Source organism: Lepus europaeus, chromosome 3 (assembly GCF_033115175.1).
Source record: "Lepus europaeus isolate LE1 chromosome 3, mLepTim1.pri, whole genome shotgun sequence".
NCBI lineage: Eukaryota > Metazoa > Chordata > Mammalia > Lagomorpha > Leporidae > Lepus > Lepus europaeus.
In genome coordinates, this window is record NC_084829.1 from 144,162,558 (window position 1) to 144,234,646 (window position 72,089).

The 72,089-nt window shown below is 39.7% G+C and overlaps 3 protein-coding genes and 1 pseudogene across 3 annotated transcripts in view; 2 read left to right on the forward strand and 2 right to left on the reverse strand.

Annotated features, from left to right (window-relative positions):
* Window positions 1-1,084: 1,084 nt before the first annotated feature.
* On the reverse strand, window positions 1,085-19,232 carry ADAT2 (adenosine deaminase tRNA specific 2). Its single transcript, XM_062187746.1, has 6 exons — window positions 19,095-19,232; window positions 8,790-8,894; window positions 3,849-3,999; window positions 2,229-2,335; window positions 1,785-1,857; window positions 1,085-1,672 (listed from the first exon to the last, which is right to left on the reverse strand). The coding sequence occupies exons 1-6, from the start codon at window positions 19,191-19,193 to the stop codon at window positions 1,629-1,631; spliced, it is 579 nt and encodes a 192-aa protein (XP_062043730.1). The 5' UTR covers window positions 19,194-19,232; the 3' UTR covers window positions 1,085-1,628.
* Window positions 19,233-19,356: 124 nt separating this feature from the next.
* Window positions 19,357-59,598, forward strand: PEX3 (peroxisomal biogenesis factor 3). Its single transcript, XM_062186861.1, has 12 exons — window positions 19,357-19,643; window positions 30,502-30,633; window positions 35,596-35,677; window positions 41,219-41,262; window positions 43,734-43,858; window positions 44,151-44,217; window positions 44,321-44,375; window positions 44,905-45,073; window positions 46,970-47,040; window positions 52,690-52,812; window positions 55,268-55,364; window positions 59,397-59,598. The coding sequence occupies exons 1-12, from the start codon at window positions 19,571-19,573 to the stop codon at window positions 59,478-59,480; spliced, it is 1,122 nt and encodes a 373-aa protein (XP_062042845.1). The 5' UTR covers window positions 19,357-19,570; the 3' UTR covers window positions 59,481-59,598.
* Window positions 55,793-55,900, forward strand: LOC133757193 (U2 spliceosomal RNA; annotated as a pseudogene).
* Window positions 59,599-64,350: 4,752 nt separating the features above from the next.
* The window catches only part of FUCA2 (alpha-L-fucosidase 2), a 20,486-nt gene continuing 12,747 nt past the window's right edge, over window positions 64,351-72,089 (reverse strand). Inside the window, exons 6-7 of the mRNA XM_062186862.1 lie at window positions 68,083-68,191; window positions 64,351-65,451 (exon numbers count right to left, since the gene is read on the reverse strand). Coding sequence (XP_062042846.1) covers window positions 65,311-65,451; window positions 68,083-68,191 — 250 coding nt within the window. The 3' untranslated portion in view covers window positions 64,351-65,310. The remainder of the gene's footprint in view (window positions 65,452-68,082; window positions 68,192-72,089) is intronic.

Consider the following 72,089-nt stretch of genomic DNA (forward strand, 5'->3'; position numbering starts at 1 on the left):
ACGTGGACTGTGGAAACCTTTTCCTGTATTATATTTACAGTTTTAAATTTTAAATTTAAAAATTTATTATCTGTATTTTTAATGTTTATGTATTTGAAAGAGTTAGAGACAGAGAGAGAGAGAGAGAGGGAGAGAATGAGTGAGATATCTTCCATCCACTGGTTCACCCCCTAGATGGCTGCAATGGCCAGGGCTGGATCAGGCCAAAGCCAGGAGCCAGGGGCTTTTTTTAGGTCTCCAACATAGGTGGCTGGGGCCCAAGCACTTGGACCATCTTTCACTGCTTTCCCAGGCCGTTAGCAGGGAGCTGGATCAACTGGACAAAAACTAGCACCCATATGGGATGCCAGCATCACAGGCGATAGCTTTACCCATTATGCCACAACGACAGCCCCTGTTACCTGTATTTTTAAAAATAAATAACTGGAGGCCAGCGCCGTGGCTTACAGGCTAATTCTCCGCCTTGCAACGCCAGCACACCAGGTTCTAGTCCTGGGTGGGGCGCCGGATTCTGTCCCGGTTGCCCCTCTTCTAGGCCAGCTCTCTGCTATGGCCCGGGAAGGCAGTGGAGGATGGCCCAAGTCCTTGGGCCCTGCACCAGCATGGGAGACCAGGAGAAGCACCTGGCTCTTGGCTTTGGACCAGCGAGGTGCGCCGGCAGCAGCGGCCATTGCAGGGTGAACCAACAGCAAAAAGGAAGACCTTTCTCTCTGTCTCTCTCTCTCACTATCCACTCTGCCTGTCAAAAAATAAATAAATAAATAACTGGAATGAAATGGGAAATTCCATTTAATTTTACAATGAGCATTCCAACTGGCACACTCCTCTTCTTTGCCCTGCACATTTTTTGTAACTTATTACCCTCCAATAAACACAATACTCTATTACTTTTGCTATCTGTGTCCCTTGGCTACAATATAAGTTCTACATATTCAAATATATTCCATATATTCAATATAAACAAAGGACAGGATTCTTTGTTTTGTTCATTGATCCTGGAAACAAATGGGCCTTGGCTCAATAAGAAGGAATTTTCCCATTTCTGTGTTTATGTGTAAGAATAAACATATTCAAAGGAGGCATAAGTAGGTTTATTATAGCAATAAATTAAAATTTAAGAAGAATACAAAGTATGCATTTTATTCAAATGCTTTATTTTAAAAAATCAAGGACCATATAATCCTGATATGTACAGAAGTCACAGGCTCCCAGTTCCTTGGGAGAACATAGCAGCTGCAAATGGAGACCAGACAATGAAATGACAGTCATGGGAACATGTCCACGGCATAGCACACTCCAACATAGACGCATGCCACGTCACTGGGTCTGGATGCACACTCTCTGGAGAGTCAGCCCTCCTCTGGACTGTACATGCTATGGCTGTAAAGGCAGGCACTGTTTGCTGACTTCTAAAACCTCAATGTTGATTTTCCCACTTCTCAAAATGTCCTTTCAGATGTTTACAATTGTCAGCCTTTCGAAAAGTGCCAATTTGTTTCCTTAACAGAGTAAGTGATGAGATATACCATTTCCCAGAGATTAACAACAATATATAAACATTTGATTCAATGATGTCCAAGTGTTTTGTCCAGGTCACTCTGGGACATTAGTCCTTCATCAGAATAAGTTCAAGATTTCTGACATTCTTTTTTCCGAACTTTTGATTTGGGCGCTGTGAAAATAATGGAAGAGAGAAGGAAAAAAATGAGATGAAAAGTTTCGTGTCAGCCTCTTGAAGGTTTGTTTTGAGGAAGAAACTTTATATACAAAAGGGGCAAACTGACCATTTGGGTTTTCTTGTTTGTAGAAGGTCTTTAACATTTCCACTGCTTCCTCAGCCCGATATCCAGGAAGGCACTGATGAAATGAGGAAGTCATGCCAATGAAAATGCATGTTCTATCCCACAAACACAGCAGCATATACATAATTGTGTGAACCGATTTCAGATAACAATACACTCTGGAAATACCAGTGTCATGGGTGAGGAAGTACATTTCCAAAAGAAGACACATATAGCCTCAGGCAAACAACATTCCCCATCAACTGATCATTATTTATCAGCCAACTTTCACTGAAGTTACTGGCTAATACTTAGCATAAGGTAAGTGCTCATTAAGCATTAGCTGTTTTTATCTGCTGTTAGGCACTGGTGGCCTATTAAGTGTTCCATACTATAGAGGTAAGGTTCTCAAACTAAGAAAGAACAAGCATATGCAGTTCATATTACCTGAAATGGTCTCCCAGTATTTGGTAAGTCAGCAGAGGCAATGTTCAGAACAGAGCCACAACCACCAAACCGTTCATTTTGACAGCCATAGACAACCAGTGGGATTTATAGGGCCGAATTAAGGTCTTGCATAGAACACGCAGTTCAAGTCAGTATCATGACAAACTTAGGGTAATTTTGTTAGCTATTCTGGAGAGAAAAGATCATGCTACTCTTCAAAATAATCAGATTTAAGGCTAACGCTAAAAATCATATAATTCAATTACAGGATAGAAAAAGGTTAAAGTACTTAGAAATTAACATCTAACAACTGCAAATAGAATGAAAACTGAGTATAACATTGTTTGCCCTTCACGGTTCTGTACTCGTACTGTGGTCTTTTCTAAATCACTTTTTCAGAATCATTAGAGAACTGGAGCCAGAAAGGAGGTAGAAATTTAATCCAGGGATTTTCATTTTTTTTTTTTTTTGGACAGGTAGAGTTAGACAGTGAGAGAGAGAGACAGAGAGAAAGGTCTTCCTTTTTCCATTGGTTCACCCTCCAAATGGCTGCTACGGCCGGTGCGCTGAGCTGATCCGAAGTCAGGAGCCAGGTGCTTATCCTGGTCTCCCATGCAGGTGCAGGGCCCAAGGACTTGGGCCATCCTCCACTGCCTTCTCGGGCCACAGCAGAGAGCTGGCCTGAAAGAGGGGCAACCGGGACAGAATCCAGTACCCCAACCGGGACTAGAACCGGGGTGCCAGCGCCGCAGGCAGAGGATTAGCCAAGTGAGCCACGGCGCCAGCCTGGGATTTTCACCTTTTAAAAATAACAGGTTGTTCCCTATTATTTCCCCAAGTAAATATATACCCTATACCCCAATACAAAACAAACTGAAGCTAAGTCACTTCAAAGCACAGGATGAGGAAAGAATTCTAGAATGCCCCTATCTACCTTTTTTATAGAGATTAAACATTTTCTCATACTCAAAAACCGCTGTGCTATTTTTAAAGTGATAGTGATTCATACATATAAAGATATGCAAGTGTGAAAATGAGTTTTTAAAGTTTCAAGTGATTTTTGCAAAGGTCTTCAGAGACTGACTGCACTCAGTGTTTACCTTGCTTATTCTACACTAAACACATCCCAAACAGCTGTCACTTGACTAATTTTCCACTTGCTTACAATCACAGTATCATAATTTACATCATTTTACTCATTAACTTTTGACTAAAATTATCTAGACATTGTGAGAGGTGTTCATGGCCAAAAAAAAGAACAAAATAAAGAAAACAGATAAATAGAAAAAATTTAAATCACACATAATTTGTTATCCAAAGGCAAAACTTAGGTGCACATTCTTCAGAACTTCTCCTAAATGCACTCTTTCATAATCTACTTTAATCTAATTTATGATTGATCTTTATATAACAGTTTATGTTCTTTCTAACCTTTTATTTCTGTAGCTTACTTAACAGGTCTGTGTTTATTAATATAAAAAAGAAATACTATTTAGAAATCTTTCTCTCTCTTTGGTCTAGAGACATCATATTTTACAACATGTTTCATAAGTCTGTGTTTTCAAACACAAGAAAACAGGATGTCTGTACAAGACAGGAGCCCAGGGAGAGAAAGGATACTCAAGAGGCGGAGGGCTGCTGCACACATGATGCATGGCTCCACAGTGACATACAGCACAGTGTTCTCAAAAACTTCACCAGAACTCTTGCCACTTCGGTGACACCAGTCTAGGACCTGGTCGATGGCCACCATTTCTGCATGTCGAGTAGCCTGGAAGGCAGAAGTGTTCGCTATGATATTGTTTGCTTCCTCTAAATGCTTTTGTGTAAACATACCAAAAACAAATACAAAAGAAGGTACTTACCATTTTTGCTAACACTTGAATGAATAAGGTTTCAGAATACCCTTAGCAGTTGGCAACACATCCCCACAGTTCAATGCAGTTAACCTCACAGCTAAAGATGCAATATGTTTAGTTAAGTACTTAATGAAAGAGGGGAAACTCTCAATTAAAATGCTATAAAGACAACAAGTCTCAAAGTGATAAGATGGTTTCTGAAGATTCTTTTTTTTTAATTTTATTTTATTTTATTTTTTATTTTTGACAGGCAGAGTGGACAGTGAGAGAGAGAGACAGAAAGTTCTTCCTTTGCCGTTGGTTCACCCTTCAATGGCCGCTGCAGCTGGCGCGCTGCGGCTGGCGCACTGCGCTGATCCGAAGCCTGGTCTCCCATGCGGGTGCAGGGCCCAAGCACTTGGGCCATCCTCCACTGCACTCCCGGACCACAGCAGAGAGCTGGACTGGAAGAGGGGCAACTGGGACAGAATCCGGCACCCCGACCGGGACTATAACCCAGTGTGCCGGCACTGCAGGCGCCGGCAGTTTCTGAAGATTCTAAGGGAAGCTGAATTTTCACAAGCATGTACTCCCGTTTTATATATATTTTCAAAACTGCCGGTGACCTCATTGGCAGCAAATCTATATTTAGTGTACTAGGATGTCATCATTTACATTTTTGGGGGTTAAGAGTTTACACATTGGCAGACTCTGGAGAAGCAGAGACTTGATATTGGTTTCAGACACCTGTAGCGAGGAGTGCAGTATAGGAGAAACTGCACAGCATAAAGAATGGACCATATTATACCTGTATCCTGATGGTGACATGTGGCCTAAGGAAGTTACCTAAGTTCTCTAAGTCTTGGTTTTCCCACATGCAAATTGGGGTACACTTGTATCTACACCTCACAAGGCAATCTGAGTCGCAGGATGCAGAGTGCCACATACTACTATACAGTCATGTTGCTAATGATAGGATATATCCTGAGAAGTGCATCGTTAGCAGATTGTGTCATGTGATCAGAGTGTACTTGCACAAACCTAGTTGACACAGCCTTCTATATAGCTAGTGTGCACAATCCTATATGCTATACATTCACACAACTGACAGCACAATAGGTTTCATCACCACAAATGTATGAGTAGTGCATTACGCTACAATGTTAAAATGGCTCCAGCAGATAGAGATCTTTCAGCTTCAGGAGCCACCATCATATATGTGATTCACCACTGACCAAAATGACCACACACTGCACATCACTTTATTCCTATATATATTTTGGTAGCCCTCTTCCTCTTCACTTTCTGTTACTAAAATAACATGTGAATCATAGATCCCCTTGTAATAATTACTTACACTATTCAAGACAAAAGCATTTATCAATAATTTATACTGGTCGCCATGTACAAGCCACTGTACTAAATAAATTATGTGTAGGATGAAAAGTCTCTGCCCCCAACAAGCATAACCTCTGGTGAGGCCAACAGAAAGTTGCTAATTTACTTGTAATCTAGAGCAGGGTGTGAAAGTGCTGCCACAGGGGCCCACGATGCCATGCAAAGTGAGAACCAGCTGGAAGCCAAGATGCCAAGGGAGCCATGTAATGAGTCCCAGAATTAGGAACTCAGGGTGGAAGGTATTTTAGGGAAGCAGTCTCCAAACCTAGCTGTACAGCAAAACCAACTGGAGAGCTTTAAAAAATTTCCCCATTTTGGGTGCTTTTTAAAAATCAGATTCAGATTACTAAATCAAGTCTCCCCAAAGCTCTCAATACTGGTTGAACTGAGATATCTTCACTGGGACTGGTAGTGTGGAATAGAGGATAAAGCAACCGCTTGAAATGCTAGCATCCCATACGGGTGCCAATTTGTGTCCCAGATGCTCTAGTTCCAATCCAGCACCTTGCTAATGGCCTGGGAAAAGCAGTGGAAGATGGCCCAAATGCTTGTGCCCCTGCTCTCCACATGAGAGACCTGGAAGAAGCTCCTGGCTCATGCCTTTGGCCTGGCCTAGGGCTGGTTATTGTAGCCATCTGGGGACTGAACCAGCAGATAGAAGATCTCTCTCTCTCTCTCCTTTCCACCTCCCTCTCCTTCTTTCTCTCTCTCTCTGTAACTCTTTCAAATAAGTAAATAAATCGTTAAAAAAGAAAGAGGGCCGGCGCCGCGGCTCACTAGGCTAATCCTCCGCCTTGCGGCGCCAGCACACCGGGTTCTAGTCCCGGTCGGGGTACCGATCCAGTCCCGGTTGCCCCTCTTCCAGGCCAGCTCTCTGCTGTGGCCAGGGAGTGCAGTGGAGGATGGCCCAAGTCCTTGGGCCCTGCACCCCATAGGAGACCAGGATAAGCACCTGGCTCCTGCCATTGGATCAGCGCGGTGTGCCGGCCGCAGCACGCCTACCGCGGCGGCTATTGGAGGGTGAACCAACGGCAAAAGGAAGACCTTTCTCTCTCTCTCTCTCTCTCACTGTCCACTCTGCCTTTCAAAAATAAATAAATAAATAAATAAAATTTAAAAAAAAAGGAAGAAACATCTGCATCAATCTCTTCTTTTACTGGGGCAATAAGAAAAACAAAGTGAAGTTTACATATATTAAAGACCCACAGTGGGGACAAGGAGATGGTGGTGGTGTAGTGGGGATTTCAGAGCCCAAAGTGGAACTCAGGTCTCCTCACTTGTAGTCAAAAGCCTTTTTATGCTGTATGACACGAAATACACATTGAATACCACAATCGGAAATCCAAAATGCTCCAAAATATGAAACTTTTTAAGCACTAACATGATGTCACAAATGGAAAATTCCACATCCAACCACAGGTGATTAGTCGTGGTCAAAACACATTAGAAAAATAACATATAAATTTCCAAGCTATGTGTGTATAACTTGTATATGAGATATAAATGAATTTCATGTGTAGACTTGGGGTCCCATCCCCAGGATATTTTATTCTGTACATGAAACAGTCCAAAATTTAAAAAAAAATCAAAAATCAAAAACATTTCTGCTCCCAAGAATTTTAGATAGGGAAGATTCAAACTGTATCAAAATGAACCCAGGTTAATTTCAAGGTATATAAGAAACTACGTATTGGCAGGGGTTGGAGTGTCTTCTATAACTTAATATCAAACATAGGTATTATTAGGACATTCGAAGGTCTCCTGTAAAAATATTATACCAAACCACAAAATACAAATTGAAAGCATGGCAATTATTTAAAAAAGAGAAATCCACTCCCAAATAAGGACCTGAATATCTACTAATTTCTATATTATGTTTATTATTTATCTCACAGACATTTTAATATTCTCATAATAACTGCTTTATGAATCTGAGCTCCTACTTCTGTTTTGCTAAATTTGGTTGTTTTTTTTTTAAATATTTTATTTGTTTATTTATTTGAGAGGCAGAGTCATAGACAGTGAGAGGGAGAGACAGAGAGGAAGGTCTTCCCCTCAGTTGGCTCACTCCCCAAATGGCCACAAGGGCCAGAGCTGTGCCAATCCAAAGCCAGGAGCCAAGTGCTTCTTCCTGGTCTCCCATGTGGGTGCAGGGGCCCAAGTACTTGGGCCATCTTCTGCTGCTTTCCCAGGCCACAGCAGAGAGCTGGACTGGAAGAAGAGCAGCTGAGACTAGAACCAGCACCCATACGGGATGCCGGTGCCACAGGCAAAGGATTAACCTACTGAGCCACGGCATCGGCCCCTGGTTGGTTTGTTTTTTAATTGATAGATGTTAGAAAGGAACTTCAAAGTTACCCTGGCACTAGTACCAAGACAGGCTTGTGCGGCTGGTGCTGTGGCATAGTAGGCTAAGCCTCCACCTGCCGCACCAGCATCCTACATGGGTTTCTGGTTCATGTCCTGGTTGCTCCTCTTTAGTAGCTCTCTGCTATGGCCTGCACTCTCCCTGCACTCATGTGGGAGACCCACATGAGTCTGTAGACTCCTGGCTACAGATTGGCCCAGCTCTAGCCATGGGAACACATGGTAAGATCAAGGTCTATGTGAATGGTGTGACAGTTCTAAGTTACCATGAGTCCACTTATAATAATCCTCATAATCATAAAACATGGCATCAATGATACTTCCCAAGTACAGTTGTTGTAACACCCTGTTGTGAAGTGTTGCCTTAAACCATGCATTTTCTAATATGATGTCAACACAAGTCACACAAGCTATTAAAGTGTGTACATGAGTATGACATGTAGCTATGGAGACGGCTGGTGTTAGAGCCCTTATTCCATTGAATCATCTGATATATAAATAGCCTGCTTTATAAAATTCTCTAATATCTCACTCTAAAATAAAAGGAGGGTGTTTTTTTAACTCGATAGGAGGAAAATATTGTTTTAAGATACTAAAGAATAGATTGAGATAAACTGATCATGTAACACGGCATTTTCAAATCAGATTTGCATTTGTGATGACACTCTGATGTAATAAAACCCACTCCTGGGTTTCAGCTAAGTGTTAAAGTCTACGTAATAGAAAACTACCCAATAAAATTTCATTACTTCATTGAATTTTTCTGAATTTCCCACATTTGAAAAAAATTAACATTTCACTTTTGGAATCAGAAAAACACCAGCACTCATAAAAAGAGATATTGAAGAAAAGCACCCTACCACTATAGCTACAGGGTTATGTTCAGTCGCATTGTCTCATCACACCACTCCTACCAGCACCACGGTACCTTTGCAACTAAACCTTTCGGCTCACATACATTTTTAGTTTGATTAACTTCATTTCGTCCCTTCCCCACAACTTCATTGTTGTAGACCATAAGGCAACCAACTGGAACTTCAATATTTTCAAGGGCTTCTTTGGCCTGAAACACAACAGAAACAGTACAATATAATATTCAGTACTTTAGAAGACTGTAGGAAGGAAATGGATACAGGATACACATGCATGAACACTAGGACAGAGATGCAGCTGAGTTTCCCCTTTCCATAGCTGCAGGTTTTTTACATTACAGTATTCAGTGCCTGTGCTCTCTCTTGTGCATGTACGTTAAGAGAGACTGGGGAACAATTCTCTTCAAGGACCCTGGTTTCTTCTTCTCACTGGAAACAGAGACCATGATGAAAGGACTGTAACTGACCACTGTTCTTAAAATGCTCCTTTCAGAGATGGTACACATGTTCACAAAGAAGAAGGAGAATAAAGAATATTTATTAGAATCCTTTTGTTGTCAAAATTCTTGCCTTTTTCTTCTTTATTTTATTTTATTTTATTTTATTTTTTTTGGCTTCTCTAAAACTGACAGAAATTATCCACCAAGAGTTCCAGTTGCACAAAGGTGACTAAATTGGATGCTACTCTGTCTCAGAATTTCTAAATTTAGAAAATACAATAAAAATGAGAAAATAAAAGTTTAGGTACACTCTCTGTAAACATGGCATAACCACATTGAAAAATCATTTCAAAGTTTATTTAAAAAGTAAACAGAGGTGGGCACTTGATGCAGCAGTAAAATCACCATTTTGGATGCCCACATCCCGTATGAGAGTGCCTGGGTTCAGGTTCCGGCACGCTCTCCATTCCAGCTTCCTGCTAATGGGCACCCTGAGAGGCAAGTGGGTGGTGGCTCACATACATGGGTCCCTGCCACCCAAGTTGGAGGCCTGGGCTGAATTCCTGGATCTTGGCTTTGGCCTGATCTAATTCCAGCCATTGCCGACACTTGGAGAATGAATCAACAGATGGAAGATCTCTGCCTCTCTCTACCTTTAAAATAAATAAATAAAAATTTCAAAATTTTTAGAAGATTTATCTTATTTATTTGAAGGATAGAGTTATATATATATATATAGAGAGAGAGAGACATAGCGAGAGATCTTCCATTCACTGGTTCACTCCCCAAATGGCTGCAATGTCATGGCCTCAGCCATGTCTCAGGTCTCCCATGTGGATCCAGGAGCCCAAGCACTTAGGCCATCTTCTACTGCTTTCCCAGATGCATTAGCAGGGAACTGGATCAGAAGTGGAGCAGCCGTGACTTGAACCAGCACCTATTTAGGATGCTGGCATTGCAAGTTGGAGCTTAATCTGGTATGCTACAATGCTGGCCACTTAAATACTTTTTTTTTTAACTTTTTTTTATTTATATAAGTGAACAAACTTCAAATATTTCATATATAAAGATTTAGAACCATAATGATACTTTCTACCCTCCCTCTTTCCTTTCTTATTCTTTTCTAATTTCTACAATGACATACTTCCAGTTTATTTTATAATCATAAGATTAACCCTCCACTAAGTAAAGAATTTAACAAAAAGAAAAAACAAACAAACAACAACAAAAAAAACTGTTCCATAACAGTAGAGACAAGGGCTATAAACAATAATCAAATCTCAAAATGTCAACTTCATTCATATATCTTACTGTTTTGTATACTGTATTAGTTACCACAGATCAGGGAAAACACATGATATTTGTCTTTCTGAGACTGGCTTACTTGTTCTGAGACTGAACAAGTAGAGCGGTTTCCAGTTGCATGCATTTAGTTGCAAAAGACAAGATTTCATTCTTGTTATGGCTGAGTAGTATTCCATAGTGTATATATACATTTTCTTTATCCATTCATTGGTTGATGGACATCTGGGTTAATTCCATATCTTAACTATTATAAACTGAGCTGCTATAAACATGGAGATAGATAATTCTTTCATATGCTGATTTCATTTCATTTGCATAAATTCCCAGGGGTAGGATGGCTGGGTCATATGGTAGACCTATTTTCAGCTTTCTGAGGAATCTCCATACTGTCTTCCAGAATGGCTATACTAGTTTGTATTCCCACTAACAGTGGATTAGGGTACCTTTTTCCCCACAACCTCAACAGCATTTATTGTTTGATTTCTGTATGAGAGCCATTCTAACTGGGGTGAGGTAAAGCCTCATTGTGGCTTTTATTTGCATTTCCCTGATTGCTAGTGATCCTGAGCACTTTTTCTATGTTGGCCATTTGAATTTCATCTTTTGAAAAATGCCTGTCAAATCCTTTGCCTTAAATGCTTTTTTTAAAAAAAAGTAAACATACAAATAATTTATGAACAAATTCCACTCCTAAGTATTTAAGAGAAGGGAATGTATGTCTAAAAACCTTGGAAAAAGAATGTTCACAATAGCCAAAACATGGACATAGCACAGATGTCCACCAACAGGAGAATGCATTCTCCCAGAAAGTGTTATGATTCCCTCACAGGCTACTTCTGCCCCACATCTGTGATAGTGATAATGTCCAGTTTATGTAAAGTTTGAAAGCCTGATGAGCCCCAAGATTTGATGAGTATTTACAATGCACCAGAGGCAATAACAGAAAGGAGAGTCAAGAGGGTAACCAACAGATAGGGAAGAGGGAGATGCTAAGCCTCTGCGCAGCTACAGCAACCATCACAAGTAAGAGTGCGGTGTAAAATACGTTCATCATTGCACATAAACCAGGTACACATAACTGACAAGTCACTCAGGAATGCAACAAATACTTGTTGAGGATCTTGATAGGGAAATAGAAATTTTTTTCAATAATTACATATGTATTGAGCACGCATACGTTTTTTCCCCTTGTCATTATTATCACAGAATAACAATTATTTACATAGCATTTACATTATATTAGATATTATAAGTACTTTAATATGTTGGGTAACATTTTTTCATCACATGACTTGAAAGATTACACAGTATTCCTCTCTACAAACACATCAGACTTATCTATTAGTCCCCTATTGCTTGACATTTACATTGATTCAAAATTTTTCACCATTATACAATGTGAAGAACTACTCCATAAATTATTTCTACCACTTCCTTGTGAATTATTCCTAGAAATAGTTATACATCACAAAGAGCTCCTGCAGTGTGATTTTAGAAAGAAAACAGTAAAACTAGGCTAAGGATATACTGAAACAGTTCACAGAAGAGAAAAAAAATCTAAATGTCTGATAATAGGATGCTCCACACAGAGTAAGCAGTGACAGAACAGGGTATATGTTGGCAAGCATGAGCAACTCAGCACTGAGAGGCAGGCAGGTAGCAGAGGCTCAAGGTTAAGAGCAGATGGCTGGGCTCAAATGATAACAGCTCCGTCCTAGGTAGCTCTCTAACGTGGTGGAATTTACTAATTAGTAATCTCAGTGTCCTCATCTGAATATGGGGAAAAGTAATAATCACCTCATAAGGCTGTTATTTGTCTTAATGATGAAACCTCCATAAAACACTGTACAAAGCACTGTCTAGAACATAACCAGAATGCAAGTGAACTTAGCCATATTTTTTCATGCCTGTATTTTTAGAATGCTATGCTAAGCATGCTGTAGTGATTAATTATAACACTATGATGACTAAAACAATAAACTTTATTATATGCCTAGCTCTCTAAAATAAAACTGTCATGAAGATCTAATGATTTTATTAAAAATAAAGCTCATAACTTTATTTAAAGTTTAGTAACTTTATCAAAGAATAGCAACAACAAAATAACAAGGACATTACTTTTCACCCATCACATTACCCAATATTATAGAGTAGTTCCAGGGCTAGTGGGAAGAATGGGACAGAATACTTCTATATAGTGGGGACGGAACTGTGATCACTACAGAACTGTGCTGTCCAGCAGAACCTTTTGCAGTGATGGAAATGTCCTTGGGTCTGGCTGTCCAATTCAGTAGCCACTGGTGACATGTGGCTTCTGAGTGCGTGAAGTATGGCTGATACAACTGAAGAACAGAATTTAGTTTTATCTCACCTTAGTGCATTTACATTAAATAACCAGCATGTGGTTAGTGGCTATTGTATTGGGCAACACGAGCTTGTTCACCCTCCAGATGCTCACAATGAAATATACATGAAAAAGCCAAGCCAAAGCCAGGAGCCAGGATCTCCACCCAGGTCTTCTCCATGGGTGACAGGGACCCTGCCTCTCAGGGTGCACATTAGTAGGAAACTAGAATCGGGGTGGAGAACCAGGACACGACCTCGCAACTGTGATATAGAATGCGAGTATTTCAATGGGCAGTTCAACGGCTAAGCCAGATGTTTGTTTGGTATTTGTTTATGTTTGTGAAGAGAGAAAGAGACAGAGAGGGACAAAGAGAACCATCACTACCATGTCCCATGGTCTGTAGTAGCAGGAAGCTGGAGTTAGAAGCTGGAAACATTAGTTAGAAGTATGGAACTCTGGGACTCCTATATGGGATCCTGTCTTAACCAGACCCAAATGCCAGGCTAATTGGCCAACTCCCTTTAGGCATCTTTTGGTACTAATATCTACGAATATTTTGTGCAACACCTATAGACTCTGAACTATGTAAGGGCTTTTACTGCCTTGTGGTGTGACTGGGGGCAAATCACTTCATCCCTCTGAGAGCTTCCCTTTCTACCCTGTAAGGTGAGGTGATTGTGCACCAGAGAATTTCTACTCCTCTGGCCTTGACATTTGTGTCTCTTAATTGAATTATAAACAGCTAGAGGTGTGGTGACAGTTTACTTCCTCCTACACAGAGTTAAGGAAGCCTTTATTTACCACCTGCTTTTTTGGTTTTGGCCTGCACATGTTTCTTCTAGGTCTCAAACAAAGTGAAAAAAGTACTTATCATAAATCTGGTTCTTTGTTCAATGATCCCCCAACCCTCAAAGAAACTTCAAACCTTAAGTTACTCATACTTTGAAGAATCGTGTTTTCTGAGAACATTTAAAGATCAGAAGCATAACTAGTGTCAAATTCAGGCAGCAAGGTAATCTCTGATTAATTCGTCCTGAGAATTTGGAAGTGAAATGTCCAGTGTTATGTGTATTAGGGAGGATGCTGGCACAGGTGCATAGCAGACATATTTATTTGTCCAGTATAAATTACTAGAATGGCTGCTTCTGATGGGGCAGGCAGGTGAACACAGCCAAGTCACATAATTTCTGGATCCCACTTTGTGTGTTTAAAGTAAAAGGCTGCACCAGAAAATTTCTATTCTCTTTATTTTACTAAAAAAGGAAGAAATCATATGCTAGGTCATAAAAAGAAAGGAAAATGTACTTTAGAAAGTTCAAATTCTAGTTAAAAAAAATAGTGTCACCTAAAGGTAGTCATTGTGGCACTGTGGGTTGGCCTGCCACTTGGGAGGTCTGCATCCCATGTTGGAGTGCTAGTACAAGTCCCAGCACCTTCGCTTCTGATCCAGCTTTCTACTAACACATTTGGGAGGCAGCGGATGATGGCTATAGAGCTTGGGCTCCTTGCCACCATGTAGGAGACCCTGAGGGGTTCCAGGCACCTGGCTTTGGCTTAGCCCAGCCTTGGCATTTAGAATTTGGGGAGTGAATCAGTGGATGGAAGATCCTTTTTTCTCTTGCTCTTTCTCTTGCTCATGCTCTCATTCTTACTGTGCCTTTCAAGTACATAAAACTAAACATTTAAGGTTGCGGGTGGGAGGGAAGTTATGGGAGGGGGGAAGCCATTGTAACCCATAAGCTGTACTTTGGAAATTTATATTCATTAAATAAAAGTTTAATAAATGAAAAAAAAAACTAAACATTTAAGATATATATCATCCAAAGCAAATGAGAGCAGGCAAAGGTCAATACAGTTCTACTAGTCTAACCAGTACATATTTGGAAAGCAACTAGCATAATACAAATAACAGCCACCAAAAATGTTTGTAGTACTTGACCCAGTAAGATGGTTACTTATGGAAACAGATTAAGATACTGAAAGATAATGGAGGTACCTCTCTCTGAAGGGAGGAGAGAACTTCCACTTTGATTATGACCCTGTCAGAATAAGATCGAAGTCGGCGAACCCTAAAGGCTTCCATAGCCTTGGCAACTCATGACTAGAGCCTAGGGAGATTACTGACGCCATAAACAAGAGTGTCAAATTGTTAAATCAACAACAGGAGTCACTGTGTACTTATGTCTCACGTGAGATCTGTCCTTAATGTGTTGTCCAATGTGAAGTGATGCTATAACTAGTACTAAAACAGTATTTTTACACTTTGTGTTTCTGTGTGGATGCAAACTGATGAAATCTTTACTTAGTATATACTGAATCGATCTTCTGTATATAAAGATAATTGAAAATGAAAAAAAAACAACCTGGTGTTAAATTGGAAATTGCATAGAAAATTAATCAATTTTTTAAAAATATCATGTAGGATCTCTGTCTTTAGTGTGCTGCACACTGTTATTTAATGCTATAACTAGTACTCCAACAGTATTTTTCACTTTGTGTTGCTATGTGGGTGCAAACTGTTGAAGTCTTTACTTAATATATACTAAACTGATCCTCTGTATATAAAGAGAATTGAAAATGAATCTTGATGTGAATGGAAGGGGAGAGGGAGCGGGAAAGGGGAGGGTTATGGGTAGGAGGGAAGTTATGGTGGGGGGAAGCCATTGTAATCCATAAGCTGTACTTTGGAAATTTATATTCATTAAATAAAAGTTAAAAAAAAAGAAAGATAATGATTGTTATTCCAATTTTATATATAACCATCAAAATCAGAAAGTATTTAAAACTTTCATTAAAGAGAAATGGTTAATTAAATTGTGGTGCATTATTGTTTAAATAGTATGCTGTTATCAAAATCATTATGGATACTAGGAAAAACATAATGACCTGGTAATAGGCTTCTTGTTTTTTTTTTAAATGAAAACATTTTAATTTTTTTCAGGATATTGTAATTCATATTTGCATGAAATTCCTATTATAAAAATGTTTATTAAGATGTAAAGACTACCTAGCAGTCCTACTATCAGAGATAACAGTATTAACACTCTGAGGGCAGCCTTCCATAGATCTGTCCATGTGGAAAAGTCACATATCTGTGTACTTTTGCATAAATGGAATCATACAATCTTTCTTGATTATTAGTTACTTTTTATAGTCTTAAATTTTATTTTTAGTTTCTTATTATTTCTTTATAGTACTTTATTACAATGAATGACAGCCAGAAGTGAGACAGAGGATATATGAGTGTTTAGATATTGCTGCTGTATTGTCCTCTAACTTTGTGCTGCCCAACACAGTAGCCACTAACACATGCTGGCTATTTAATGTAAATGCACTAAGGTGGAATAAAACTAAATTCTGTTCTTCAGTTGTATCAGCCATGCTTCACGCACTCAGAAGCCACATGTCACCAGTGGCTACTGAACTGGACAGCCAGACCCAAGGACATTTCCATCACTGCAAAAGGTTCTGCTGGACAGCACAGTTCTGTAGTGGTCACAGTTCCGTCCCCACTATATAGAAGTATTCTGTCCCATTCTTCCCACTAGCCCTGGAACTACTCTATAATATTGGGTAATGTGATGGGTGAAAAGTAATGTCCTTGTTATTTTGTTGTTGCTATTCTTTGATAAAGTTACTAAACTTTAAATAAAGTTACAAGCCAATGCAAACTCCAGGAGGCAGAGGTGATGGCTCAAGAAACTGGGTTTCTGTTACCCATGTGGGAGACCTGGATTGAATCCTGCTTCCCACCTTCAGGCCAGTCCAGCCTCGGCCCAGTGCAGCTCTAGCCCTTGAGGGCATCTGTGGAGTGGGCCAGGGCATGAGAGCCCTCTCTCTCTTTCTCTCTCTCTCCATGTCTCTCTGCCTTTTCTTTAAAGTTCATCAGAAATGGAACTGCCAGATAAGCTTATTCTGGTGCAAAAAACATTTGGAAATTCATGCATACAAAGGGTCTACAAAAAATTCACAAAAAATGCATATGACTATACATGGATTTCAATTTTCTTGAACAAAAATAAACTTAACTTTTAATTCCACTTTTCATTAACTTTTTGAAGTACCATCCCATACATTTTTTATATAGAAATGCACATATATGTATGTGTGTATAATATATATTCATGTTCAGGCCGGCGCCGTGGCTCACTTGGCTAATCCTCCACCTGCGGCACCAGCACCCCGGGTTCTAGTCCCAGTTGGGGCGCCGGGTACTAGTACCGGTTGCTCCTCTTCCAGTCCAGTTCTCTGCAGTGGCCCGGGAGGGCATTGGAGGATGGCCCAAGTGCTTAGGTCTCTGCACCCGCATGGGAGACTGGGAGGAAGTACCCAGCTCCTGGTTTTGGATAGGCGCAGCGCCGGCCGTAGTGGCCATTTGGGGAGTGAACCAACGGAAGGAAGACCTTTCTCTCTGTGTCTCTCTCACTGTCTATAACTCTCTCTCTCTCTGTTTCTCTCTCTCACTGTCTAACTCTGCCTGTCAAAAATTAAAAAAAAAAAAGCATGGTATTGATACAAAAATTGATACATAAATAAGGGCTGCGTTGCAGTCTAGTGGGCTAATCCTCCACCTGGGGCACCAGCATCCCCTATGGGCGCTGGTTCGAGTCCTGGCTGCTCCACTTCCTATCCAGCTCCCTGCAGATGGCCTGGGAGAGCAGCAGAAGATGACCCAAGTGTTTGGAGCCCTGTTGCCCACATGAAAGGGCACCCCCCCCCAATTCTGCCTTTTAAATAAATAAATAAATCATATTCAGTCATGTGCCACATGATATTTTGGTCAATGACAGACTGTGGTTTCATAAGATTACAATGGAGCTATAAAAAACAAAACTGCTATCGCTCAATAACATCAGCACATTAGACATTACTCCCATGTTTGTGGTGATCTGTTATAAACAAATTTACTGTGCTGCCAGTCATAGAAGTATAGCACATACAGTTCCGTGCAGTACCTAATACTTGATAATGACAATGTCACTGGTTTATGAATTTAATATACTAAAATGTTTTATTAGAGTGTACTCCTTCTGCTTATTAAGAAAATAGTAGTTAACTGTAAAACAGCCTCCGGCAGGCCCCTCAAAGAAAATGCTCCTATCTCAGACGCCAGCTCTGTGCATGTTACTGCCCTGGAAGATCTTCTGGTGAGACAGGATGTGGAGGGAAGACAGAGATGCTGGTGATCCTGCCTCAGGGTAGACCTAGGCTAATATGTGTGCTTGTGTCTTAGTTATCAACAAAAAAGTTTTAAAAGTAAAACAGTAAAAAAAAAAAAATCACAGAAGAAGGACATATAGATAAGACTTTTTGTGCAGCTGCACAAAATATTTATAAACATAAAGCCAAGAGTCACTACAAAAGTTAAAAAGTAAAAAAAAAAAAAAAAAAAAAAAAAAAAAAAAAAAACCCTAAAGATTATAAAGTAAAAAAGTTACAGGGAGCTAAGGTTGATATATTAACCTTAAAAATAAGAGAAAAATCTTTCTGACAAGCGAGCGTAGCCTCAGTGTGCAGTGAGTATAAACTCTGCAGCAGTGGGCAGGGAGGGGCTGAGCATCCACAGGGACTCGCCGCTCACTCTCCGGCTTCCCCGAGACACACCCAGGGCTGCAAGCTCCATCCAGGGCAAGGCTAAGCCTGTATACGCGCACCGTGTGGAACCCCTCACACCGTAGCATTTCCACGTCCCGGTTTGTTCAGATACACGAGTACCCCGGTGCTGCAACAGCCTAGAGTCTCCAGGCTGTGGCAACGGGCTCAGGGTGCAGGAGGCCAGGCCGCTGGTGTTCCCACGAGGCTGAGATCACAAGGCACCAGCCAGGGCTGCACCGACGCCAGAAAAACTTTGCTCCCTCTCCAGGAGCACCCGGCACGCGCGGAGGCCGCCCAGCCCGGCCAGAGCCCTCCTTCCCCGGCGGCCCCAAGCGGAGCGCGGCGGGGAACGCGCGGCGGGGCAAGCACGGCAAGGGTACAGAGGCCACCCAGGCAGCCTCCACGTCCTCCCTTCTCCCCGGCTGCGCCCACAGAGACCCACACACCCACGCCATGACGGTGGCTGAGGGCGCGCGGCGGGACGGACGAGGTGGCGCACACGCCACACCAGGGCCACCACGCTGCCCCTGGGCCACCGTGAGAACGGGCTACAGACGACGTCCTGGGAGTAAAGCCAGCTGTCTACCCAGAAAACGTGAGCGTCACCGAGATCACGGTGAGGGCAAGGTGACGTCTGCCCCAAGGTCCCGGCTGAGGGCGGGAAAAAGTCTCCACTCGCAGCAGCCCCCTCGCCGGCTCCTCACCATGCGCATCGCCTCCTCCATCCACTTTTCCGTCTCCTCCGCGGACACGCAGCACGTGGCGCCGCCCGTCGCGGGCGTGGACGCAGCGTTCGCCTCCATTCAGCACCGGGCGCCCCGGTGGCGGCGGCGGCGGCGGCGGCTGCGGCGGAGCGCGGGTGGCGGAACGTGGCGGGCGCGGGCTGCGTTTCCGAGGGAGCCGAATGGCAAGGCACCCGGGAGCGATTTCTGAACGGACCTGAGCGCTCCGGCCCAGTGAGCGGCGACGGCGGCACGGCGGCCGCAACAGAAAGCGCAGCTGCTCGGCTGTAGTCCACGCCCCCTTCCCGCTCCGGGGACAGCCTCTGCGGGAAGTCGGCGTTTGTGCCTTCGGGAGCGCGCTGAGCGACACCCAGGATCTCCTACCTGGGCGGCCCGGGCCGGGGGACGGAGAAACACCGGGTCCCGGTGAGCCAGCCCACACGACCCGGGGCCCGACGATGCTGAGATCTACGTGGAATTTTCTGAAACGTCACAAAAAGAAATGCATCTTCCTGGGCACGGTCCTCGGAGGTGGGTGACAGCGTTTCTTGGAAGGAGCACCGGGAGAAGGGGATGGGAGAGAAATGGCTCTGCTCTGCTAGGGAGAGGCCCGGCGATGCTAGCCCGGCTGGGGCTGGGGCTGGGGAGCGGGGCGGCCGACCCCCCAGGTGTGTTCATCTCTGCAGTCGCGGTGCCCTTTGCCCCCGCACTGCCTCTTTGTTCCCGCGGACCTTGGGAGAACCCACCACGGTGAAGTTTCTGTCTCAGGGCACCGTTCTCTTAGCGACACGTGCTGTTTAATTCCCTTCTGTTGAGTCCCAGTGACAATCTCAATTCTGTTTGGAACTCTCAGCACTTCGGCTTTCCCCCTTCGCGGGAGTTTGATCACATTCGGGTGGAGTTCCCTAAAACCTGCATTCGAGGTGGTGTTGAGAAGCAGCAGTTCACGGGTACTGAAAGTCTGGAAGACATACACTAGGCAAAAGGGAGCAATGTTTTAGCTCTGGTTCTGCCATTTTAGAATACAAATTATGCGGTGAGCAAATGCTTGGGAAATGTTGTGTAATCTTCCCAGGATCCAAGGTTGGGATCATTGCCCATCTCATTGGCATAACCGAGTTACACAGACTGACAGGAGATTTAGAAACAGATAAGATTAAAAAAAGAAATCTTGATTGATCCTTTTCATGGTATGCTACTCGTCCATCATATCCAGGGATTAGAAGAAGAGAATGAAAAGCCTGGTGAATTATGTAAGAAGGAATTCTAGGAACTTTAAGAGGGAAATTTGGGAACTTGAGTTTTTGAGCAACATTTTTACCACTCACTACACACTTTGGTTACAGAAGTACTTAAAAATCAAGAACAGAAGTTTTCCAAAGAATTCAGTTGCTTTTCTCTTGTCAGTAGTTCATGTTTTACTATGCTCAATGGGAAATTGACAGTACTCTGAACTTTAATAATTCAGATTTGATGAGTCTTGAAAGTTAGCATTCTTGTTAATGAGGCAAAGATGGGGTTCTTATGTCTCTGAGGTCCGTCACAAATTGACAGCATGTGTGAGTTTGGATCAACTTTGAGAAATCTTTTATAGGTAAAATGTGTTTTCTGATATTTTCAGAAATATCAGTGGGAAGTAAGCCTCTGGTATTTAAAATATATATAAGTTATGCTGAAACCACAGAGTCCATTTTATTTGTAAAAGCTAGAGATATATGTATGGTGGAAGATGCATAAATAAAATATTGTTACCACTACCAAAGGAAGGAAAATTATCTCTTTATCAGTCTCAGAAGGAATAGCATACCCCTCCAGGCTTATGGAACAACCTAAAGTCACAGGGCAAGAAAGAGAGTACAAAAAAATGTAGCTTTATACAATCAATTGACATCTTTATATAATGAAATTAAGAGAATGGAAAAGAAATAGTTCAGAAGAATAGAAACAGGAAATAGTCCTAGTATTTTCTAGCAAAAAAAAAAAAAATCTGAAAACAGAAAAGTAGATGACTGTGATTGGCATTTGAACTACTTTTTTTTCTGATTCAGAAAGAATGTCCTATAACACGTTAGGCTTCTATTAATCTAATTTAAGAAAGATTTATCACAGTGCCTGACTGCTGAAGATAATATGATTGGAGGTGTAAGATTTGCAGATATCTAATAGTAGCAGCTACCATTTGTTGGTGCCCACTGTCTGTTGGTCATTGTACTAAACATTTTCTATTCAGTGGGGATGACAATGGAGTAGATATTGTTGTCCTCATTCAAAAATATGGGAACTGGAGCCCTAAGAATTTGAGTAAGTCTCGGGTCTCAGATTCAGTAATAGGGAAACTGGAATTCAAGCTCAGGTGTGTTAGACCCCAAAGTGTAGCCTTTTTCCACACTAAATCACTTTGCCTTCATATGTTCTGATAGGAAGGAAAAACAAGTATATGGATAATTAAAATTAAAAGCCATTAGAGATGTGAAAAAATACTATACAGGTCAAACTGGCAGATAGCATACGCAGCTGTAAAAATTTAGGAAGGATTTTATAGAAGAGGTGCCATATTTTGACAGGTTTGAAAGCTGAATACGATGTCAACATGCATGTTCAGAGAAGTTTGGCCATTTGGGAGTGGGAAATAAGCTAAGAATGACACTGATTTACAGAGTTACTTAAGTAGGAATTTCTCTCCCTGCATTTTGAATGACTAATTGCATTAGACCAGTTTGTACAATTTGATCAGTTTGTTTAAAGATGAGAACAGTGATTTTCAAATTTTTTGAAATGCAGTTTCTTTTACACTCTTAAAAATTAGAAACCCTAAAGTGCTTTCTAAATTTTGTATCTATTAGTAGTTACAATCTTTGATAATAAAAATTCTAAAATATTAATTTATTTTTTAAAATAAGCTGATTGCATATTAACATAGATAACATATTTTCAAAATTTAGAGCATGGCATGGTTTTACATTTTGCAAGTAGATCCCCACAATGTTTGGCTTACTTGAAGAAAGCTCGATTCTCATCTCTTTCTGCCTGTTATCAGTTGTGATTTCCCCATATCATGAAGCCTTTAGCATTCTCCATTGTACCCTCAGAGAATGAGAATCACAAAGGCAAATAACATTTTAACATTATTACAAAAATGCTTTTGACCTTACAGATCCCCTGCAAGGACCCTCAGACCTGCTCAAAATAGATTGAGACCTTTTGCCCTAGAGAAAGTCTTGGAGAACAGAGGGCAACCAAATTCATATTTTTTGCTTGCTTGTTTTTTAAAAAGCATAGAATGTTGACCTATGATTTTGTTTTTTATTTTTATCTTATTTAAAAGGCAGAGAGACACAGATCTTCCATCCCTGGTTCACTTCCCAAATGCTCACAACAACCAGTAGTTGGCCAGACTGAAACCAGAAACCCAGAACTTAAGTCCATGTCTCCCTCATGGGGATCAGGGACCCAAATATTTGAGCCATTGTCTACTGCCTCCCAAGGTGCACATTAGCAGAAAGCTAAATTGGAAGCCGAGTGGGTGGGACCTGAGTAGGTGGAAGTCCAATATGGGATGTGGGCATTTCACATGGCAACTTAACTGCTGTGCCACATGCCTACCCTAACCTACGAAATACAGATAAACTCTAATTTCTTGCCTCTTCAGATGTCTCAGTTATTCTTTTGTTCAACAAATATTTGAATAAGACTGCCTACTGTTAATATATTGGGTTCTGAGGATACAAAGGAGTAAGATATAATTCCTGACTTTGAGGAACTCGTAGTGCAGTCTGGAAAACAGAAATGGAATAAATAAAAATATTACACTAGTAGTTTAATATTATAAAAGTAGAACAGGTACTATGGGAGCTTAGAAGAAAGAGGGTCATGAGATTTCTGGCAAGCTCTATAGAGGAAGAACTTCACTTAAGTTGTAAAACTAGCTGGGCAGAATGGAACACAAGAAAAGTGGCTGCCCAAGAGGTTCATAAACAATGTCTTTGATATATCAAAGTGTATCTCAATGTGGCGAAGCTTGGGAGTGGCAAAAGATGATTGGGTCAAGTAGCTAGAGTGCAAATTATGAAAGGCCTTTGATATTGCATCATTCTTCATAATGTGGACACTATCCTATGTGTGAGTGCTTCTCAGGTTTTGCTCTAGATAAAAGGAGCTTAATAAAATATTGAATAAGATTTTCCAGATCCTGATTTGGGTGCAGTTCAAGAATTCTTTAATTGGGACTGAAGTACAGTTTGAGAATTCCTTAATTCATTCAGCACTTACTTCTTGAGGGCCCATTATGTATCAGAGTTTTGGGTACTGAGAATGCAGCATCATACAAGACATGACATTGGGAATGTCCTTAAAGTCTACATTTTTAACAGGTACCCCCAAGTAATTCTGGAAGAGACTCCGCATTAAGAAATGATGGCAGGGCTGATGTTATGGCATAGCAGGTAAAGCTTCCACCAGCAATGCTTACATAACCATATGGGTGCTGGTTTGTGTCCTGGTTGCTCTACTTCCAATCCAGCTCCCTATTAATGGCATGGAAAAGCAGTGGTGGATGGCCCAAGTGCTTGGGCCCCTCCATCCATGTTGGGGGCCCAAAATAAGGTCCTGGCTCCTGGCTTTGACCCAGCCCAGCCAAGGTTGTTATGGCCATTTTGGGAGTGAACGAGTGGATGGAAGATCCATCTCTCTCCTCTCTCTCATATATACATATGATATATATATATATATATATGATATATATGTGGGATATATATATACACATATATACATACATACATATATACATCCCTCTCGGTAATTCTGTAATTCTGCCTTTAAAGTAAATCAAATATTTACCAAAAAATGATGGCAGGATGTGGAATAATTCTGAACACAAGAATGATATAGTTGGATTTATGTTTTAGGAAATCACTTTAGATATAAAAAATAGATTACAACGGTGTGAGCCAAAAGCAAAAGAGGAGTTAAGAAGCTGTTTAACCACTTCAAGAGCATTAATAACAAGACAGTGAGACCCCAGTGGAAAGAAGGGACCATCAAAGAAGGCTGTACTTTTCTTTGAAGGGAGGAGAAAACTTCCACTTTGCTTATGGTCCTGTCTAAATAATGATAGAGTGTGTGATCACAAAAGGCTTCTATAGCCTTGGCAGCTCATGGTAAGAGCCTCTGGTGATCACTGACATCATAAATAAGAGTGTCAATTGTTAAATCAACAAGAGTCACTGTGCACTTGCTCCTCCTATAGGACCTCTGTCCTTAATGACTTGTACTTTGAAAATTAACTATAAAACTTGTTTTCAAACAGTACTTTATACTTTGTGTATGGGTGTAAATTGTGGAAATCTTTACTTAGTATAGAGTTGGTCTTCTTATATAAAGTTAATTAAAAGTGGCGCCGGCACACCGGGTTCTAGTCCCAGTTGGGGCGCCGGATTCTGTCCCGGTTGCCCCTCTTCCAGGCCAGCTCTCTGCTATGGCCCGGGAGTGCAGTGGAGGATGGCCCAAGTGCTTGGGCCCTGCACCCCATGGGAGACCAGGAGAAGCACCTGGCTCCTGCCTTCGGATCAGCGCGGTGCGCCAGCCATGGTGGCCATTGGAGGGTGAACCAACAGCAAAGGAAGACCTTTCTCTCTGTCTCTCTCTCTCACTGTCCACTCTGCCTGTCAAAAAAATTAAAAAAAAATAAAAAGTTAATTAAAAACAAATATTAATGAAGAATGAGATGGGAGAGGGATTAGGAGGTGGGATGGGAATGGGGATGGGGGGAAGAACTGCTATATTCCTAAAGCTATACCTATGAAATTTGTATTCATTACATAAAAGCTTAAAAAAAAAGACAATGCTAAAAGGATTGTAGGAAAGTAGCAAAACTTAGAAAATCATTTCTAAAGATCGGAATAACAGAATGTAGGGATCTGTTGTGCTGGGGGAATCATGTTAATGAATTATTTTCAAACTGCTATTGAAATTATTAACCCAGTAAAATAGTTGCATTGCAGAAATTCTCCTCCAGGAGAAGGCTAAGAGATGATCTCAAGATAACTACATTAAGGGGCCAGTGCTGTGGTACAGTAGGTTAATCCTTCACCTGCGGTGCTGGCATCCCATATGGGCACCAGTTGAGTCCAGGCTGCTCCTCTTCTGATCTGGCTCTTTGTTATGGCCTGGGAAAGCAGTAGAAGATGACCCAAGCACTTGGGCCCCTGCCCCTATGTGAGAGACTTGGAATAAGCTCCTGCTCCTGGCTTTGGATTGGCCCAAGCTCCAGCCGTTGGGACCATTTAGGGAGTGAACCAGCAGATGGAAGACCTTTCTCTGTCTCTCCCTCTCACTGTTTGTAAATCTACCTCTCAAATAAATAAATAAAATATTTTAAAAATAAAGTTAACCACATTAGGTTAGGAAAGCCCAACTGATCTTTTCCTGTACCACCTATGTTCTAACCTCAAAATATATTAACATTTATTTCATGAGGTAGTTGGTAAATACATTAAATTCATAAATGAAGTTATAGCTATCCAATAAACTTTAAGGCTTATATAATTCCAGTTTTTCACTATGTGGATGATGACATTTAAATCCAGGGAGAGGAAGGAACTTGCTCAGAAGTCACCTATTTTGTTGGTGCCAGTGCCATCCATGTCTGCTCTCTTCCATGCCAGAATTCAAGCTACTAGTGAATAAATAGTTTTGTTATAAATTTTAGATAATTAATTCTTTGTCATTTTTATTTTGTTAAGGAGATGAATTTGACTACATGAGAATTTATGAATTTGGCATTGAAAGCCTCAGTGAATTAGACCTTGTGTAGGAGGAACTTCAGTGCTAACTGAAAACAAGCAAACTAAAGAAAAAAAAAAATAGTAGATTGGGGGATTTTAGCCTAATTCCACATATTGATTTGCTAGTGCTGCCATAACAAAATACCACAAACCAACTGGCTTAAACAAAAGTAAATTATTATCTTGGAGTTCTGAAGGTTAGAAATCTGTGATCAAGGTGTCAGCATGGATCTGTACCAGGCCTCTCTCCTTGGCTTGTAGATAGCCTTCTCCTCTATTTGTTTAAACATTATCTTTCCTCTTCATGTGTCTGTGTCTAGATTTCCTCTTATATGGACACCAGGCATTGGATTAGACACCACCCTGATGACCTCATTTTAATTTGATTACCTCTTTAGAGACCTTACCTCTCATAAGAGCACATTATAAGGCACTAGTGCTCAACATATGAATTTTTAGCTTCAGTTAAGATGCACTTAACTGATGCAGGAGTTCCTAAAATTTGCTTCATCAGATTTCTTGAGAACGATAGACCTTCTCTTCAGGAAAAAACATGCACCAGTCTAATTTACTATTACTCCAGAAAAATTCTTGCCAATGCAGTGGGTACCATTTCAGTGTTTTCAATGTTTCATTTTACAGTATAACTTGAAAGATAATCATTTTATATGTGACTTTCAGAAATCTGTTGCACAAATAAGGTACATGCAAATTCCTTCAAAACTAGCGTGTCAAAATTGCCTGTGAAAGGGTTACTTTGTGAAATGTAAGTCAGTTTCTTGTTTCTCTCAATACTATGTCCCTGTCATCAGTTTATTTAGGATGTATTACAGGAAAGATAGCCATGTAGCCCCTTATACAGCCTATTTATTTACTCTTTAGGCATGATTATAACACAAACAAACACTGCAATACCAATCATACTTTATTCTAATTAATTTTTAAAGATTTATTTATTTGAAAGTCAGAGAGAGGGAGAGACAACAGATCTTCCATTCATTGGTTCACTCTCAAGATGGTGACAATGGCCAGGGCCAGGCTGAAGCTAGGAGCCAGGAGCTTCATCCTGGTCTCCAACATGGCCAGCAGAGGCCCAAATACTTGGGCCATCATCTATTGCTTTTCCCCAGGCCATTATCAGGGATCTGGGTTAGAAGTGGAGCAGCGGGGGCATGACCTGGTGCCCATATGAGATGCCAGCATTGCACACAGTGGCTTTACCCACTATACCACAACACCAGCCCTCTAATTATTTGTAACACATACCCTTTTTCTGAACTATTATTTTTTTTCTTTTTTTTCTTTTTATTTAATGAATATAAATTTCCAGTGTACAGCTTATGGATTACAATGGCTTCCCCCTCCCATAAATTCCCTCCCACCCGCAACCCTCCCCTCTCCCGCTCCCTCTCCCCTTCTATTTGCATCAAGATTCATTTTCAATTCTCTTTATATACAGAAGATCAATTTAGTATAAAGATTTCAACAGTTTGCACCCACATAGAAACACAAAGTGAAACATACTGTTTGAGTACTAGTTATAGCATTAAATCACAATGTACAGCACATTAAGGACAGAGATCCCACATGAGGAGCAACTGCACAGTGGCTCCTGTTGTTGACCCAACAAATTGACACTCTAGTTTATGGTGCCAGTAACCATCCTAGGCTGTTGTCATGAGTTGCCAAGGCTATGGAATATTATTTTTAAGACTATGTTGCATCAGTTTATCCATAACATCTGTATTAGTAAAAATAATTCAGGGAATGTTCTGCTTTACAGTTCCTAGAGGTTTTCCCTTTTCTCATTTGTGACAAACAAACCAATCCAGTTATTTATGTAATGCACAATTCTCAGGTTCTTTTTGGTAGATATTAGGATCCACAGGCAGATGGGGGTAGGTGATGATTAGTTACTCCCCTACAGGCTTGCTGCCAGGTTCCAATGCTGCCAAATTCTGGCACACAGAACATTTATTAGCAAGCAGAGACAAAACTAAAACACAGCCTGTTCTATGAGCTCCTTGAGGTTCAAGCTTCTGTTCTTTTTGGTGCTACCACAGAACCCTGTATAAAAAGATTTACCTGAAGCCAGTACAACAGCATTAGAGCTGTAGGATCCAGCTGGCCATCTGGTTAACTCATTTGACTAAGAATCCTCCAAATTAGCAGCTGAGGATTCCAAGCTAAGCCGTTCCTAAGGACAGAGTATTTGCTAGATTCTATATTCTAATTAACACAAATATTATTAAAATGCTTCAGTTAGCCTGATATCTGGAACACCACTAATTTGATTTAGGAATATATATTGCTGATATTCATTGTGCTAATTAAAGTATTTGATGTTGATCAGAGATAAAAGTTAGTTGAAGCCCTTAAGTCTCAGAGGTGTGGCTTTTGATCCAGTACTACGGAAACACTGTGGAGTGTTCACATTCTCAAGTAGGACCACTGACAGCCCCTTGGGTATAGAGCAAAACATACATATTTGTATCACACTCTCTAAGCTGAAATGTATTCAGTTAGGGCACATGATACCACTTGTGTTTTTCTACTGTATTAATATGTTCTTCTTTCTTCCAATTAAGTTACTAGTTTTTAGATGGCTTGAGTTTCATCCTCTCTTCTTTTCTCAGAGATTATTCTAACATATGGGTGGGTAAATAGTTGTCTGATTACTTACTTTCATTCTTCTATAAAAAATTGTGTATATTTTAAAAGAGTGTGTTCATTGAAGAAATTATGGAAAATGTAGATAAGCAAATAGAAGAAAAAATCACCTATTATTCCACCATTCAACAAGGATCATTGTTTATTATATGTTAAAATTTAATTCCATCTATTTTTCTTTTTTTAAGATTTATTCATTTATTTGAAAGGTAGAGTTAGAGATAGAGAGAGGATCTTCCATCTGCTGGTTCATTTCCCAAGTGGCTACAACAGCATGGGCTGGGCCAGACTGAAGCCCAGAGCCAGGAGCTTCTTCCAGGTCTCCTACATGGGTGTGGGGACCTAAGCACTTGGATCATCTGCTGCTGCTTTCCCAGGCATATTAGCAGGAAGCTGGATTGGAAGTAGAGCTGCCAGAATCACAGGTGGTAGGTTTACCCAATATGACACAGTGCTGTCTCCACCCCCCAATCTATTTTTCTATTTATTACATTAAAAAAATTCTGAGAACTTACTTTATCATCTAAGCATATGATGTAGACATTGCCTTGAATCATTAAATAATTAGGAGTATATGGGTTTTTTTAAGATTTATTTATTTGTTTGAAAATTAGAGTTACAGAGAGAGGGAGAGACAGAGAGACTGAGATCTTTCATACACTGTTTCACTCCCCTAGGTGGCTGCAACAGTCAGAACTGGGCCAGTCCAAATCCAGGAGCCAGGAGCTTCTTCGGGGTTTCCCACATGGATGGCAGGGGTCCAAACACTTGGACCATCTTCCACTGCTTTTCCCAGGCCATTAGCAGGGAGCTGGATCAGAAGTGGAGCAGCTGGGAGATGAACCAGCGCCCATGTGGGATGCCAGTGGTGCTGCAGTGGTTTTACCCACAATGCCAGACCATGGAGTGTGGTTTTTAATAGCTGCTTAAGATCACATCGTGGGGCTGGTGCCATGGCTCACTTGGCTAATCCTCCGCCTGTGGCACCAACATCCCAAATGGGCGCCGGGTTCTAGTCCCAGTTACTTCTTTTCCAGTCCAGCTCTCTGCTGTGGCCCAGGAGGGCAGTGGAGGATGGCCCAAGTGCTTGGGCCCCTGTACCCTCATGGGAGACCAGGAGGAGGCACCTGGCTCCTGGCTTCGGATCGGCGCAGCACCAGCTGTGGTGGCCATTTGGGGAGTGAACCAACGGAGGGAAGACCTTTCTCTCTATTTCTCTCTCTCTCTAACTGTCTAACTCTGTCAAAGAAAAAAAAAAAATCACATCATGTACATAAACCACAACTTATTTAAACCATTCCCTATTGCTGGACCTTTAGAGTAGCCCCAGCTAACTATAAGACACTGGATAGATTTAATCCCTTCTAGATGTGACTATTTTCTGCTTCATATACATCCATCACTGCCTCTGTCATTGGTTGTTAAAATGCTAATCTTGGGGCCAGCTTGATGGCTTAGCAGGTAAAGACTCCTCCAGAGACCCCAACATCATATATTGGTATCGGTTCATGTCCCAACTGCTCCTTTTCTGATCCAGCTCCCTGCTAATGGCTTGGGAAATCAGCAGACTATGTCCCAAGTACTTGAGCTCCTGGTACCCACATGGGAGGCTCAAATGGTGCTCTTGGCTCCTGGCTTCATCCTGGCCCAGCCCAGGTCAATGTGGCCATCTTGTGAGTGAAACAGCAGATGATCTCTTTCATCTCTCCCTTTCTCCCTGTAACTCTGACTTTCAAATAAGTAAATAATAAATCTTTTTTAAAAAATGCTGCTCTTTCTCTTTTGGTCAATCTTTCAATTCTTTTGTTTAGGTTTTTTAAAAGAAAATGTTTTGCTTTTCAATAATATAAGTCTTTAAATTGATAAAGTGGGTTTAAAATGTTGTTTGGGGTTGTTAGTACTCTAATATACTAGCTTATTTATTAAAATTATTTTAGGAGTATATATCCTGGGAAAATATGGACAGAGGAAAATCAGAGAAATACAAGAAAGGGAAGCTGCAGAATACATTGCCCAGGCACGACGTCAGTATCATTTTGAAAGTAACCAGAGGACTTGCAATATGACAGGTAAGGCAAAAAGAATTGTATAAAGTTGTTTGATGATTCGTATTAACTTGCATGTCACCAGGACCAAAGAATGATAAATATAGCAAATATTTGCATTAACTGAAGTATATCATTTTATTATGAATTTTAAAAATCAATATACATGTGTTCATTCATTTGATTTATTCATTCAGTAGATACTTGCAGTGCCCAGCACTGAAAAAGCAGGTGGTGAACAATTTTAAAAATACACATATCCTTGATGTTTAGGTTTTTTATTCTGTTGAGAGGACAAGATGAGAAACAACAAATAAGTAACCTTAGGCACACTGTTTACCATAGAAGAATAAAGCTGTATATGTGTGTGTATGGGGGTGTGTGCATTCTTTAAAACAGGGTGATCAAGAGATTCAGCTGTCTTTGAGGTGACACTTGAGGAGAAACTAAATGGTCCAAAGGAGGGAGCCATCCAAAATGCCTGAGATATGAAAAAGCTTGGGGCATTCAGGAAATGACAAAAAGGCTGTAGAGCAAAGAGGAAGGAACAGTGGGCAGCAGTAGGAAGCAGGGCCATGGAGGCAGACCTGATCCCTGTGGCCTGTAGATCGTAGGAGCGTCCTAGTCTGTTAAGTTTACAGTTGGCAATGACAGACCTGTAAGTCTGGCACAGTGATGTACACACAACCAGTGTTGATTAGTGGTTATAATTCAGTCTCCAGAACTAGAATCCCACTGTGAGAATGCCATGACAAAGTCAACGTGCCCATGTTTGAAGAGAACCATGTGTTAGATTCTAACTGGCATCCTGAAAGAATTAGTTCTCAAGTCTATGTCAAACCTGCTTTACGGGCCGGCGCCGCGGCTCACAAGGCTAATCCTCCGCCTTGCGGCGCCGGCACACCGGGTTCTAGTCCCGGTCGGGGCACCGATCCTGTCCCGGTTGCCCCTCTTCCAGGCCAGCTCTCTGCTGTGGCCAGGGAGTGCAGTGGAGGATGGCCCAAGTGCTTGGGCCCTGCACCCCATGGGAGACCAGGAGGAGCACCTGGCTCCTGCCATCGGATAAGCGCGGTGCGCCGGCCGCAGCGCGCTACCGCGGCGGCCATTGGAGGGTGAACCAACGGCAAAAAGGAAGACCTTTCTCTCTGTCTCTCTCTCTCACTGTCCACTCTGCCTGTCAAAAAAAAAAAAAAAAACCTGCTTTACTTTTTCATTCTTTGAAGCTTAATCTTTTCTCGAACATTTATTTTAAGAAACAATAATTGGAAAGAATTTATAAAGCTAAGTTATCTTTTTCAACTTTAGAATTTTTTCTAGAATTGTAAGTACTTTATAATTAGTTCACTTGCCTCAATTGTACATATGAAGAGATGCCGGGGTCTCAAGTCCGAGGCTGGCCCCTGACCAGCAGGGGCCATTACAGATACTCCCCAACAAGGCGAACAGGAAGGGTAAGGTCGACGGGTGATGAACACACCACAAGCACCCGTGAGTTCTGTCGAAGCAGGAACCGCTTTATTGAGGAAGTGTACAGGCTTATAAAGCTTACGAGAGACATGCGCAATGGGGAAGCCAATCAGCAAAAAGGTCATGCAGGCATGGGTGGACCATGCACAGGGGCACCTTAAGTAAAGTATAGGGATCACACATTGTCCACGTGTCTGGAACTAAAGCGGACCTATCCCTGCCGATGGTCTGGTCTTACCTAGCTTAACCACAACAGCCGCAGACACGCCCCTCGAACATCCGCTAGGCGCCATATTGTAATGGAGATTTTAGGCAAAGCCCAACAAAGAGGCTGAGCTCAAAATGGGTTATAGACATCCAAAATTACAGCTAGAATACAGTTTTTAATATTTGAAATAATAATGTTTAGAAAAATACCTTCATTCTATAAGGCAAAGGATCATCATATAGACAGTATATAGTGACAACTATGATGTGACACGGTGAGTAAAAGCACAGGTTCTCACCTGAAGCAGATCCATTTCAGATCTCAGTTTGCCTTGTGATATCAGTGTGTCTTTAGACTAGTCTAAATCTCCATTGTCTCCTCTATAAAATGAGCATCATGAAACTCACTTCAGAAATGTCCTATGGTGAATAATGCACAGAAAGTGCTTGACACATAATAAATTAATGAATGATAACTTTTTTAAAATTATATAATTTCTTAAATTAACATTAAGCATTCAACATAGTGATGTAGCCAAAGGCAATTTAATGAGTTTTAGAAAATATGGAATGGTCCATTTCAGATTATTACTGAGATTTTCAGAAAATAGAAAATGGTAACTCTTGTGATTTCAGCTTGACATGGATCCTGGTGTTAGTTTGGGTTCTCCAGGATGCAGATGCTAAGGTGGGATTAGGTGTGGGAGAGATTTCTTGAGGGAAAGGCCTGTGAAGAGGAAAATGGAGGGAGCAGGAATAGGCGAGGAAAGCCTTTAGACCACTTACAGGTCTGACAATTCTTTAAAGAAGGAAAGAGAGAAGATTAGGTAAGAAGAACCTCAGACTATAGCACAGTTCTATGAAAGTTCTGGAAGACCAATGAAGCGTCTGCAAGCCAGACTTCTCTGGTAGAGGAGTCCAACCAAAATGGGCAACTTTAGTGTCCCTACTGAGCACTGTCCTTGCTTGGGAGCAGTGCAAAAATAGTAATGGATCCAGAGAGATGGTAGCTAGGGTTGTCAGTTAACAGTGCTTCTCCTAGCAGGAGGTACGGGTGGTACATTTCTATAACCTTTATAACCCTCAGATTAACAAATAACAGGCTGTAGGAAATTAAAAATAAAAATATGATGATCACAAGACAAAAATATAGGTTTACTGAAAAACTTCCAAACCTTTGTCTGATATACACTGATAATGCAGTTACAAATAAGAGGATTTTGTTCTGTCCTTTTGGCTAAAATGTAATGAGTAGACTAGAAAGATTTAGTACTTACAAGTAAATGTGACTATTTTTCTTACCAAAGAAGTTGGACTCAACTTGAAAGATAGCTTCTAATGGAATGCTTCTTGGCTTTGCTGTTTAGCTTTGTCTTTGTGACATTACATAAGATTTTGAATGGATGATTGTCAGGTTTACACATGACATTATGCTTGGATGAATAAGTGACACCACAAATAAAGTTTCATGATAAAAAATAGTCTGACTTATTTAGGTGCTATACTGGGAAAAATGAATTGTTCTGCCTTAAGAGCTGATTGTATAGATATAGAATTATCTAAGTTTGCTTGGAAGCAGGATGTTTGAGTAAGGATTGGGTAGTGTAGTTGAGTTTTAAGTTTGTTATGAGCAGACAGTGTGGTGTGACTTCTAGAAATACTAATTTATTCTTAGACTAATAAGATCTGGGGTTCAGCTCAAAGAGTCACAGCATACTCTGCCTTTCAATAGTCAGAATACAGGGCCGTTTCTGCCTTTCATATATTAAGAATATGCTTACATATAGAGTGTATCCCAAGAAACCAAATAAGGATAATAAAAGCAAAAGCCAACACTTACGGAATATTTCCATGAGCAAAGAAACACCGTTCTGATTGTTTTCTATGTCTCAATTAGTCCTTACAACAATCCTTTAAGGTAGATCCTATGCTATCTTCAATTCACAGACCAGGCAACTGAGACATGAGGAGGTTAAGTAACTTGCTCAAAGGCATACAGATTCAAGTTTGAAAGACAGTCTTGTGATTTGTGTTTGGACTAAGACTGTCTAGTGTGGAGATCAGATAGCGATAGGATGATGTGAATGCTGTTTTGAACTAGATACAGAAACATTTGGTAATGTTAATACAGTTGGCTAGAAAATGATAGTCTCTTATTTTTCAGAAGAATTATTGAAGAGACTTCTCACAAATTGTTTCATTATACCACATAATCTGTAAACTAGTTTCCCATTAACTCCATTTTCTGAAGATAGGACTCTAGTATTGCTCTTTTCTTTGTAAAATTAACACTGTTTGGACTAAATACTATATACTATAATATATATATACTATATACTATATAGTATACTACTATATAATGTATAGTAGTACATCAAGAGACAAGCTACCTATTTCCTTGGTTTTAAACTGTTACTTTAGATAACCATCTGAAGAACTTAGGTGATTTAAATATACAGCCTGAGGAAATATGTTAAATCTACAAAATACAGCACTGAAATACATGTCAAGTAGATTAAAACCTGAATTTTATATAGAAAAAATAATATGGATTTCTAAAATTAATATGTCATGCCTAGTCAAGAAGTAAAAATGATACACTAAAGTTTTCCCCTTCAGAATGTGGTGTTTGTTAGTTTTCATTACTCATTTAGTGTTAAAAATTCATTTTAAACTTACATATGGGTATTTCTCCAAAATTTTTATACCGTAAAATAGCTCCTATAAATCACATAAAACATTTTATCTTCATATTATTTCTAGGAGTAAGAAACAAGCAACAGCCATTGTCATAACCAAAACTAATACTCAGAAGCTCTCAGTTCCTAGCCTTATGCACTTTTGTCTAGGTTATAGTAAGTGCTTTTGCTTTGTAGTATTTAATAAACTTTTTCTAGAAATAGAAATAAATAAATTGCTGAATATTAAAATGTTTTTGATCATTCTCATTATATCAGAAATAAACATTTATTGTAAATTTAAAAACAAAAAAGAAAAAACAGAAATACTGATAATTCATATCCCAAAGACCACCATTAATAAAATGCAAGAGTAATTCTTTCCATACTTTCTTCTGTGTGGCTTGTTCGCCTTGCTGTGAGCATAGCATATGTGCAGTTTTGTTCAGTGAATGTAAGCAAGTAATGATTTACTAATAACTAGTTTTATATTATTATTCATAATTTGAATCTCCTTGACCTTCCCCAACCCTTGCTCTCACTAGTCTCTTTATATAGTCTAAAACAATGTGCATTTCTCCATATGGGTGGGCAAATCACTTGTGAGCTACTGTATTGTCTGTTTGTATCACAGTGCTGTCCATGCTTCCTACACTGAGAGAGGCTTTGATGCAGCAACTCAATTCTGAGAGCCTTACAGCTCTGCTCAAAAACAGGTAAATACAAGTTACAGCAGTTTTGTTTTTGCACTATTCTCAACATTTAGAGAACAAACAAATATTTTTCAAAAATCTTTGTTATTTTTCTTTCTAATTAAAGCTTATAATAATAGATTCAGTTAGAAAAATAACTGAATCATCGAATCCACTCTTTATGCTCTCCTTTGTTACACAAAGCATTTAGGATAGCAATATTTGTATGTATTGTTTTTCATAAATGCATTTTACATCATTTGGACATTATTCAGAAATTTAATTATTGAGTACCTATGAAATGCATTACCAAACCAGATACTAACAAGAGTTAGGTTAAATATTATACTCCTCAAAGAGTTTACAGTGTTAATAGTAAAGCATGTGAACATCTGTTTTTTAAAATTTATATTTTTATTTTATTTGAAAGATAGAGACACACAGAGAAAGATACATGCATTGGTTCACTCCACAAATGTCTTTAACTGCCAGGACTAGGCCAGGCCAAGCCAAGAATCCAGAACTCAGTCTGGGTGTCCCATGTGGGTGGCAAGACCCAAGTACTTGAGCCATCATGAGCTGCCTCCCAGGGGTAGACATTAGCAGGAAGCATGAATTGGAAATGGAGCCAAGTCTCGAACCTAAGCACTCCAACATGGGATGGAAGTCCCAAGTAGCACTTTTTTTTTTTTTTTTTAGACAGGCAGAGATAGAGAGAAAGGTCTTCCTTCCATTTGTTCACCCCCTAAATGGCCACTACAGCCGGCGCACTATGCCGATCCGAGGCCAGGAGCCAGGTGCTTCCTCCTGGTCTCCCATGTGGGTGCAGGGCCAAAACACTTGGGCCATCCTCCACTGCCTTCCCGGGCCACAGCAGAGAGCTGGACTGGAGAAGGAGCAACCAGGACAGAATCCAGCGTCCCAACCGGGACTAGAACCCCAGGGTGCTGGCGCTGTAGCCGAAGGATTAGCCTAGTGAGCCGCGGCGCCAGCCCCAAGTAGCATCTTAACTGCTCTACTAAATGCCTGCTCCATAAAGTTACATTTTAAATAAGTAGAGCAAATGAGTTTATATTTTAAATTACTAACAAAATGAAATACAAATCTAACATGAAGTACAAATCTAACACTAATAATTTATATTATCATGACAGTTTGCAAAGTGTTTTCACATATTTCACCTCGCATGTGGCATGCAGTATGTATAGGAGTACCATAAATTGGTATGATGCTGTGTTAGTTTGAAAAGACTTTCAGAAGAAAATGGCTTCTTTTAATGAACAAAATAAGGGTCAGTATGGTTTCCCTAAATAGAGTTTAATCATTGTGAGCCCCTGAATTATTTACTTGCCCTTCCAAGAAGGGAGAAAAGGAAGGGATATTCCCAGAGTGTTTCTCTCTGCCAGGTCTGGTGCTAGGTACTTTTCATACAGATATGCTCCCATTTCCAAATATCCTTGTGGGTCAGTTATTATATATGTTTTGCAGATATGCATTTAGCACTCATACAAATTAAATAGCAAGCTGGAAAATTTCTTTCAAACATTTTCTACACCCAGAGACTAAAATCCAATTAGCGTGGATTAAAGATCTAAATCTACAACCCAACACCATCAAATTATTAGAGAACATCGGAGAATCCCTGCAAGATATAGGCACAGGCAAAGACTTCTTGGAAAAGACCACAGAGGTACAGGCAGTCAAACCAAAATTAACAATTGGGATTACATCAAATAGAGAAGTTTCTGTACTTCAAAAGAAACAGTCAGGAAAGTGAAGAGGCAACCAACAGAATGCGAAAAAATATTTGCAAACTATGCAACCGATAAAGGATTAATAACCAGAATCTACAAAAAGATCAATAAACTCCACAACAACAAAACAAACAACCCACTTAAGAGATGGGCCCAGGACCTCAATAGACATTTTTCAAAAGAGGAAATCCAAACGGCCAAAATACCTCCCAAAATAACAATGGTTTTGTGTACTTGGAGTTTTTATTATTTGATTTAAATACGATACTAGTGATGAAGGATTTTCCCCCTGTAAATTCTCTCATTCTTAGAAGTAGGTAGACTTTTATTGCTACTTACAGATGTAGAGCTTGATTTATAGACAGTTCATATAATTATGTAAAGAAGAAACATATAAAGGAGTTGCTCTTCACCAGGAGGAAGCACCTGGCTCCTGGCTTTGGATCGGCACAATGCGCCGGCCATAGCAGCCATTTGAGGGGTGAACAAACAGAAAGGAAGACCTTTCTCTCTGTCTCTCTCTCTAACTCTGCCTGTCAAAAAAAAAAAGAGTTGATCTTCCTCAAACCAATACTTAATTACCACCTATCTGTACATAAGTAGGAGATAGAAAAGACATAGATGTTAATTGCCTTAAGTTTTATTGTTATTGAAGAGAAAAGGCAAAGGAAGTAAGTGAATAGTACTTTTATAAAAGCAATGTAATAAGTATGGTGTCATTCTTCCTTCTTGGTGAAGCTGTGTTTCCTGGAAGGCCCTGTGTTCCATATGTTTTGGAGGATTCAAAATAATTAAGAAAGGTTCCTTTCCCTTTAAGGCGTTGTGATCCATAGAAGGAAATAAACTAAACAAATTTTTATAATTCAAGACCTATTATATTAGTGCTATGGTAAAAAGAATAAAATTTGGGAAGAAAATGTGGAAATTTAGAGACAAAAAGGATTAATTTTGATTAATAATTCTGGACAACTTTAAAGAAAAGCTATCATTCCCTTCTTCAAAATGTGAAGAGAATTTCTTAAATTCTAAAGAGCCTGAGATGGTTCACAGTTCTCCTTACTCACTGTTTCCTCTTTAAATATATTGTTATTTTTTCTTGCATTTCTTTGATTTGAAGTTATTTGCAATTTGGGGGGAACATATCCATGTGAAGAGGGTCTGGGCCATTGTAAAGTGTAGTTAAATAAGGTCTCCAGTCTCATGACTTTAGTCAATGCTGAGCTCATATAAGCCTATTAAGCCAGTTAATTTTCTCTTTAAACTAATTTGATATAACTAATTGAAATAAATGTTTTGATAGCCTTCTTTTGTTGATTTCGTAATAGCAAGTAAAAAAATCATCACTGGTTTCAATACTTAGCATTCTTATTGGAGACTGGAAGGCTTCAAAGGCAGTCTTAAACACATTCCATTACAAGAGACAGAACATTATCAAAGGATTAAAGTCATTAATCTTCAATTCTTAAACACAGAATTAAGATAAACTCATATAATATTTAATCATATTTCAGTGACATTAAAGAGTCTAGGGGCAGGCATTTGACCTTAAGATACCAGTTGGGATGCTCACGTCCCATATTGGAGTGCCTGAGTTTGAGTGCTTCCTGTTTCTAGGATCCTGCTAATGCACTCTCTGGGAGGCAGCACATGATGGCTCAAGTATCTGCATTCCTGCCACCGACATCGAAGACCCAGACTGAGTTCCACTTTCTCAGTTTCAGCCTAGACCAATCCCAGAACCAATGGATAGAAGAATCAATTCTGTCTCTTCTCTTTTTTCTCTTCTCTCTCCGATCTCCGCCCCCCCACTTACCCTCCCTCCTTTTCTTCCTCCCTTATCTCTTCTCTCTCTCTCTGTCTTCCTTTCAAATAAAAACTTAGACAAAATGTTAAACTTTTTTTTTTAAAGATTTATTTTATTTATTTGAAAGAGTTACAGAGAGAGAGGTTTTCCATCCACTGGTTCACTCCCCAGATGGCCGCAATGGCCGGAGCTGTGCCGATCCAAAACCAGGAGCCAGGAGCTTCTTCTGGATTTCCCATGTGGGTGCAGGGGCCCAAGAACTTGGGCCATCTTCTACTACTATCCCAGGCTATAGCAGAGAGCTGGATCAGAAGAGGAGAAGCAAGGACTAGAACTGGCGCTCATATGGGATGCCGGCGCTTCAGGCCAGGGCTTTAACCTGCTGCACCGCAGTGCTGGCCCCAAAACGTTAAACTTTTTAATACTGATACTGTTGTTTTGAGACTATTGTACATAGAATGAGGAATGAAGCAAATTAGTAATTATGTTTCACTGATTGCAGTGTGGGTAAAATGAAGTACAGATGTAAGATCAACAAGATTAAGTTAAAAACTCTGTGATCCGGCCAGCGTCACAGCTCACTAGGCTAATCCTCCGCCTGCGGCGCCCGGCACCCCAGGTTCTAGTCCTGGTTGGGGCGCCGGATTCTGTCTCAGTTGCTTCTCTTCCAGTCCAGCTCTCTGCTGTGGCCCAGGAAGGCATTGGAGGATGGCCCAAGTGCTTGGGCCCTACACCCACATGGGAGACCAGGAGGAAGCACTTGGCTCCTGACTTCAGATCGGCACGGCACACCGGCCGTGGCAGCCATTTGAGGAGTGAACGAATGGAAGGAAGACCTTTCTCTCTGTCTCCCTCTCTCTCACTGTCTGACTCTGCCTGTCATAAAAACAAACAAACAAAAAAAACCTCTGTGATCCAGGGGCCAGCACCATGGCACAGTAGGTGAAGCCTACACCTGCTGCACCAGTATCCCATATGGGCACCAGTTCTAGTCCCAGTTGCTCCTCTTCCAATTCAGCTCTCTGCTGTGGCCTGAGAAAGCAGTAGAACATGGGTCAAGTGCTTGGGCCCCTGCCCCTGCGTGGGAGACCAGGAAGAAACTCCTGGCTCCTGGCTTCAGATCGGTGCAGCTCCAGCTGTTGTGGCCATTTGGGGAGTGAACCAATGGAAGGAAGACCTTTCTCTCTGTCTCTTCCTCTCACTGTGTAACTCTACCTCTCAAATAAATAAATTTTAAAAATTTTAAAAAAAACTCTGTGATCCAAATTTTTAACTGCAAGTATCAGTAATAATTTAATATTTTTAAAAACATAAGAGTATAAATAATACAGACACACATATTTACTGGCTTAATCCACTAAAAAGGATTAGAAATAATGACCTATCCAGTAGCAGGGAACAACATACTTAACTACTGTTTCACACCAGAATTCTTGAAGAAAGAGGTAATTTCAGATCTGTAGTAAGAATTGAAAAGGATGAACCCAGAACCGATTTGGTGTCAGAAATTGAGGAAGCCACCAAAAACTAATGGTTAATGTCAGAAAGGTTCAAAAGCCAACCTAAGTAGCGTTCCAGTCATCAAAGTTGTACAGTTTGAACATGACTAAGGATAACTGTGGGGCATTGGGACACATCAAATGTTTTAAATTCATGTGTTTATAATGAAACTTTTAACAAGAAAAAAACACCTCATTTGCTTTTGAAGGATTATAAGGCCCACTTCATTATTTTTAAAATGGTAAATAAAGGAAAGAAATAAACATTTTTCATGCTTTACCTATATGAATTTCTGACACATGTATGCAAGCATTCAGAAAGAGGGAAGAGACTGGTAGAATATATACCAATGAAAATGGTTATCATTGGTTAGTGGAATTATATTTGTTTTTATTATATGTGATGGTCATTGCTTTCTACAGTTATCCTATATTGTTTTTAATTTAAGAAAGTAAATATAGATCAAGTTTTCTCTTATACTAAATTATTATTTTCTGATCTCTTTAGGCCTTCAAACAAGGTAGAAATATGGGAGGACTTGAAGATAATAAGTAAGAACATATTCTGTGTGACGGAATGCCTTAAGATAATTATAAATAGAAATTTTTGTACTATCATATACTTCTTCATAGTATTGTTATCAGAATTAAATAAAATAATACTTATAATTCAAGTAGATTGATGCCTGGCCATAGAAAATACTCGGTAAATAGTTGTGGTGGTGATTTTACTATTGTCATAATGATAGGTAAAATGTCCTGGACTACATATGCCAATGTTTGCACTAATTTCTCTAATGTAATACTTTAAAAGAAGTTTTTACTACAACCCAAATAGTAACTTTGCTTTGATATTATATGTAAACTTTTGTTAGTGATAAAAATTTGAAACAGAGCTTTCCAGGGGTTGTGTATCTACCTGTGTCTCAAAACTTCATATTATCAAATATTCCTAGTTTCCTATATGTTCAACTAGTCCTATCGACTGAATGATGTATGTGCCTTACCTACCTGAAAACAAGTTAAACATCTAGTACCCTGTGTTTCCTTTCAGCTATTACTTTCTCACACTCCTACAACCAAAGATTTCTACATTCCCTTTACTTCTTCACTCCTACTCTCTCTTTGACACACTACAGCCTGGCATCCACTCCTGTATCCTCACCCACACAGATCTCACTGGATTAGTAGTAATTCTTTGTTGCTAAATCCATTAAACATTTTCCACCTGCTAGATTCCTACATAGCAGCCAATACCTTTTCTCTCTCCCTGTCTTGAACATTCTGTTCTGTACTGCTAGGAAATCTAGTCCATGGATTTTCTCCTATCTTTCTATACTTTTCCTTCAGTCCTGTGGCTTTATCCTTTATTGCCTGCCATTGAATGCTGGAGTTCTATGCTCAGCCTCCTCCTCTTACTCTAACCTGGCTACCAAAACAGCTCAGAGTTCTGAGGCTACAACCAAAGCTTCTGTGCTTTCCATTCCTTCCTTGTTTTCCTTTCTAAGCCAATAACATTGAACTCTCTTACCCAATATATTATTTTTTTTGACAGGCAGAGTTAGACAGTGAGAGAGACAGAAAGGTCTTCCTTCCATTGGTTCACCCCTCAAATGACCGCTACAGCAGGCACGCCATGCCGATCTGAAGCAGGAGCCAGATGCTTCCTCCTGGTCTCCCATGCAGGTTCAGGGCCCAAGCACTTGGACCATCCTCCACTGCCTTCCCAGGCTACAGCAGAGAGCTGGACTGGAAGAGGAACAACCGGGACAGAATCTGGCGCCCCAACCGGGACTAGATCCCAGGGTGCCAGCGCCGCAGGCGGAGGATTAGCCTAGTAAGCTGTGGCGTCGGCCCAATATATTATTTTTTCAATTAGGAGATCACACCTAATCTACTTCAAACAAGTTGTAAGGAGATAGATTATGAAATGTTTTCTTTTTTAAATTTTTATTTAATAAATATAAATTTTGAAAGTATAACTTTTGGATTATAGTGGTTCCCCCCCCCCCCATAACCACCCTCCCACCCAGAAACCATCCCATCTCCTCCCTCTCCCATCCCATTCTTCACTAAGATTCATTTTTAATTATCTTTATATACAGAAGATCAACTTAGTATATACTAAGTAAAGATTTCAACAGTTTGCACCCACACAGACACACAAAGTATAAAGTACTGTTTGAATACTGGTTTTACCATTAATTCGCATAGTACAACACATTAAGGACAGAGATCCTACATGGGGAGTAAGTGCACAGTGACTCCTGTTGTTGATTTAACAATTGACACTCTCATTTATGATGTCAGTAATTACCCAAGGCTCTTGTCATGAGCTGCCAAGGTTGTGGAAGCCTCTTGAGTTCACAAACTCCTACCTTATTTCGACAAGGCCATAGTCAAAGTGGAAGTTCCTCCGCCCTTCACAGAAAAGTACCTCCTTTGATGGCCCATTCTTTCCGCTAGGATCTTACTCACAGAGATCATGAAATGTTTTCAGTTGGTGTATTTTTGTACTTGAAACAGTTACAAATATATTTTTTAAAGTCATCCTGTGGGGCAGGCATTTGGAAAAGTTGTTAGGATTAAAAAAAAAAAAAAAAGCTGCTTGGGATAACCACATCCTGTGTCAGGGTGCTTGGGTTCAAATCCTGAATGCCCCTTCCATTCTAGCTTCCTTCTAATGCACACACTGGGAGGCAGCCGATGATAACTCAAGCACTTGGGTCCTTGCTACCCACAGGGAAGACCTAGATTAAGTTCCCAGCTCCTGGCTTCAACCTGGCCCAATCCTGTTATGGGCATTTAGGACTGAACCAGTGAATTAGAGATCTCTTTCTGTCTGTTTGTCTACCTCTCTTTTTTCCTCTGTCTCTCTGCCTTTCAAATAAACCAAAATTAATGAATCAATTTTAAGAGTAATTTTATAAAAAATCACCATGAGGATGTTTTATGATTTTTCCACAGTTATTGGTGTTTTAATAACAGTACCAAATCCAAATGGTTTTCTTTTTTCTATGAAGGTTTCACAAGAAGTATCGTGGCTGTGTACAGTACTTGTATGCTGGTTGTTCTTTTGCGAGTCCAGTTAAATATAATTGGTGGATATATTTACCTGGATAATGCAGCAGTTGGCAAAAATGGCACTGTAAGTTTAATAGATTTAAAGCAGATATTATCCTTCCTTTCAAGAGGTTCAAAGTTTATTATTTATTCGGATAATAATTTCTATGAAAGAAATATCTTTATATTTCCTGTGATTGTAAACTTTTAGCATTAATACTTTTCATCTTTTGATACCAGACTCCCTGATATATCAAAGAATACTCTTTTTTCCTATCATTCTAGACATTGAAAACCTCAGCTCATATTATGGTTAAAATGTTACTTCTTTCCTAGCAAAACCATGGATAATTTAACCTTATTTCTGTTTTATACAGACAGTTCTTGCTCCTCCAGATGTCCAACAACAATATTTATCAAGTATTCAACACCTTCTTGGAGATGGTAAGATTCTTATTTGTGACCTGTGTATTTTAATTCATTTATTTGTGTTATTGAGGAGTTTTTTATGTGGGCATAGCTTTTCAATTTGTTTTTCCTTTATTAGGCCTGACAGAATTGATCACTGTTATTAAACAAGCTGTGCAGAAGATTTTAGGAAGGTGAGACGTTTTCTGACTTCTTGATTATGGTGAATATAAGATAAATTAGAATTATTCGAGTGAAGCTAAGATTTCACAAACAGTAGCTTATGAAATTCTCTCTGTAGTCTAATACAGATAGCACCTTCGGGTATTGCATTGTAAAACCCTTTTCTTCATCAATATCAACCGTTTGATACTACGTGGAAAGTTTTAATATTTCCCTGCTTATTTATTGATTTCCAAACATTAGAAATATTTGGATCATGAGATAGAAGTCCTCCTTTAAAATCTTTGGAGGCTTCTTCCTTCCACTTATATCTACAATTTCAATAGAAATTTTCTTATGAAATCTTCAGCAAGCTTTTTCTTGGCTCTGTAATAATGACCCTTAACTGATCACTGATTTCTTAATTCATTCTAGTCCAGTCAGCATTTTCCGGTTTGACTGGATAAAAAAAGATTTCAGATAGTAGCCTATTAAGAAGAGTGTCTATAGGATGTGTTGTACAGTTTCAATTTATCCTGATTCCCTTTTCTCCATTTCTAGTGTTTCTCTTAAACAATCTTTATCTCTTTTGGACTTGGAGCAAAAACTAGAAGAAATCAGAAATCTTGTTGAGCAGCATAAGTCTTCTTCTTGGATTAATAAAGATGAATCCAAATCTTTATTATGCCATTATATGATGCCAGATGAAGAAACTCCATTAGCAGTTCAGGTGCTTAATTCATACCCTTTTAACCAAACCAATTATTCTATATTTTTGAAATTTGTTACTATCTCTTTAAATTTAAATTTATGACTCTCTTGAAAGGTGATTGAAAGATATATGTTGTAATAACTGAAATTAAACTCCATTAATTTAGAAAACAAACTGCAGTGATTGTTAATTTCTAGTTAGAATCACTGATAATTTTATATGCTCTTTGAGTAGTTAACGATGTGTGCTAAGGGATATAAAATGAATATACGTTAGGACTCAAGAGACAAAGTGTATACAGCTTATTTGTATAAGATAAGTATATAGAGCACAGAGCAAAGTCAGTTTTGCAAGATTATCAAGAGCTAAATATGCCAAGATAAGAAATGTGAATTTAACTCTGTAGACAAAGAAAGATAAATTTAACCCGACTAGTCACAATCACATTTGGTTTTTAAAATAAATAGTTGTAGTATGATAATGGACTGAGGACGTTTTAGTCATCTAGTTGAGAAACAAAGGAGGCCTGTCTAATAATTATCAACTGTGGTGTTGCTACATAGTGGTGTGTGTCCTAAGCAGTCACTATATAGGTTATTCGTTTAAGAACAGTAAAAATGCCACAGATTGCAGGCTATAGAACTCATTTTTTAAAATTAATCACTTTTCATTTGTAAACTGGATTAAACCCATTCTTTGCAATTGGGAGAAGCCTCAGAACGTAGCGGTCCCTATGCCATGCCTCAGTATGGCGGTCCTGTAGTACAAAATGCCATGTTTTACTGCGTACAGGTTTTCCTCTGCCCTAGAAATCCCAAAGGTGACCTGTGTCAGTGCTGACAGACCCTACATTGTGAGTAGGGGAAAAAAGTTGTAGCTCATTTAAGGGGTCCCTGTGATTGAAGGGTAGAGTCTAAACTACTTAACAAGGGCAACATGTAAGACAGAATTAATGGGAAAAAATTATAGGAGAAAACTTACAAAACATAATCACAAAGAGCTGTAGTAAGAATAACATTTAAAAAAAGCTTTCTGGGACTATAAAATAATTTTAAATTATCCAAATTTTAAATTTCTTTTTTTTTTTAAAGATTTATTTATTTATTTGAAAGTCAGAGTTACACAGAGAAAAGGAGAGGCAGAGAGAGAGAGAGGTCTTCCATCCGCTGGTTCACTCCCCAGATGACCACAACGGCTGGAACTGCACCGATCTGAAGCCAGGAGCCAGTAGCTTCTTCCTGGTCTCCCACACGGGTACAGGGGCGCAAGGATTTGCACCATCTTCTGCTGCTTTCCCAGGCCATAGCAGAGAGCTGGATTGGAAGTGGAGCATCCGGGACTAGAACTGGTGCCCATATGGGATGCGCGTTAACCCACTGCGCCATAGCACCGGCCCCCCAAATTTTAAATTTCAATAGTGGAACTAAAAACAAAAATGACTTAAGGGAACAGGTGAGGAGAGGAATGAACAACTGTGTCTTACTGAACTGAATTAAAACCTGAAACAGACTGAAAGAACACACAGAGCCTCTGATAGACTGATGACAAAATGCATATCCTCATAAAATTTCTTAGTAGTAAAACAACAAAAACCAATCCCAAACCTTTGCAATCTCAAAACTCATATTTTTTGTTGTTCTTCTTGATTTTTTTTTTTTTGTCTATATATGCTGGAACTCAATCCAAGAAGGGCCAGATAAACAAAGATCTTGAAAAGCATGATTTCACTTTGATTCGTATTTTAAATACTATTCACCGATGCCTATGTACATAAACCTTTTGAGTTTCACATTTTTGATTTTTGAAACAACATAGAGTTTTAGATTTCCTGAACTCTTGAGTCTATAAGATTAAGTTTATCTATCCCTATTCTGATAGTTGAAATGGCTGAAGGATGACATTTTAATTTTACAGGCCTGTGGACTTTCTCCTAGAGATGTGACCACTATTAAACTTCTCAATGAAACTAGAGACATGTTAGAAAGGTATGTGTACTGCATGTAACATGCAAAATATGTTTATGTTTCTAATGAACTTAACATTGTTTTGTAGTTTTTCTGAAACATATTCAATATGATATCATGTAATAGAGTTTCCTGCCTAAACTGGAAGGAAGCAGGGATTTTTTTTCATTATACCCATGGTTTGCCCATTCACTTCCCAAACCTACAGATTCTGGTATAGTGGTTGAGGAACCAGAAGGTAGTTAGCATGTCTATTTTGAAAAAAACTTTCAGAGGTAATTCTGATGTACCCTATATATACTGGTAAATGTGTAACAGCCGACTCTTCAAGGCAAAAAAAAAAAAAAAAATTGAAGTGCCGTAGCAGATCTCAGGCTACCAGTTTGAAGTCCTTGAATCCCAAATTGGGGAATTGGGAAGAGTTATCTTTGCAAGCCAGCACTAGCCAGCTTCAGCTAACTTTCAGTTACACACGCATGCCTACAGGTACTCAACTGTATACATATACATGCAAACCCATGCACAGACAAACACGTACACTGCATCGTAAGAACTGTTTGCCCTTTTAGGAAAGACTATAATGTTCCTAAAAACTTTGAGTAGTAAAACTTCCACATCTTCCCTAAATTGAATATTATTACTTTTTAAAGTCATCTAAAAGAGAGCCAGGTTGTTAAAAGTGGAAGAAAAACCAGATTATTCATTAAAGTCCCTTTTAAATTGATGATACTGTATACACTTGTGGGATAATTTAAGCCTATTTTCTGTATTTCTATTTTCTGAGGAAATGATATCCTCTTCCAATAATTTTTTGTGATCATCAAGAAAATATGCAATTTTTCCTTCCTTCTTTCCATTTTTATTTATTTATTTGAAAGGCAGACACATAAAGAGAGTCAGACATATCTTTCATCTGCTAGCTCATTTCCCAGATGCTGAAGAGCCAGAAACTCAGGCAGGTTTTCCACATGAGTGACAAGGACCCAACTACTTGATCCATCAGCTGTTGCCTCCCAGGGTGTGCATTAGCAGAACAGAATCAAGACTCAAACCTAGGCACACCAGTATGGGGTGCAGGTGTCCCCAAGCATCATCATAGCCACTGTACCAAATTCCTATCCCTGCCTTTCCTTTAACCATTAGTGTTAACCATTTGTTGTTATTTCTTCTTTAGCTACCCCAGACAGATCTACTCTGCTTTTACTATTACATGTATGCTAAAGATTCCCAAAATTTACAACCCCAGTCCTGTAATCAGGAAGTGGTGTGGATTGAGAATTCTGTATGTCAGTAGTAAAACTAATTTGTTCATATACTTATTCATTTATCTCATGGAATAATTTAGTCATCAAATATATATTGAACATCTATTGCATATTAGGACTTGTGGTGGATATTAGCTCCTCAGCCTTCCTGGAACTTATATTTTAATGGCAGAGAATAACTGCATTAATGAAACACAAAGTTAAAGGGTGAGAAAATGACCACTGGTGCTGTTTTTCAGGTTGATCAGAAAAGTCCTCTCTGAGATGTCATTTGACATTTGAAAGTTGAACTAACAGTATTTGTGGAATTATTTGATGTGAGTTATGAAAGTGGAGGCAAAGATGATTCTTAGGTAATGAAGCTGGGGTTTTGAGGAAGTAAGAATTGCCATTTATATTTTGGTCGTGTTGAGTTTGAGAAGTTTATGAGATACCCCAGTGGTTATGTCCTTTAGCAATTGAATATACAAGTCTGGAACTCAAGAAAAAGTTTACATATAAAGATATAAATTTGGATATAATCAACTGGTATACGGCATTCAGAGTTACAGAGATGGAAAGAAATAGAAGCTTTAAACAGGACTGAACCATAGACCACACCACAATTTAGAGTTTGGGAAAGGGAGAAAGAACCAGCAAAATAAGCTGACAGGAGTGCCAGTGAAATAGAACACCAGAAGAGTGAGGTGTCCTGGGAGTCAACTGAAAAAAATATTTAGAAGCAAACTGATTAATTGAGTCAAATGTTTCTGAAAGGTCAGATGAGTTAAGGACAGAGAAATGACATCAGATGGGTCAAGATGGTGATCTTGCTCAGAAGTTTCAGAGGAGCAATGGAGATAACCTGATTCGAAAGAATTAGAATTGAGGTAGAGACAATGAGGATAGGAAACTATTTTTTTTTTGCTTTGAAAGATAGCAACAAATTGGATAGTATTTGAAGGGGAATATGGGATCCAGAAGATTTGGGTTTTTTTTTTTTTTTAAAGATTTTCTTTATTTATTTGAGAGGTAGAGTTACAGACAGTGAGAGGGAGAGAAAGAGAGAAAGGTCTTCCTTCTGTTGGTTCGCTCCCCAAATGGCCGTAACGGTTGGAGCTACACCGATCCGAAGCCAGGAGCCAGGTGCTTCTTCCTGGCCTCCCAATCCGGTGCACTTGGGCCATCTTCTACTGCTTTCCCAGGCCACAGCAGAGAGCTGGATTGGAAGAGGAGCATCCAGGACTAGAACCTGCGCCCATATGGGATGCCAGCGCCGCAGGGGGAGGATTAACCCACTATGCCATGGCACCAGCCCCGAGATTTTGGTTTTGGTTTTTAAGCATTTTAAAACACTCCTTTCAGTAGACTAAACTCCATGAGATCAATAATTTTTGTCTGTTGAGTTCATCTATGTATCCTCTGCTCTTAGAATAGTGTCTTGCATGAAGTAAACATTCAGTAGGTATTTAGTGAGTTAACTGAAATTGATAGAAGAGGGAGAAATTGGTGTAGAAAAGCAGGATAATTCTAGCAAAGAGTCTTGAATCCAGAAAGGAATCAGATTCAATATATAGTAAAAAGGATTGGTTTTAGGAGTCAGGGAGCATTGGCTAATGATAGGTACAGATGTAAGGCGATTGATATAGTGGGGACAAGTAAGTATATGGGAATTCTCATTGCTTTTATTTTGTATGTATACGAAATAGGAATCCAGGTCACTTATTTCAAAAAGCTACCCTCATTTCTTTCATTGGCCTAAAAATGAATTTACTTTAATAGGAATAGAAATTGATGTTTTTGAGCACTTGTGCTCCAAACAGTGTTCTCTACTGCATTATATTTTTACTGATTAGATGGGTACTATAATGACTTTTTTTTCTTCAGTTTATATTTCCTCAGTTTCCATCCCCTTAATCACTTTGTTTTTCTTTGAACTTTTATCATATCCCTTTAAGAGAGAATGAAATTGCTATAAACTAGCAATTCCACTCCTAAGTATCTACCAAGAGAAATGAAAATACATGTCAACACAAAAACTTAAGAAATTTCATAATAGTATTATTCATAATAGCCAAAAAGGAAATAACCCAGGAGTCCATCATCCTCAATGAATAAATTATAATATATTCATAAAATGGGATAATATTTAGCAATAAAAAAGAACAAACCTTTGATATATGCTACCGCATTGATAAACCTTAAAAGCCTTATACTAAGGGAAAAAAGTCAGGCGTCAAAGACCACATGTTGTTTGATTCTTTCTATGAAATGTCCAGAAAACTATAGCAACAGAAAATAGAATAGTGGTTATGTAGGATTATGAATGGGATTGGGATTGGCTACCACTGGGCATGAAAGGTAATGAAAATTCCTGCTGGTGTTGTGGCATAGCAGGTAAAGCTGCCACCTGCAGTGCCGGCATCCCATTTGGGTGCCAGTTTGAGTCCCGGCTGCTCCACTTCCTATCCAGCTCTCTGTTATGGCGTGGGAAAGCAGTAGAAGATAACCAAGCCCTTGGACCCCTGCACCCACATGGGAGACCTGGAAGAAGCTCCTGGCTCCTGGCTTCGGATTGGCACAGCTCCAGCCATTGTGACCAGTTGGAGAGTGAACCAGCGGATGGAAGACCTCTCTCTCTCTGCCTCTCCTTCTCTCTCTCTGTAACTCTGACTTTCAAGTAAAATAAAAAAAAAAAATTTTTTTTAGATTTATTTATTTATTTGAACATCGGAGTTACACAGAGAGGAGAGGCAGAGAGAGAGAGAGAGAGAGAGAGAGAGAGGTCTTCCATCCACTGGTTCACTCCCCAGATGGCCGCAATGGCCAGAGCTGCACTGATCTGAAGCCAGGAGCCAGGAGCTTCTTCCGGGTCTCCCATGTGGGTTCAGGGGCCCAAGGACTTGGGCCATCTTCTACTGCTTTCCCAGGCCAAAGCAGAGAACTGGATCGGAAGGTAAAATAAAATAATAGTTTAAAAAGAAAATTCCTAAAATTGGATTTTAGTGATAATTGTACAACTATGTAAATTTACTAAAAGTTATTAGCATACATTTTAAAGGTGTGAATTTTGTAGCATCTAAGCTTCTGAAGGGAGAAAAAATGGCAGAAAAGGTAGATACATGCACATTGTGATTTCAAAAGCTGAACATAAATAGACATTTTCCGACTTTCATAGTACTTTTATAATTATTTTTGTAAGAGTTTTTATAAAGTACTAACAGTGTAAGGAAAGGAGCTTGAACTTTAAGATCAAAGAGGTCTAGGGTCATATTTGAGTCCATTTACTAGTTACATGGGCAAGCCTCTTCATCCCTCAAGTAACTAGTTTCTCATCTATACCTGAGAGTAATAATTTCTATCTCACTGGGGTGTCCTGATAGAGTATGTAAAGCAAACCAATCATCTGTGACTATAAAGGGTTTCAAGAGTTTCCTCAAGAGAACTAATACCAGTGCTGATATTTAAAAAAATACACCATTAAAAGCCCTAATATTAAAATCTAGTGACATAAGTGAATATTCTCATTATGTTGTGCTAAATAATAAACTCATTCTTATGCTTAATTTTTTTAAGATTTATTTATTTATTGGAGAGGCAGTTACAAACAGAGAGAGGGAGGGACAAAGAGATCTTCCATCTGCTGGTTCACTTCCCAAATGGCTGCAACAGCGGGAGTTGGGCCAATCCAAAGCCAGGAGCCAGGAGCTTCTTCCAGGTCTCCCAAGTGGGTAGCAGAAGCCCAAGCACTGGGTCCTTTTCTACTGCTTTCCCAGGCCATCAGCAGAGAGCTGGATTGGAAGAGGAGCAGCTGGGACACAAACCAGCACCCATATGGGATGCTGGTGCTGTAAGCAGAAGCTTAACCTACTACGCCATAGTGCTGGCCCCTATGCTTAATTTTAAACCACATCTCTTTGATATTTTTGTACTGTTTTAAGCTATAAAAATTAGATTTTTGGCCGGCGCCGTGGCTCAACAGGCTAATCCTCCACCTTGCGGCGCCGACACACTGGGTTCTAGTCCCGGTCGGGGCACCAGATTCTGTCCCGGTTGCCCCTCTTCCAGGCCAGCTCTCTGCTGTGGCCAGGGAGTGCAGTGGAGGATGGCCCAAGTGCTTGGGCCCTGCACCCCATGAGAGACCAGGAGAAGCACCTGGCTCCTGCCATCGGATCAGCGTGGTGCGCCAGCCGCGGCGGCCATTGGAGGGTGAACCAACGGCAAAGGAAGACCTTTCTCTCTGTCTCTCTCTCTCACTGTCCACTCTGCCTGTCAATAAAAAATAAATAAATAAATAGAAATTTTTAAAAAATAGATTTTGAATAGTCAAAATGTTAATGACTCTGAAAGGAAAATACATAGTTGCTGAACTTGTTTCCTTTTCCATTGGGAATCTGAAAAGTAACTTCTTATTTTTTTTTTATAGTCCTGATTTTAGTACAGTTTTGAATACCTGTTTAAATCGAGGTTTTAGTAGACTTCTAGACAATATGGCTGAATTCTTTCGACCTACTGAACAGGATCTGCAACACAGTAACTCCATGAATAGGTAAGATGACATCTAAAAATGCTATTTTCATGAATGCTCTTAAAATATTGCTTCACTCTTTATCCTTCGCCGCCCCACCCCTCCGGTCTGTTGGGTGTTCCCCAATAAACCTTTTCCCTTAAAAAAAAAAAATTGCTTCAGATATGTTTATTTTTGTTCTAGTTTTAAAAAAATCTTAGACAAATTAAATTCTGTTAAGCCAGTAACTTCTTCATTAGCATACACTCCTTCCAAATTCAGTATTAAAACTTGCATTCTTCCCAAAAGCTTTGCCACTAAATACATATTGAAATATTTAAATTGGGAAACTACCTTTCTATAAACCTGATTCCAATTGTTTTTTTTTTTAACTCTTTAGAATACAAAGCTTACAATGTACTTACATTTTATTCTGTTTTGTAATGTACTGCAAACTATTATTGGCCTGTATCATTCAGTACTTTGATCACTATAATAACCAGGCATTCATGTTGTAGATTCCCATTTGGTTTATTATCTCTTTATATAAAGTTCTAAATATAAATGTAACCCTTTTCAGTTCTTAGTATAAGACTTGGGAATTTTTAGTTAGGACAGTTGAAATTAATTTTAAACTAATTATTACTAAGTCATGGTTTTATGATGACAGAAGATGCCTAAGAGTTTAATATATCTTTATCCCCTCAACCTGGGCACCTTTGGTCTTATATTAGAATTTATATACTTTAAGGATGTCTGTTTGCAGGTTTTTATATTATACTCAGAAAATAATGCATTCTAAGTCAATGTTGACTGACTATAAAAATCATCCCTTAAAGTTTGGGGAAACAGCATGCAATACGATATGCAGTGTGTCTTCAGAAAGTTCATGGAAAATGCATATTATGAAAAAAACTGAATAAAATATGAAAATTTTTGCACCAACATAAACTTGCTTTTTTAAAATATATATTTACTTATTTGAAAGGCAGGGTTAGAGAGAAAGAGATTGATTTTCCATCCACTGGTTAACTCCCCAAATGGCCGCAACAGCCAGGTTCTCCCACATGGATGGCAAGATCTAAGCCACAGGCCATCTTCTGCTGCCTTCCCAGATGCATTAGCAGAGAACTGGATCAGAAGTGGAGCAGCTGGGATGTGACCCGGCACCCATATGGAGTGCCTGCATCACACAAGCAACTTAACTCTGCGCCACAGGCTCATCAGCCACAGGCTGATCCCTAAACTTACCTTTTAATTCTGTTTTTCATGAACTTTTTGAAATTTCCTCATATTTTTAGTATCTGATTTAAGGCTTAAATACTATGTGTTAAGTATCCACTGCGCCCCAGGTCCTTTGCTAAGTGCTGAGATAGTTAAATGAGTAAGATGATTATGATACCTAATTTCATCGACTGTTTAATAACAGAAAATAAGTACAAAATCAGGGAAAATTTTGAAACAAGCTACCAAAATACGATGAAAAAGAATAATTCCTGAGGATTCAGGAATACAAAAATCTCCCCATTTCCTATTTTCAAGGATTTCTTCAAATCTCAACATAGCCTCAGCATTTTCATAATACTTAAAAAGAAATTTCTAGTGTACTCCCAGGTTGAATTGAATGAAGTGAGATATTTAATGTAAAAATACTAAGTCTTTAATCTATACAAATGTTTACTGAGCACTGACAAGTTAGAAAGTCATTGCTGTAGTTCAGGCAATAGAAAATGCTTAGCTTAGACTAGGCTTGGCAATGGGGAGAGGTAGACACTTTTTTAAACAAATATGTAGAATTTTGGAGGCTATAAGCAGCAGAAGAAAGTGCCAAGGTAAATGCCAGGATTCTTGCTTATACCACCAGATGGATAATGCTATAGTTCACCAGAGTATAAGGAAAAACATTTAACATTGATAATAATTAAGAGAACTGCATACAACATGCCATTTTCATGTTTCAGACATACAAAGATTAAAGAAAGAGATAATGCTCAATAAAGAAGTCCTCATGGAGCAGGAATTCTCACACACTGCTAGGGAAGCAGAGGATTTTTGACATATACATTATAAACCTTAAAAAATTCATACTCCCTGAAACAGCTGTGTTTGTATTATGCAGAGATTCATTGTCACAGCTACAGGATAAATTACTATATAATCATTAAGAAACAATCAGATAAAAACATTAGAAGAACTTTTTTAAAAACAGAAGAATGCTTATAATAATAAAGATGCAAAATGGTATGCTTGTGTGGTTAGAGTTTTGTGCCAAAAGAGAAACGCAATAAAGCATAGTTATATATAAAAATTACTGAAAGAAATTATCCATGAGGTCATTTACAGTCTTATTTCTAGGTGATAAAATTTTGTTTGTTTTTTTTCTTTTCGAAACATTTCTGTAGATATTCTTCAGTCACTTTGTATTAATTTTATAATTAAAATGTTATATCTTATGAAGTAATTTCATAAAGTAATTATTGCTGTAATTATTTGCCAGTCTTTCCAGTGTCAGCCTGCCTTTAGCTAAGATAATCCCAATAATAAACGGACAAATCCATTCAGTTTGCAGTGAAACGCGTAGTCATTTTGTTCAGGTAAGAACAAAAGTGGGGAGGGGGAATTATTGGAAACAAATTGTATTCTGAGTGTGGTCATATTTCTCTAATGTAAAATTATATTCCCTGCAGTGATACTTGTTTGAAAGAAAAAAAACAAATTTAGAACTTGTAGAATGCCCATGAGAGAAGCAATGTATCATAGCAAATTTATAAGGTTGGGAATACCTTTCCACATACTATAGTCCAGCACCTGTTGGACTCCATTTTAGTCTGGATGTATTTTAGTGATTAGCTGAACTTATCTAGCATTAATCTTTTGCATTAAACTGCACTAGTAAGATGATTGAGCCTTGAGGCAGGTCAGTAATCCAGTTTCTCAGACTTTGAGGAAAAGTAAGAAATTTGGTGGAGACAAAGTAAAGCATTTTAGCCATTAATAGCATTTCACTGTTAATAGTACATTAATAGCTTCTCGGCCTTTTGGCTAAGATCAAGTGTAATAGTACATTAATAACCTGCTTACTCAAAGCTTCATAAACATTGGGTTATTTAAATTTTTCACTACACTACTTACATCCATCTTCTTTCTTAGATTTGCCTTGTGTAAAACTGTATTATGAAAAAGGATAGCTTTAACCCTATGTAGTCTTTTTTTTCTGAGCCATTTACAAACTTGAAAACTCTGAGTCAAAAAATTACTTGCAATACTCTTCAGTTGCAAACTGCTGCAGTCATGTACAGTGAGAAGAGATGCCGAGACCTTTGTGTAAAATTGCATCTTCTTAGTGTCTTTTGTCTCAGACAGCTGAGTATATCTTCTCTATAGACACTGTACTTTTGGGAATGTGAAGAGCGCTGAGACTGAGGGCTACATTTCTTCCTTTTGCTTTAATGGCAATAGCCTGTCCTGCACACGCGTGTTTTCCCTCACTGTTCTCTTCAGCCTGTCATCATTATCTCCTCTAACTGATAGGCATTGACATTGCAGAAGAAATAGTGATGCTGGTATTATTTCACTGAATTTTAAGCTTCACATATATACCTGTGTGAGAAAACAAGATTGTAACTTCCAGCCTTCGCCTTATATGACTGCACTTCTGTAGATGTCTCTGACTTGACCAATAGGCTGTTCCTGTTGACAGATAAGTGGGAAATACAACCAAGTGTGAAACAACATCAGCCTTAATGATTATGTAATTTTACGTATAACCTTGTAGTTAAAATCTATATAATTGACAGTGATGTTTCAATCTAGTAAAAACATCATTGGTATTAATATTCAGTAAAATGTTTTAGTGTGACTGTAGATTAAATTTATATGCTGGACCATTAATTGATAAGGCTTCCCTCCATTTTTTAAACTATAATTTATATGAGTTAAAAGATCAAGTTGTCTTCTTAATAAACTACCATATGCCCCATTACTTCCATTAATCTTCTGTGATGCTTTTTCCTTGATTAGAATACTTTAATTAACTTAAATTTAATCCTTTATATAACTGCTACTACTTCAACCTCTAAGGCATATAGGAGATCCTGTTGTGGAAATGCTTTCAAACATGAGTTGGCAAATTCTGTAAAGGCCCAGATGGTAAATATTTCAGGATTTGTACACTATGCATTTTTGTGTGAAAATAATTCAACTATGCCCTGCAGCATGAAAGCAATCATAGACAATATATAAGCAAGTGAGTATGGCTGTTTCAATCTACAGAAACAGGCTGTGGAGGAATTGGCTGGCAGGCCGTAATTTGTTCACCCCTGTGGTATCAAATACTAGCATGATGGTAGAGCTTGGAAAAGTAGATGGCAGAATCAGAAAACAATTGAGAAAGCAAACATTTTTAAATATTTTATTTATTTGAAAGGTAGAGTTATAGACAGTGAGAGGAACAGACAGAGAGAAAAGTCTTCCATGCACTGGTTCACTCCCCAAATGGCCACAACAGCCAGAGCTATGCCAATCCAAAGTCAAGAGCCAGGAGCCTCTTCTGAGTCTCCCACATGGGTGCAGGGGTCCAAGCACTTGGTCCATCTTCCACTGCTTTCCCAGGCCATAGCAGGCAGCTGGATTGGAGAAGGAGCAGCCAGGACTAGAACTGGCGCCCATATGGGATGCTGGCACCGCAGGTGGAGGATTAACCTACTATAGCACAGTGCCGGCCTAGAGGAAGCAATTTTTTAATATTCTTTTTAAGTTGTTTCCAAATAACATAAGGAGAAAATTTTTGTAGTCTGAACAAACCCTGTGATACATAATTTTTCTTCATCTACTGACAACATCCTTTAAATTTCATCAGTAAACAGTAATTGAACAGATTTAAATTCCTTACTTTAAAGCTGGGATTGGCAAACTATCGACTATGAACCAAATTGGGCCAACTGTCCCTGTGTGAATTTTATTGTATGACATCTATGCAGTTGGTTTATGAATTGTCTATGTTTGCTTTTGTACTGTGGTAGTGTATCTCAAACTTGTCCATACACCTCTACTATGGGGAAAAAATATGGTCTACTGGTGTTTATATAATGCATAAATTAAAAAACTATAAACTCATTGAGATTACAGCTTTTTCTTAACTCAAAAACCAGAAATATTTATCATTAAATATAATATAAACTAAAAAATAATAATTCTTTACTGCAATATGGCTAATGGCTACGAATTCATTGTCCCAAAGTGAATGTAGACCTGTCTACTACTGCTCACATTGTTGGGCATTCAACCTGCTTCAACACCTGACTTGCTGGGTACTTCAATTTAGTATAATTCTGAAGTTACATGGTTTGGCCTTCATTTGAAAGATTTTTCTACCTCTGTTCTTGTCTTGTTAGTATAAGACACAGTTGAAGTCATGCTACTAGGAGCCATCAAGAACAGAAACGTAAATACAAATGTCCTAAAATAAGGGGCATTATTAGGTTCTATGTTTATCTTCAAAATTACCCAGAATGTGTTTGAATTTTCTTTTAGATTTTCAGAGAAATCAAAATGCAAAAACACCCTCAAATTCTTGGGCCCCCTAATGCTGGCTTGAGAAACATTGACCCAGACTGAATACTTCAAACTGAATATACCAGATTCCCTACTGAGAGAATCAACAATGAGATAAGATCAGGACATGCCTAAGGCTCACTTGGGTTTTCCAATAACAGTAATCACAGGCCCATGCTTCTGACACTCAGAGGCTCTGACCTTTTCTGTCATGGACCCCTTCACAATCAAATGAAGCATGTGTAACCCTTTTCAGAATAATGTCTGTTAGTGCAGATACTAAAACTCATAAGATTTTTAAGGCCTTCAACTATAGACAGTTTTCAAAATACCTTTTAAAGTTAAATTTATGATGCAGCAACATTGCTTCTTTAGTCAAGCACTAAATAATATGCAATGAGAATTCTAATAACTTCTACAACTGGAAATGTCTGTAATTTCTACTGAAGACAAGTCACACATCCTGCTAGTAGTATCAGTTTGTTTCTACATTCATACTTGAAGAAAATGCTCAATTTTAGAGGCTAATGAAAGTAAAAGATAATAATTCCTTTTCCTTAACTTAGCATTTACAAATCCTTTGGTGATCACAAACTATTGCTGTCAAGTGTTTGTTTATTTGTGATTTGTTGTGTGTGTATATATATATAAAATATGTATATAGTACATATGTACATGTCACATATGATAAGTAGATCTAAGAAATATTATGCCTCAACCATGTTAGATCAACTTCCAGCAATAGTACCCTCAATCCTACACCTTTAAAGTTGTAAGTGTTTATTCAGTAGACCTTAACTAGTACTCCTCATAAACAAAAACTATTTGAAGACTGAGGTTTTTTTTTCTAAAAGTTACATTGAATACTAGTAATACCACAATCCTACATAAAAGAACCTAAATAATAAGTATCCCCTATAGCTTACTACAAGAAACAGTATTTTGTAAATGATTTTCTTTTGGGTTTTGTCTACCACAGAACCTAAATCCAAATTCATTACTTGATTGCAGAATTGAATTCAGGTTATCCATGCTTATTACAAACAGTAATGTTATGTGGTTACCTTTACTAGGATCTGTTGATGATGGAGCAAGTGAAAGACTTTGCTGCTAATGTGTACGAAGCTTTTAGTACCCCTCAACAACTGGAGAAATGATTTTTCCTGCAAGAAAAACTATGATGGGATTCATTTAAGTATACACTGAATAAATCAACTATACCGAGAATGACAGTTTGTTACCAAAATAACAAATAAAAGTATATTATTAATCAAAGACTTCATTTCATAAGGAAATACGTTCATTTGGCATCTTAATATATTTTTTTAAATTCATCAACTAACCAGTTTTTGTGTGCATATGTGAGTGCACACAGAGTACAAATATGAAAATTGTTAATAGTTTGTTACACTGTGGGTATTCTAAACTGACTATAATCTGATGTAGATACTTTTCTATATATATATACGTACAGATATAGATATACTTGCACACACACATAATACAAAATGCAGTGTGCTTTGACATTACTACTGAAGAAAAAAATCTGTTTGAGAAATAGGACTTGGATGTGTGAAGCTTCAGAAATGTGTACTTAACTAATCAAACGGTTCCCTGGACTGCAGTAACTTGGAGTAAATCAGACTTTTATCTAGTTACCCTTTGAAGGAATAAATTATTTGTCTCAATTATACCTTAGTGGAAGACTTTTCTTACGGAAATCAGTGAATTTTAACCATTATTATCAGGTTTTTTTTTCCTTTGCTATATTTTCCTTGCTATTTCTTTGCTGTTTTCTAAGGCTTTGTTCAAAAGCCTTTGAAAGTTACATTTTGATTTAGAAGCTAAAATTGTGTTGGTGCTGTTTCCTCACAGCTCTTAATTACTTATTCATTTTTATGTAAATAATCTTAATAACTTACTTTGTATTGATTTCGAGTACCGTGGATATCTTATTGCAATAAACTATTTTAATAAAATGTGATTTGTTGAGTTAATAATTTCCAGCCATTAATGTATTTGTTCATAGCATTTATGCTGGTATTATAGAAGAAAGAATGCTAGTGTTTAGGTTTCATTTTAACTGGTAATATATTTACTGATGCTTTCTTTTAATTTTTTTTTTGAAAAACAAATTTTTTTTCAAAGATTTATTTATTTTTATTTGAAAGGCAGAGGTACACAGAGAGAGAAGGAGAGGCAGAGAAAGAGAGAGAGAGAGAGAGGAGAGGTCCTCCATCCGCTGGTTCACTCCCCAATTGGCCGCAACAGCCAGAGCCCTGCCAATCCAAAGCCAGGAACCAGGAGCTTCTTCCAGGTCTCCAACGTGGGTGCAGGGGCCCAAGGACATGAGCCATTTTATTAGTTTCCCAGGCCATAGCAGAGAGCAGGATGGGAAGTGGAGCAGCAGGGACTCGAAACAGCACCCTTATAGTATGCCAGCACTGCAGGCGGCGGCTTTACCCATTACGCCACAGTGCCAGCCCCACAAATTAAGCTTTGAAAAATCTTAATTCATTGTCTATTAAATCTGTAGTTCTACATTTAGAAAGGTAAATAGAGCAAAATAAGTAAATCATTATATATCATATTAGATATATTTTGTTATACCAATATTTTCAGTAACATCATTCGATATTCCTCCAGCATAACCCACAGATAATAGTAGAAAATAGAAAATGAATCATTAAGTCTCTTCTAAGTCCTGGCTATGCCTGGAGCTACCTGGTAGGGAGTCTATGTGCAGAATGTTTAGGGTAAAAAAAAACAAGTGCATAGGGGGCAGGCGTTAGACCTATACATTAATATACTGACACACTAAGTGCCCACATCCCACATAGGAGTAGCAATGTTCAACTCCTGGTATCTCCAACTCTCAGTTACTCCTTCCTGCTAATGCAGAACCTCAAAGGCAAAGGTGATGGCCCAAGTCACTGAGTTCCTGCCACTCACAGGGGAGACTGGGAAACCTGGATTGCCCAGCTCCTGCCTTCAGTTCCACTACCATTTCGGACATTTGAGGAGTGAACCATTAAGTGAGAGCATGCTCTCACTCTTTTCCCCCCCCTTCCCCTCCCCCTCCCCCTCTCCCTCTCCTTCTCCCTCTGAAGGGAAGGGAGGAGAAGGAGGGAAATAAATTTTTACATATGTATTGGAATGGAGGGCAAATGCTTCATTTCAAAATTTGGTAGAATATAATTATCACTTCTAATAGATGAATGGAAACTGGAAATTAGGGAATGTGGGTGTATTAGGGCATGCATCTCTTCCAGGAGAGTTAATCCAGGATTTCATCCAAGGAAAATTTGAGAATGAACAAATATGGTCTTATAAGGATACAAGTTTGATTGGATGAAAAGTATCACCTGGAATCTTCTGCATCTGTAGAGTTGTGGCACTTGGAGAGATGGCAAGTTAAAAACACATCTATTTGAAGTTAATTGGCCTTAGGCATTACCTTGCATTCTAATGGTACAGGAAGAGCCCTCATTTAAAGCAGGATATCATATATATATATATATATATATATATATATACACACACACACACATATATATATACATATGTATGTATGTATGTATATACTTAGATGTTTTAATGCAAAATATTCTTTGTCAATTTTTCTGCAATAAAAGCCTTGGCCTTTTCTCATTTTTCAATGTAGGTCCTCCTAGCCAGGGCAGTGGTACCTACTGACTTTGAGTCAGGCCTGGAGGATTGGCAGGGGGCAGGGTGCCCACTTGGGCCTATGAATCGCTCCCCTTCCCTCACTCTATCATGGCACCCGGACTCAATCTGCCAAGACGGAGCACTAACCAACCCCTATCAAATAGGCAGCTGACTCTGGGAACCACATGACTGTCACCTCACCTGCATGGGTGAGGTGCCTGGACACTGTGGGCTCACCCAGTGTGGTTGGTTCTCCTTGGTAAAGAGGGGCTGATGCTCTGATCACTCCAGCCAACACTGTCATACTCTGCCCCCTGCTGATGATAGAGATCTACAATGCCCAACTTGGGTATCAGCCTGGACTCTTGTCCCAACCTTGAGCACTAGCCAGAGCTCCCTGGCCCCACCCAACATACACCCCTGGTTATCCACTGAGCAGATACTCCACTAAGCCTCAGGGGCATAGTTCAAAGATAAAATCTGACAAAGAAAGCCAACAGGTGTTTCCACAAGTGCATAAAAATAAATGTAAAAATACATGAACAAGGAAGACAATACAACTCCCCAAAAGGAACACAATAGCACTTTAATATTAGAATGTGAGGATGAAAAGATTGATGAACTGCCTGATAAGGAATTCAAAAGAATGATCATAAGATTACTCAAAAACACAGAGAAGCAAATACGTGAGTTAAAGAAATCTATACACAGCATGAATGAAAAATTCTTCCAGGAGACAGATACTGAAAAAAAACCTGAAATATTAGAAATGAAGACTTCAGCCGGCACTGCGGCTCATTAGACTAATCCTCCGCCAGCGGCGCCCGGCACCCCAGGATCTAGTCCCTGTCGGGGCGCCGGATTCTGCCCCGGTTGCCCCTCTTCCAGGCCAGCTCTCTGCTATGGCCCGGGAGGGCAGTGGAAGATGGCCCAAGTGCTTGGGCCCTGCACCCACATGGGAGACCAGGAGGAAGCACCTGGCTCCTGGCTTCGGATCGGCACAACGCGCTGACTGCAGCACGCCAGCCATAGCGGCCATTTGGGGGGTGAACCAATGGAAAAAAGAAGACCTTTCTCTCTGTCTCTCTCACTAACTCTGCCTGTCAAAATAAATAAATAAAAAATTTAAAAATCCCTGTATCTCTGCTTGGTTTTATTTTATTTTTCCTTTTTCATTGTTTCTTTTTTTTTAAATTTTTATTTATTTATTTATTTTGACAGGCAGAGTGGATAGTGAGAGAGAGAGAGAGACAGAGAGAAAGGTCTTCCTTTTTGCCGTTGGTTCACCCTCCAATGGCCGCTGCGGACGGCGCATCTCGCTGATCCGAAGCCAGGAGCCAGGTGCTTCTCCTGGTCTCCCATGGGGTGCAGGGCCCAAGGACTTGGGCCATCCTCCACTGCCTTCCCGGGCCATAGCAGAGAGCTGGCCTGGAAGAGGGGCAACCGGGGCAGAATCCGGCGCCCCAACCGGGACTAGAACCCGGTGTGCCTGCGCCGCCAGCTGGAGGATTAGCCTGTTAAGCCACGGCGCCGGCCCTTTTTCATTGTTTCTTAGTCCAATGTTTGGGATCATGTAAATCTATGCACAATGGATTTCTAATAAAGTATTAATTGGGATTTAGGACTTTTAAAGTACTTACCTATCTAAATACTTTGTCATGCTTTCAAATATTTGATAGTTGTCAGGAACTTCAACAGTGATTAATTTAAAAAAAAAAATTTTCAACCTGAGCATTATTTTAGGAAATAAATAAAATACTATTTTATTTCAGTCTCCATTTGAAGTCCACATTTGAAGGATTTTTTGAAACAATGAAATGTTTATATTTGATGACTGGCATAAAATGGAACCAGTTAGCACTTCAAATAAAGATTTGGCCATATTGAACATCCTTTATTGAAGGAAGTAAGTTCTTTAGTGAATTTTGCTTTTAAATTACATTGAACTAAGTAGCACTTTTGCCTTATTATTAAGATCTGAGTAGACTTCTTAATTCTCAACTAGGTTTTCAAATTTAATTTGCGTGAGGGCAAATATTGTGAGCAAATTACTGAATTTAAGTTAGAACTCAAATTAGCCCATCTATAAAAAATTACACCCATACCTCCAATCCCATACCTCCTTCCAGCAGCTCCCCCCCAAAACTTGAAAAATATGTACTAAAATATTACTAATAATGGTAATCTGAGTGGTGATTTTATATATACAGTGAACATATGAGTTTTATAATTAAAAGAATTTTTTTTTCAAAAACACAATTACTGGATGCAATTGGAAGTAGATATTAGGCCAAACTTGTTATGTGCCACCTCTACTAGAATGCTAGAACCGCAATAACACAAAAATCACAGCCAGGGTGGATTAAGCAACAGAAATTTATTGTTTCATAATTGTAGAGGCTGAAGTCCAAGATCAAGGTGTTGATTTGGTTTCTTGTGAGGCTTCTCTCATTGGCACGAACCAGGCCGGCTTCTCACTGTGTCTTTACATGGATTCCCTCTGTGCTCTTGGATCCCTGGTGTCTTTTTCCCTTCCTTGAAGGACTCTAATCCTATTGGATTAGGGTCCCAACCTTATAACTTCATTTAGCCTTAATTACTTCTTTTTTTTTTTTTTTTGACAGGGAGAGAGAGAGAGAGAAAGGTCTTCCTTTGCCGTTGGTTCACCCTCCAATGGCCGCCGCGGCTGGCGTGCTGCGGCCGGCGCACCGCGCTGATCCGATGGCAGGAGCCAGGGGCTTCTCCTGGTCTCCCACGGGGTGCGGGGCCCAAGCACCTGGGCCATCCTCCACTGCACTCCTGGGCCACAGCAGAGAGCTGGCCTGGAAGAGGGGCAACCGGGACAGAATCTGGTGCCCCAACCGGGACTAGAACCTGGTGTGCCGGTGCCACAAGATGGAGGATTAGCCTAGTGAGCTGCGGCGCTGGTCCTTAATTACTTCTTAAAGGTCCTATTTCCAAAGACACTCACACTGGGGTCCAGGGTTTCAAAGTAAGAGTCTGGGAAGGAACAATTCTGTCCACAACACCATGAATTCCTAGATACTCTAAAACAAAGTCTCCCTCTCAGTCACTCTTGGGAACACATTCAGTGTGAACAGACTTTAATGACAAAATACACTGAAAAGTTAAAATGGTTGCATGAGTAATTTAGGAAGGAATTTAGGGAGACGGAAGGAAAAGGGGCTAAATTGCCAAAGTAATTACTTGATTTTTCTCAACCAATTTTACATTTGCCATCTCCATCAGATAAGATTAGAGAAAGTTTATGTTTCCTAGTCTAGGAGGTAACTGCAGCACAGGCCTCTCTGCTACACATCAGATCACGTTCGTCAGTGCCAGGGTCCAGCCCCATTTACAGGGCATCTGATGAACTGTCAGCTGTGGCAGCTCTACTGTAATGCCCTTTTGCTCCGAAGAAATCCAGTTAAGTGGTTGTCCATGTCCCAGCAGTTTTATCTGAAATAAAGAACATAAATACCCATGTCTCCAAACGTATCTCTTTGACTCACCCATGTTCTATGGGAAAGGAGTGATTGGCATTTGTTTTCAAAAGGGCTGTGTTTAGGGTATTCATTTTTACCTTTATTTAGTGGTTTACCAAATGTTTTAACTATTCATCCAATTGAGTGACTAACATCTCTTGTTTTCTATATTACTCTCAAGAAGGAAATAAACGTGTGCAAAGGTTTGGGGGAAAATTGTCAACTTTCAATGGATTGCCAGAGTGAAGAAAATGCTGAAGAGTAGACAGTGAACTGGAACTAAGGCCTGCCCACTTCTTAACACAGAATGTTTGGAGAAAGCGTCCCATGTCTTATTCAGCCACTTAATGTTCCTCACTCAATCGTCTAATAAGCGCCACTCATCAATACAAGTTAATCAATTATTGCTGTAATTACTTTATATTCCTAGTTTTGATTATTCTAAGTGAATTCAAGTAAGTCATTCTATACATATTCTAGAGTTATTTTGAACCATAAAACATTGCTTATCCGGTAGATAATTTAAAAAAAAAACAAACTTTTAAATAGTGATATTAATTGGTAGCAAAAATAACATGGATAAAATAAAAATATAATCAATGTCATATCCAGGCTACTAAGCTATTATTTCTCATTAGATGTGAACTCATTCTTCTTTCTACCTGATCAACCACAAGTGTTAGAAATGAAATGTTGAAATATGATAAAAGGGCACCATTTGGACAATTCATCTCCATGCAAAAGGATTATCAATTTCTTAAAGAATATGCTATGGAACATATCAAAATGAACTCAATGTCAGACTTGGAGGTTACAACAGATTAAAACATTGTAGTAGGGGGGCAAGTATTGTAGTTTAGCAGGTTAAGCTGCTGCTTGAAACGCTGACATCCCATATTGGAGTCCCAGCTGCTCCGCTTCCCAATCCAGCTCTCTACTAATGCGCCTGGGAAGCAGCAGATGTTGACTCAAGTACTTGAGTCTCTGCCACCCTTGTGAGAGACACTGATGGAGTTCCTGGTTCCTGACTTCTGGCTGGCCCAGTCCCAGCTTTTGTAGCCATTTGTGGTATGAACCAGCAGATGAAAGATCTCCCTCTGTTTCTCTTTGTCACTCCCTCTCTCTCCATTACTCTGCCTTTGAAATAAATAAATAAATCTTTTTAAAAATGTACTAAAATATTTTAGTAGAGTCATGACATCTATTCAGATGTGTCCTGGGATGGAGTATCAGGACAAGCATCTGAATTTCAGTTTATGAAAGGAATCATTCTGGATGCATGCAGTGAACTTGAACACAGGATGACTATGAAGAATAATATATATATATATATATATATATTTTATAATGACATGCATGGAGAGAGAGAATGTTGTTGTTTATAAGTTTAGTTTTCTTATGAACATTTTCATAAGTTTTGATCAAACATTTGCTATTGAAGCTCATTCTAAAATTACTCTTAGGAGGTATGAGAGGAACACATAAAACTTAGGATATTTTAATTAGAATATTTTAGTCAGTGATTTTTTTTTTTTTTTTGACAGGCAGAGTGAATAGTGAGAGAGAGAGACAGAGAGAAAGGTCTTCCTTTTTGCCGTTGGTTCACCCTCCAATGGCCGCTGCGGCCAGCGCATCTGCTGATCCGAAGCCAGGATCCAGGTGCTTCTCCTGGTCTCCCATGCAGGTGCAGGGCCCAAGCACTTGGGCCATCCTCCACTGCCTTCCCGGGCCATAGCAGAGAGCTGGCCTGGAAGAGGGGCAACCGGGACAGAATCTGGCGCCCCGACCGGGACTAGAACCCGATGTGCCGGCGCCGCAAGGCGGGGGATTAGCCTGTTAAGCCACGGCGCCGGCCAAGTCAGTGATTTTTTTAAAAAAACATTTTTTATTTGAAAGGCAGAGTTATATAGAGAGAGGCAGAGACAGATAAAAAGATCTTCTATCCACTGGTTCACTCTCCCAAATGGCCACAATATCCAGAGCTGGGCCAGGCCAAAGCCAGGGGCCTGAAGCTCCATCCAAGTCTCGCATATGGATGCAGAGGCCCCAGGTACGTGGGCCTTTTTCTTCCACATTAACAGGCATGTCAGAGAGCTGGATTGGAAGTGGAGCAGCCAGGATTGGAACCAGTGCCCTTATGGGATGTCAGTTTTGGAAGTGGTGGTTTATTGCACCCAACACCGGCCCCCTTGGTAGGCAATTTAAAGAAACAATAGAGAGGCCGGCGCTGCGGCTCACTAGGCTAATCCTCCGCCTGCGGCGCCGGCACACCGGGTTCTAGTCCCGGTCGGGGCGCCGGATTCTGTCCCGGTTGCCCCTCTTCCAGGCCAGCTCTCTGCTATGGCCCGGGAAGGCAGTGGAGGATGGCCCAGGTCCTTGGGCCCTGCACGCGCATGGGAAACCAGGAGAAGCACCTGGCTCCTAGCTTCGGATCAGCGTGGTGTGCCAGCCGCAGCGCGCTGGCCGCGGCGGCCATTGGAGGGTGAACCAACAGCAAAGGAAGACCTTTCTCTCTGTCTCTCTCTCTCTCACTATCCACTCTGCCTGTCAAAAAAAAAAAAAGAAAAGAAAGAAAAAAACAATAGAGAAAGAAATTCCCTTTTACCTTTGTTGCCCCCAGAGTAGCATTGGGTTGGCCAAGAATCAGCAATCCTGAGGTAGGCCACTCAAGAAAAATAGCATAGACCAAGTTTTCTTTAGGTTTAGATGTGTACCTGATTAAGAGAAAAAATAAAAAGCATGATAACAGGTTACAGCCCATATTTCTTGTTATTTATGGATCAGATCTGGAATTATTTAAAGGAGATACTTCCATGCAATAATATTTACCAATATCTCTATTGGTAGAAGTAAAGGAAAAATAGTCCTTGGTGGTACAGAAAGAATCTCCTCTCATTCCTCCAACATAAAAAGTAAGTTCTTGGAAAAGAAACATTTTGTGGAGTGGAATTTCTATTTATCAGATTGCTCTCATGGGACTGAAAGGGGAGTTGAGGTTATCTAGGATGGCAGGATACAAGGGTTGACAGCTTTCCACCTGCTGATTCAAATCTTTACATTAACCATTCCACACCTATGCACAAGTCAACACTCAGGCCAGCAATGTGCTAGTGTTAGGGATACAACAGAAAAACAAAACATGTGTAGTTCTTGTCCTTATGGAGCTTATACTAGAATAAAGAAAGCACACATCAAATAATCACACAAATAATATGAGTTTTGATATACACTGTAAAAGAAAAGGAAACAGAAATTATAACATAGGGATATTTTCAGATGAGATCATCAGAAAGAAGTTTCTCCAAGAGAATGGCATTGAATCTAAGACTAAAGGATGAATGAGAACAAAGGGAAAGATAAAAGAAGTATGCAGTAGACAAAACAGCATTTATTTACTCAATGACTCCACCATATTTATTGAAATCTTAGAATTCTAGTCACTGAGTTAGGGCCAGAGGTATAGCATTGAATAAAGTTTCTGTCCTCATGGAGCTTCCACTCTGGTGGGAGAAATTAGAATGAACCAACACTTGTCAGATGATGATGACATGCTATGGGGAAAAATGAAGCCAGGCAAATATAGGGCAGGGGTTGTTTAGAATAATCTGGGAAAACCTCTCTGGGGAGGCGACATTGAGGAGACCTGAGAAACAAGGGGGAGCCTTCCAGACAAAATGAATAGCAAATGCAGGTGGACCTATGCAAGAGTGTACTTGGCCTTCAGAGATAACAGCAGGAGGCCAGGGTGGCTGGGGAGAGGGAGGGCGAGGAGAATGAGAGCAGGCAAGGTCAGACAGCAGAGCCCAGTTCGATAGGCTCTGCAAACCTCTCTAAGTCCTTGGCTTTTTCTCTGGACCTGGAAACCATTGGAGGAATGGGAGCATGATGGGTGATGACATAATTGACTTATTTTTTAAGTTTACTCTGATTGCTTTGGGGAGGATAGATTAAACAGATATCAGTCAAGAAACTACTGAAATAATCCTGGCACAAGGGGAGAACAAAAGGATGTGGGCAGCCACACAGGATAAGAAGTGACCCAGATTCCGGCTGTATTTCAAAGACAGAGATGATGGTCTCTGCCGACAGATGCTTTGTGGAAATAAAAGGGAAATTAAGGGCTCCAGGGTTCTTGACTTAATAACCACCTGAAAGGATAAAGACACCATAACTAAGATGGGGAAGATGTGGGTAGAGATAGCTTGCAAGTGGAACTAGTTTCTAGCAACATTTTAAAAGAAAACTGGGTAGAATCAAGAAATGATGCTAAGGAGCAGCCAACAGGTATGATGAGAACCAGGACTTGGCAATCAACTGAGGCAGACGCTGCCAAGTTCAGAAAATGAGAACTGGGGGGCAGAGTTGTGGTGTACTGAGTAACACTGCCTGCGACTTCAGCATCCCATAGGGGCAGCATCCCATCATGTCCCAGCAGCTCCACTTCCGATCCAGCTCCCTGCTAATGGCCTGGGAAAAGCAGCAGAAGATGGCCCATGTGTTTGGGCCCCTGCCATCCACGTAGGAGACCTGGATGAATCTCTTGGCTTCTGCCTGGCTCATTCCCAGCCATTGCAGCCATCTGGAAAGTGAACCAGCAGATAGAGGTGAGCTCATTCTGTGTGTGTGTGTGTGTGTGTCTTCCTCTCTTTGTGTAACTGATTTTCAAATAAATAAAGCTTTTTAAAAAAAAAAACGCAAGAACTGGGATTTGGCAAGGTAAAAGTTATTATGGACCTTGATCATAGCAATTGTGTGGAGTCTGGGGCTCTAGAAGCCTGATTAGTGTGGGTTCAAGAGAAAAACTGGAGCAGAGATTGAAGAGAGCAAGTAAAAACAATTTTTAAGATGTTTTTCTATAATATAAAGGTGAGAAGTGGAAACGTGGCTGGAAACAAGTAGGTCAAGAGTACTTTTTTTTAAAAAATGAAAGAATTCACAAGTTTTTATGGTGCTGGGGAAGCAGCAAATAAGGAGATAGAAGGTGAAGAGGGGAAGGACACAATTGTTCTAAGAATCCTTGAGTCCGTGATTTGGGATGGGATCCAGAACACAAGGGTTGGCCTTAAAGCCAAGAGGGAGATAATCTGACATTGTGTCTGTGTGTTACTGGTCACATCTAGCTGTCAACAAGCAGGCCTGGAACAAGTAGAGCTGAATTTAATCAAGGTTGATACTGTGTCAGATGAGAATGACAGAGGGAGTGAGGGTTAAGGATTTGAGGGTATATGCAAAGGATTAGTTACAGTGGTGAGCCACAGAACCTGTCCTGGACAAGGGAGAAGGAAGACATGGGAGGAGCTAGGGACAAGGAAAGGGGGCTGGGCTTACTGAGGATATGATCATTGGATTATAGATCCCCTTGGAAGCTAACCTGCTCTGTGCAGTGAGCTGAAATCTGAACAGTGGTAGTTAGTAGAATGTTCCAAACTGGGATCATGGAAGGAAAGGGAGGCAAAGGGTACAGTGGACAAGATCCCCTAGAAGAGAGGCAGAAGAGCAAACTGGAAGAACTATGACTAGAGATAGAAAATCACTAAGAATTACATTAAAAGTAGTTCTGGGGACGGAGATCATGAGCCAGGGCTAAAACTGCAAAAGATTGACCTGGGATGACTGTAAGCAGGAGGGGAAGCAGCTAGGTGAACCTTTGGAGGAAGACAGCCCCTAGAGTAGGGAGGGACAGCCAGGACACTCACGGCAGGAAGGTAGGTGGTGCAGCCAGACACCCAGCTTGACAGGCCACTTTAAATACTATGCCTTTTACCTTTACTGAAATACACATTAATAGAATAATGTTTATGATAATTATTTGGAAGTCCCAGATCAGACATTCTTGAGTTCAAATACAAATAGAAGTACGGAAACAACTGCAAAACCAGATTCAAACTGTTACATAAGAGATTGGTACTGAGTACTCATTATGGCTTCTTCCACATCTAGTGTGCTAAAGTTCTACAACCAAGGCAGGTGTTAGGTTTAACAATGAAGACACCACATGGGCCACCTGCTTCCCATATCAGAATGCCTGGGTTTGAGTCCCACCTCCACTTCCGATTCCAGTCTCCTTCTAATGCACACCATGGGCAGCAGCAGTGGTGACTAAAGCAGGGGGTCCCTGCCCCCATGTGGGAGACCCATTTGGAGTTCCAAGCTTCTGGCTTCAGCCTGGCCCAGTTCCAGCTGTTGCAGGCATTTGAGAAGTACACCAGAAAGTGGAAGTTTACTCTCTTTAAAATAAATAATTTTCTAAAGTTCAATAAATTAATAAAATAATTCTGAAATTATTTGCTTCTGTCTAGATTGCCTTTATTTTCTTTAAAAAGTTTACAATATGGTTTAAGCCATAAGTCAAGTAAGAATGAAGAATATTCCTTAATCTCCTGAATTACACTTGATCAGGCGGTACTCACTTAGGTAATGACACAAAGTAAATTCTGAAAGCTTCATTAATATTAACCTTATTTAAATCATTAAAACCTCACATCAGAAACCATCAGATTTGCATTCTAATTCAGGTACACATTGGAACACTGAACCTTCCCAATCTCAAAGCTTAAGGCAAGAGTTTTTCATGTTTTTTTTTTTTTTAATGTAAGAGAACTTTCTCTTTTT

What these genes read in the sequence shown, in the direction of transcription:
- PEX3 (XM_062186861.1), top strand. Translation starts at nt 19,571, where the DNA reads ATGCTGAGATCTACGTGGAATTTTCTGAAACGTCACAAAAAGAAATGC. An exon ending in TCAACACCTTCTTGGAGATG is followed by an intron (nt 44,218 to 44,320) that starts GTAAGATTCTTA and finishes TTCCTTTATTAG; the next exon opens with GCCTGACAGAATTGATCACT. An exon ending in AAACTCCATTAGCAGTTCAG is followed by an intron (nt 45,074 to 46,969) that starts GTGCTTAATTCA and finishes TTAATTTTACAG; the next exon opens with GCCTGTGGACTTTCTCCTAG.
- ADAT2 (XM_062187746.1), bottom strand. Translation starts at nt 19,193, where the DNA reads ATGGAGGCGAACGCTGCGTCCACGCCCGCGACGGGCGGCGCCACGTGC. An exon ending in TGGAGGAGGCGATGCGCATG is followed by an intron (nt 8,895 to 19,094) that starts GTGAGGAGCCGG and finishes GTTGTGTTTCAG; the next exon opens with GCCAAAGAAGCCCTTGAAAA. An exon ending in AGCAGCCCTCCGCCTCTTGA is followed by an intron (nt 2,336 to 3,848) that starts GTATCCTTTCTC and finishes ATTCGGCCCTAT; the next exon opens with AAATCCCACTGGTTGTCTAT.